The 72,089-nt window shown below is 41.0% G+C and overlaps 2 protein-coding genes and 2 long non-coding RNA genes across 4 annotated transcripts; 1 reads left to right on the top strand and 3 right to left on the bottom strand.

Moving 5' to 3' along the window:
• Positions 1-16,855: 16,855 nt before the first annotated feature.
• Positions 16,856-25,816, top strand: LOC145877283 (uncharacterized). The gene is made up of 4 exons (XR_014391633.1): positions 16,856-17,062; positions 25,125-25,244; positions 25,414-25,555; positions 25,692-25,816. It is a non-coding gene; the product is annotated as an uncharacterized LOC145877283 (long non-coding RNA).
• A 3,264-nt stretch (positions 25,817-29,080) lies between these two features.
• Positions 29,081-32,715, bottom strand: LOC145877277 (stonustoxin subunit beta-like). Its single transcript, XM_082972575.1, has 4 exons — positions 32,684-32,715; positions 32,404-32,577; positions 30,938-30,984; positions 29,081-30,328 (listed from the first exon to the last, which is right to left on the bottom strand). Exons 1-4 carry the CDS (start codon positions 32,713-32,715, stop codon positions 29,805-29,807), a joined length of 777 nt encoding a protein of 258 aa, XP_082828701.1. The 3' UTR covers positions 29,081-29,804.
• Positions 32,716-42,724: 10,009 nt separating this feature from the next.
• On the bottom strand, positions 42,725-46,047 carry LOC145877275 (NLR family CARD domain-containing protein 3-like). Its single transcript, XM_082972574.1, has 3 exons — positions 45,746-46,047; positions 43,569-45,339; positions 42,725-43,282 (listed from the first exon to the last, which is right to left on the bottom strand). The coding sequence occupies exons 1-3, from the start codon at positions 46,023-46,025 to the stop codon at positions 43,060-43,062; spliced, it is 2,274 nt and encodes a 757-aa protein (XP_082828700.1). The 5' UTR covers positions 46,026-46,047; the 3' UTR covers positions 42,725-43,059.
• Positions 46,048-46,084: 37 nt separating this feature from the next.
• Positions 46,085-54,615, bottom strand: LOC145877276 (uncharacterized). Its single transcript, XR_014391629.1, has 4 exons — positions 54,408-54,615; positions 51,055-51,243; positions 46,531-46,647; positions 46,085-46,188 (listed from the first exon to the last, which is right to left on the bottom strand). It is a non-coding gene; the product is annotated as an uncharacterized LOC145877276 (long non-coding RNA).
• Positions 54,616-72,089: the final 17,474 nt, after the last annotated feature.

The following is a 72,089-nucleotide window of genomic DNA, read 5'->3' as shown; positions in this document are numbered from 1 at the left end:
TAGTAAAGTAAAGCAATGATCTTACTACACTTGATAATTTTATTACAAAATACATTAGAGAAAGGGAAGGAATAAGAGCAAATCCCTCTTCTGTATTGTCCTTCAGGGACTGTCAAAATAGCAGGATGATGTCCTCACCCCTGCCTCGCCTCTCTACCTCTGATAGTCCTTGAATTATCTTTTTGTCTATATCCATTCCATGGACTTGATTCATTTCTGAGAAGATCTGAAAAGATCATTTGCACACATTTGTACGCTAATAGATGTCAGTTTGTATTGACTGCTATGTAGGTTAAATGTACACTTCAAATGCAGCTGTCCTACAACATATCTGTACCTTCTTCTTGATCCCAATTGCATTCTGTCCATGTTCTGTACCATCTAAGATATTAATTTCCCTCCACAAGGGGGCGGACATGTAACGTTTCCAAAATGGGATAGTATTGTCCATGTAACGTTTCCAAAATGGGATAGTATTGTCCATGTAACGTTTCCAAAATGGGATAGTATTGTACATGTAACGTTTCCAAAATGGGATAGTATTGTCCATGTAACGTTTCCAAAATGGGATAGTATTGTACATGTAACGTTTCCAAAATGGGATAGTATTGTCCATGTAACGTTATGCCCCCTTGTGAGTTAATAGTATTGCATGCTGTAGCAGCCTATATAAAGAGGAAGACCTCCATTGACGATTCAGTTCGTTGTAACATCTCGTCTGGACAGGTCACCGTCCTTAGTTAGTTAGTTAGTTAGCGAAGATAACGTTAGCTAGTTCATTATCACAAAAGTGAGAACTGCTCTAGATTGGAAACTTACGTTAATGAGTGTAAAGCCATGTTGGCTTTATGGGAACGATATACAATATATGGGAAAGAATATAGTTGAGGAAATAATCCAAACCTAGTTGTGCCTAGTTAGGACATAACGTTAGCTAGCTAGCTAACGGTACTGTACTGTAGCTCATACAATGCCGACGGTCAAACCCGGCTTTCTAATATTTACGTTCATTAACAATAGTAACGTTATGGAAGATATTCACAGAAAACCATCATTGTCTTCGTTATTCATTATTAGTATGTTATATTATTATAATAAATTATTTCGAGACATATTCAGAGCCAAACATCAACCCAACTTAACCTTTTTAACTGTTGTCGCATCCAAACTTGTCACCATCGTTTTCAGTTGTAATTGCGAAGTTCCCGGAAGAAGTCCAGCAACAACGGAGGTTCCTCGATGAACCCACCTTCTAACAAGTTCTTTGAAGAACCTTTTGGGGCTGTTTTTCATTGACCAAGAACCCTACGGTTCTTAGGGGATCTGAGAACAACTCCAGTTGAACCCTTCATTTTTAGAGTGTAGTCGGCTCTATTTACTCTGATTCAAACATGATGATTAGTATCAACGATCAAGTCAGCTGCTGCTGCTCCAATACAGTATGAGGTGAGAAGGTGAACTGATGTTGAACTGGGCAGTCAGCTGCTGCTGCTCCAATACAGTGTGAGGTGAGACGGTGAACCGGGCAGTCAGCTGCTGCTGCTCCAATACAGTATGAGGTGAGACGGGGAACTGATGTTGAACCGGGCAGTCAGCTGCTGCTGCTCCAATACAGTATGAGGTGAGACGGTGAACTGATGTTGAACCGGGCAGTCAGCTGCTGCTGCTCCAATACAGTATGAGGTGAGACGGTGAACTGATGTTGAACCGGGCAGTCAGCCGCTGCTGCTCCAATACAGTATGAGGTGAGACGGTGAACTGATGTTGAACTGGGCAGTCAGCTGCTGCTGCTCCAATACAGTATGAGGTGAGACGGTGAACTGATGTTGAACTGGGCAGTCAGCTGCTGCTGCTCCAATACAGTATGAGGTGAGACGGTGAACTGATGTTGAACTGGGCAGTCAGCTGCTGCTGCTCCAATACAGTATGAGGTGAGACGGTGAACTGATATGAGTCTGGTCTATCATTGTTACTGCACATTGTGGTGGAAATTCTAACCAATCAGGAGAGACTTTGTCATTTCTTCAAACAATCAACCTTTATTTGATAAGAATTGCAATAATGTAGCTGGTCAGCCCTACACTCTGAGGTGGAAGGCCGAGAGCTCGATGACACAAGGAGTTCAGAAGCCTTATATAGTCAAACTATCTTGTGCATATAGAAAACACGTGATCTTGGTATGTGTACGTGTGTGGAGAACGAGACACAGACTAACTGTGAATTGGTTGTCTCGTTCTGTAGCAACAGCTAGTTATTCTAGTTTTCCAGTGAGGTGTCAAAACAACAGGAAATCACTCTAGACACAGTTCCTCTGAAGTAGATCAACGGTTCCCTGAATTGGGCCAAGCGCCTTTGGCCTGTCTGTCGAGAGGGTGTGTGGTTGCACACCCACACAAACATACACATAAACTTCTCAACCTTAAAGAGATCCTTCAACACATTCGAAGTCATATCAACTTAAAGAGGTTAACATAGATTTTTCCCTCACAACATTGCTCTTGAGATAAATCAGACCCAGCCTGAACTGTGTGATGCTGTAGGGAGTTGTAGTTTCTCTAGAAATAAATCAGAGCCAGACTGAACTGTGTGATGTAGTAGGGAGTTGTAGTTTCTCTAGAAATAAATCAGACCCAGCCTGAACTGTGTGATGCTGTAGGGAGTTGTAGTTTCTCTAGAGATAAATCAGACCCAGACTGAACTGTGTGATGTAGTAGGGAGTTGTAGTTTCTCTAGAGATAAATCAGACCCAGACTGAACTGTGTGATGTAGTAGGGAGTTGTAGTTTCTCTAGAGATAAATCAGATCCAGCCTGAACTGTGTGATGTAGTAGGGAGTTGTAGTTTCTCTAGAGATAAATCAGATCCAGACTGAACTGTGTGATATAGTAGGGAGTTGTAGTTTCTCTAGAAATAAATCAGAGCCAGACTGAACTGTGTGATGTAGTAGGGAGTTGTAGTTTCTCTAGAGATAAATCAGATCCAGACTGAACTGTGTGATGTAGTAGGGAGTTGTAGTTTCTCGAGAGATAAATCAGATCCAGACTGAACTGTCTGATGTAGTAGAGAGTTGTAGTTTCTCTAGAGATAAATCAGATCCAGCCTGAACTGTGTGATGCTGTAGGGAGTTGTAGTTTCTCTAGAAATAAATCAGATCCAGCCTGAACTGTGTGATGTAGTAGGGAGTTGTAGTTTCTCTAGAGATAAATCAGATCCAGACTGAACTGTGTGACGTTGTAGGGAGTTGTAGTTTCTCTAGAGATAAATCAGACCCAGCCTGAACTGTGTGATGCTGTAGGGAGTTGTAGTTTCTCTAGAGATAAATCAGACCCAGACTGAACTGTGTGATGTTGTAGTTTCTCTAGAGATAAATCAGATCCAGACTGAACTGTGTGATGTAGTAGGGAGTTGTAGTTTCTCTAGAGATAAATCAGATCCAGACTGAACTGTGTGATATAGTAGGGAGTTGTAGTTTCTCTAGAAATAAATCAGAGCCAGACTGAACTGTGTGATGTAGTAGGGAGTTGTAGTTTCTCTAGAGATAAATCAGATCCAGACTGAACTGTGTGACGTAGTAGGGAGTTGTAGTTTCTCTAGAGATGCATCAGATCCAGACTGAACTGTGTGATGGAGTAGGGAGTTGTAGTTTCTCTAGAGATAAATCAGATCCAGACTGAACTGTGTGATGTAGTAGGGAGTTGTAGTTTCTCTAGAGATAAATCAGACCCAGACTGAACTGTGTGATGGAGTAGGGAGTTGTAGTTTCTCTAGAGATATATCAGATCCAGCCTGAACTGTGTGATGCTGTAGGGAGTTGTAGTTTCTCTAGAAATAAATCAGATCCAGACTGAACTGTGTGATATAGTAGGGAGTTGTAGTTTCTCTAGAAATAAATCAGACCCAGCCTGAACTGTGTGATGCTGTAGGGAGTTGTAGTTTCTCTAGAGATAAATCCGATCCAGACTGAACTGTGTGACGTAGTAGGGAGTTGTAGTTTCTCTAGAGATGCATCAGATCCAGACTGAACTGTGTGATGGAGTAGGGAGTTGTAGTTTCTCTAGAGATAAATCAGATCCAGACTGAACTGTGTGATGTAGTAGGGAGTTGTAGTTTCTCTAGAGATAAATCAGATCCAGCCTGAACTGTGTGATGGAGTAGGGAGTTGTAGTTTCTCTAGAGATATATCAGATCCAGCCTGAACTGTGTGATGCTGTAGGGAGTTGTAGTTTCTCTAGAGATAAATCAGACCCAGCCTGAACTGTGTGATGTAGTAGGGAGTTGTAGTTTCTCTAGAGATAAATCCAATCCAGACTGAACTGTGTGACGTTGTAGTTTCTGTAGAGATGCATCAGATCCAGCCTGAACTGTGTGATGTAGTAGGGAGTTGTAGTTTCCAACAGGCCAATATTCTACATAGTTTAGCGCATAAAACGTAATTAACTACAATGACCATAATCCATTGCGTGCCTACTTGTCTTGTCTAGCATTTCACTACAATAACATCTGCTGAACACCTGTATGTGACCTATAACATTTGATTTGATTTATGAAGATAATTTGTGGAAAATGTATTTTTCCCCACTCATTCACCCCATCTCTTTAAATTGCTGATGCATATTCAGTGGCCTGACTGTGTCAAGGCCCATCCTGGTAGATCTGAACCTAATGCAGCTTGGAGTGATCAGAAGTCACATTTAGGTGCCAGGTGTAACTGAAGCCATAGATGCTCCATATCCATTACTTTGAGTGTTTTATATAATATGACTAAATGTGTTTCTGTGTTGCAGGGGCAGTCAGAAATGGAACAGCAAGGCCACAGAACATGACATAAGCAGAGCTGTGGGAGACCACCTCAAGCCCCTGGTAGAGCCGGGGGTGGTGTTTACCACTCCACCACGCCTTCAGCAGGCTGGAAAAGTGGGATTGATCTGGTTGTTTCAGTTTCCAGTAGTTGAATCCTTTGACATGTTGTTGATTTCAACATTTTTCATTTTCAACAAATGAACTGGGTTGGTTGAAAAGTGATACTAAACATGCAATATTTTGAAATAGTGGGAGATATACTGAATTTAGACTGTTTTTCATACTAAGAAAGACCAAGATACGTGTTGCTTTTGCACATATTTGTTGATTGGTCAGTCATTGGGTAATTTGTTTTACAATATGTTCAAACCAAATCAAGCTTTATTTATACAGCACATTTCAGACATGGATGCAACACAATGGCTTCACAGGAAAAAACAATGAAAATAATCAGAAATATTTAGTACACAAATATGAGGATAAAAAACAATAATAACAACTGAAAGACTAATGAGCATTGTAAGGAAATGCCATTGATTAAAATATCAACAATATGATGCAATATCCAACCCAAAATATAACTTGTTTTTTAGGAGGGGCTCTGAAAGACACTATGGGGTTGTCCACTGGAAGTTGACTAGTAACAACAACTGGGACCTAAAAGACACCCACCATGAGACCCACTAAATCTGCCCAAGAAGAGGAAAACAAAAGAAAATCCCACACCAAACTTAAAGACAGGAAGTAAACCAAAAAGGTGGAGCAACTAAAGGTGTTGACTCTCCACATGTATCAAGACAACTGGAGCACTGGGCCAGACACTCTTAAATAGAACCTGGACCAGCTCAGGTGAAACACCTTCCCACTAACGAGATGGACAAGCCAGCACAGGTGTAACACATACTGACTAACGAGGTGACACCAATCAGTGCGTCCTACGTGCTAACGAGCTAGACGGGCTAACGAGCTAGACGGGCTAACGAGCTAGACGTGCTAACGAGCTAGACGTGCTAACGAGCTAGACGTGCTAAAGTCCAACCTCAAAACATAAATGGAAAAACCAAAGCCTGTAATACCTCCCCCCTTAAGACAACAAATATATCCTATATTTTTGTTGGAAAAGTTTGCTCACCACCAACAGAAAACAACTTCCATTTCACATTATAATCAACTACAATGATTCACCTTCACCAATATAAACATGGTGTCTACTGGCTGTCAACAATTAAAAACAAGAAAAAACACGTATTTCTAAATAATAATATACAATAGGATTATTTGTTTCTCCTTTTTCTTTCTATAGAATCCTAAATCCCTCTAGCTTCTAGAACTCTCGTCTTCCTAAATCCCACTAGCTTCTAGAACTCTCGTCTTCCTAAAACTCACTAGCTTCTAGAACACTCGTCTTCCTAAAACTCACTAGCTTCTAGAACTCTCCTCTTTCTAAATCCCACTAGCTTCTAGAACTCTCGTCTCCTTGGAACGAGCCCAAACAAAACTAATCTCCAATACGGAAAAACGTGCAGTCAAAATAAATAAAGATCCATAGCAACGCACTAGCTAAACGCAAAACACAAATCTTATATCCATTTGGGGGGAAATCAGGTTGAACCTGCTCTCGAAACTAACACAACAAAACAAAACACACATGGAAATGGAGATATCTTTTACCTCACTGATTAGAGGACAACCTGCAGAAGACAGTCAGCTACATTTTGGAGTGATGCATTTAAATGTAGGGGTCACTAAACAAAGGAACGCAAAACTTATTTGTCATAACTCATCGATATCATGTTGAAATCAATTGTGCCGAGAGGAGGGAGATGAGGTTGCACGTCCTGTTAAAACTAACAGCTCAAAAACCACACGGAATCTGGGAATAATGTGTACATCCCTGGTTAGAGGACAATTTGTAGAAAACAGCCAGATACATTTTGATTCAAGTGCGTCACCAACGTGGTAAGTGTAACACAACTCTTTTTTGTTAAATCTCATAAATAGTAACTCTTCCATTTCAGAGCCTGGATTTTCCCCCTGAGGCTAATATCCATATCATGTTGAAATCAATAGAATAGGGGACAAACGTTTAGGTTTCTACATTGTGACCCTATTAAAATATTCCTACTACAATGTTAAAACATTCTACATTGTGACATTATTTCATTGATATCATGAAACAACTCCTTCATGTCTTTTCTGATGTTTGATCAGATAACTTTTATATAAGTATCTCTTCCCACAATGATCACAGCTATAAGATTTCTCTCCTGTGTGTCTTCTCTGGTGTGATACCAGATGGCCAGATCGACCAAAACTCTTCCCACATTGATCACACCTATAAGGTTTCTCTCCTGTGTGTATTCTCTGGTGTAGAGTCAGAGAGCCAGATTGACTAAAACTCTTCCCACATTGATCACAGCTATAAGATTTCTCTCCTGTGTGTGTTCTCTGGTGTGATACCAGATGGCCAGATTGACCAAAACTCTTCCCACATTGATCACAGCTATAAGGTTTCTCTCCTGTGTGTATTCTCTGGTGTAGAGTCAGAGAGCCAGATTGACTAAAACTCTTCCCACATTGATCACAGCTATAAGATTTCTCTCCTGTGTGTGTTCTCTGGTGTGATACCAGATGGCCAGATTGACCAAAACTCTTCCCACATTGATCACAGCTATAAGGTTTCTCTCCTGTGTGGATTCTCTGATGAATTTTAATGCCTGATGGGGAGGTGAATCTCTTCCCACAGTCAGAGCAGCAGTGAGGTTTCTTCCCTGTGGATCTCTGCAGGTGTTTCTTGAGGTGTTCTAATGTGGAGAGACTCTTCTCTGCCTCTTCAGCATCATGATGTTGTTGAGGCGCCCCAGAGGATCCACGATAGTCACGTATCTCTCCTGTGTGAACAGCAAAGACAGACAGATGGTTAAAGGCCCACAACAGCGGTAATCCACTGTAAAAGGTGATGCCAACAGTGGAGCCATGATGTTGGACAACAATTGACTTCTGTCATGAATATTAAAATTATTTGATATTTGCCTTAAAATGAGCAAGAATAGTCATATTTTGTCTTGTTTTCACATTAGCAGTAACATAGATGATTGTAGGCTAGAAATACGTTATTCATGTTGTTGAAACTCTAAGCAGTGTGCCAGACAAGTTTTGGTCTCCAATATAGTCCCCTTTCTGTGTTTGCTAAAATTGCGGGACGAGGGCAATTTGATTGCAGAAACTCCTCCCTGCTAATGAGGAAACCGATAGTTATGGATGTACTATATCTGCCTGGAGCAAAAATGGTGAGCAAAGATTTTAGTTTTTCACAATGTATTCTGAATGTGAATGGGGGAAATTCAGGGGAGTAACCTCCATTTCCAGGTTGATGATGAGTTCATTTCACACTACTTTGGATTATAATTGTAAGGATATTTGAATGTCCTGTTTAATATAATGTTTGCTAAAGCATTAAGAATTATGTGTAATTATTGAAGAACCGCGTTAATGACAGTATCCATTTGGGTGTTGTCAATAAAGTTAAGATTTTATTGATTTATTTAACCAGGTAGGCTAGTTGAGAACAAGTCCTTTATTTAACAAGTTCTCATTTACAACTGCGACCTGGCCAAGATAAAGCAAAGCAGTGCGACACAAACAACACAGAGTTACAAGTGGGATAAACAAACGTACAGTCAATAACACAACAGAAAAATCTATATACAGTGTGTGCAAATGGATTAACCTGTTGGGGATAGGATGGAAAAGAAGTTCAAGAAATGGTCAGACAGGCCACTTCCTGTAAAGGAATCTCTCAGGTTTTGACCTGCCATTTGAGTTCTGTTATACTCACAGACACCATTCAAACAGTTTTAGAAACTTTAGGGTGTTTTCTATCCATATGTAATAAGTATATGCATATTCTAGTTACTGGGTAGGAGTGGTAACCAGATTAAATCGGGTATGTTTTTTATCCAGCCGTGTCAATACTGCCCCCTAGCCCTAACAGGATAACAATGTCCTAGGATTGTCATCTGATGAAGATCATCAAAGGTTAGTGCTGCATTTAGCTGTCTTCTGGGTTTTTGTGACATTATATGCTAGCTTGAAAATTCCTGACTTCTCTGAAAAGTTGCATATCGCAGAGACTATTCAATGTTTTTGTGCTGGTCGGGGGCAGTCAGACCTGGAGTGAACCAAGGGCTATATCTGTTCTTAGTTCTACATTTTTTGAAAGGGGCTTGCTTATTTAAGGTGGTGAGGAAATTATAATGAAAGAAAAATCAGGCATCCTCTACTGATGGGATGAGGTCAAAATCCTTCCAGGATACCCGGGCCAGGTCGATTAGAAAGGCCTGCTTACAGAAGTGTTTTAGGGAGCGTTTGACAGTGATGAGGGTTGGTCGTTTGACCGTGGACCCATAACGGATGCAGTCAACGATCGCTGAGATCCTGATTGAAATCAGCAGAGGTGTATTTGGAGGGCAAGTTGGTCAGGATAATATCTATGAGGGTGCCCATGTTTACAGATTTAGGGGTTGTACCTGATGGGTTCCTTGATAATTTGTGTGAGATTGAGGGCATCTAGCTTGGATTTTAGGACGGCCGGGGTGTTAAGCATATCCCAGTTTAGGTCACCTAATAGAACCAACTCTGAAGATGGATAGGGGGCAATCAATTCACATATGGTGTCCAGGGCACACCTGGGAGCTGAGGGGGGTCTGTAACAGGCGGCAACAGTGAGAGACTTATTTCTGGAGAGATTCTTTTTTTTAATTAGAAGCTTGAACTGTTTGGGCATGGACCTGGGAAGTATGACAGAACTTTGCAGGCCATCTCTGCAGTAGATAGCAACTCCTCCCCCTTTGGCAGTTCTATCTTGACAGATAATGTTATAGTTGGGAACGGAAATTTCAGAATTTTTGGTGGCCTTCCAAAGCCAGGATTCAGACATGGCTAGGACATCAGGGTTGGCGGAGTGTGCTAAAGCAGTGAATAAAATAAACTTAGGGAGGAGGCTTCTGATGTTAACATGCATGAAACCAAGGCTTTTACGGTTACAGAAGTTAACAAATGAGAGCGCCTGGAGACACACAGGGCCTGGGTTAACCTCTACATCACCCTAGGAACAGAGGAGAATGATGAGAGTAAGGCTAAAGGCTATCAGAACTGGTTGAATAGTGCGTTGGGAACAGAGAATAAAAGGAGCAGATTTCTGGGCGTGGTAGGATAGATTCAAGGCATAATGTACAGACAGGGGTATGGTAGGGTGCGGGTACAATGGAGGTAAACCTAGGCATTGAGTGATGATAAGAGAGGTTGGATCTCTGGAGGCACCAGTTATGAGGTCACCGCATGTGTGGGAGGTGGGACAAAAGAGCTCTCTGAGCCATGTTGAATAGGACTAGGGGCTCCGCAGTAAAATAAAACAATGATAACTACCCTAAACAACAGTATACAAGGCATATTGACATTAGAGAGAGACATAAAGCGAGGCATAAAGCAATCACAGGTGTTGATTGGGATAGCTAGCTAAGACAACAACGGGTAAGACAACAACAGTTAATCAGCTAAGATAATAACTGGTAAAGTGGCGATGAATGAGCAGAGAGGGTCAGTTAACTACATACGGGGCCTGAGTTCGAGGCTGTGGCCGACAGATAAACAAAACAAACAAAATGGAGTACCGTGATATTTTTACATAGTTGACAATGGCAATAAAAAAAAAATCCCTCCCTCTAGTCAGGTTATAGTGATGACTGGCTCCCTCCCTCTAGTCAGGTTATAGTGATGACTGGCTCCCTCTAGTCAGGTTATAGTGATGACTGGCTCCCTCCCTCTAGTCAGGTTATAGTGATGACTGGCTCCCTCTAGTCAGGTTATAGTGATGACTGGCTCCCTCTAGTCAGGTTATAGTGATGACTGGCTCCCTCCCTCTAGTCAGGTTATAGTGATGACTGGCTCCCTCCCTCTAGTCAGGTTATAGTGATGACTGGCTCCCTCTAGTCAGGTTATAGTGATGACTGGCTCCCTCCCTCTAGTCAGGTTATAGTGATGACTGGCTCCCTCTAGTCAGGTTATAGTGATGACTGGCTCCCTCTAGTCAGGTTATAGTGATGACTGGCTCCCTCCCTCTAGTCAGGTTATAGTGATGACTGGCTCCCTCCCTCTAGTCAGGTTATAGTGATGACTGGCTCCCTCCCTCTAGTCAGGTTATAGTGATGACTGGCTCCCTCCCTCTAGTCAGGTTATAGTGATGACTGGCGCCCTCCCTCTAGTCAGGTTATAGTGATGACTGGCTCCCTCCCTCTAGTCAGGTTATAGTGATGACTGGCTCCCTCCCTCTAGTCAGGTTATAGTGACGACTGGCTCCCTCCCTCTAGTCAGGTTATAGTGACGACTGGCTCCCTCCCTCTAGTCAGGTTATAGTGATGACTGGCTCCCTCCCTCTAGTCAGGTTATAGTGACGACTCCCTCCCTCTAGTCAGGTTATAGTGATGACTGGCTCCCTCCCTCTAGTCAGGTTATAGTGACGACTGGCTCCCTCCCTCTAGTCAGGTTATAGTGACGACTGGCTCCCTCTAGTCAGGTTATATTGATGACTGGCTCCCTCCCTCTAGTCAGGTTATAGTGATGACTGGCTCCCTCCCTCTAGTCAGGTTATAGTGATGACTGGCTCCCTCCCTCTAGTCAGGTTATAGTAATGACTGGCTCCCTCTAGTCAGGTTATAGTGATGACTGGCTCCCTCCCTCTAGTCAGGTTATAGTGATGACTGGCTCCCTCTAGTCAGGTTATAGTGATGACTGGCTCCCTCCCTCTAGTCAGGTTATAGTGATGACTGGCTCCCTCCCTCTAGTCAGGTTATAGTGATGACTGGCTCCCTCCCTCTAGTCAGGTTATAGTGATGACGGGCTCCCTCTAGTCAGGTTATAGTGATGACTGGCTCCCTCCCTCTAGTCAGGTTATATTGATGACTGGCTCCCTCCCTCTAGTCAGGTTATATTGATGACTGGCTCCCTCCCTCTAGTCAGGTTATAGTGATGACTGGCTCCCTCCCTCTAGTCAGGTTATAGTGATGACTGGCTCCCTCCCTCTAGTCAGGTTATATTGATGACTGGCTCCCTCCCTCTAGTCAGGTTATAGTGATGACTGGCTCCCTCCCTCTAGTCAGGTTATAGTGATGACTGGCTCCCTCCCTCTAGTCAGGTTATAGTGATGACTGGCTCCCTCCCTCTAGTCAGGTTATAGTGATGACTGGCTCCCTCCCTCTAGTCAGGTTATAGTGATGACTGGCTCCCTCTAGTCAGGTTATAGTGACGACTGGCTCCCTCCCTCTAGTCAGGTTATAGTGACGACTGGCTCCCTCCCTCTAGTCAGGTTATAGTGATGACTGGCTCCCTCCCTCTAGTCAGGTTATAGTGATGACTGGCTCCCTCCCTCTAGTCAGGTTATAGTGATGACTCCCTCCCTCTAGTCAGGTTATAGTGACGACTGGCTCCCTCCCTCTAGTCAGGTTATAGTGATGACTGGCTCCCTCCCTCTAGTCAGGTTATAGTGACGACTGGCTCCCTCCCTCTAGTCAGGTTATAGTGATGACTGGCTCCCTCTAGTCAGGTTATAGTGATGACTGGCTCCCTCCCTCTAGTCAGGTTATAGTGATGACTGCCTCCCTCCCTCTAGTCAGGTTATAGTGATGACTGGCTCCCTCCCTCTAGTCAGGTTATAGTGATGACTGGCTCCCTCTAGTCAGGTTATAGTGATGACTGGCTCCCTCCCTCTAGTCAGGTTATATTGATGACTGGCTCCCTCTAGTCAGGTTATAGTGATGACTGGCTCCCTCTAGTCAGGTTATAGTGATGACTGGCTCCCTCCCTCTAGTCAGGTTATAGTGACGACTGGCTCCCTCCCTCTAGTCAGGTTATAGTGACGACTGGCTCCCTCCCTCTAGTCAGGTTATAGTGACGACTGGCTCCCTCCCTCTAGTCAGGTTATAGTGACGACTGGCTCCCTCCCTCTAGTCAGGTTATAGTGACGACTGGCTCACTCCCTCTAGTCAGGTTATAGTGACGACTGGCTCCCTCCATCTAGTCAGGTTATAGTGACGACTGGCTCCCTCCCTCTAGTCAGGTTATAGTGATGACTGGCTCCCTCCCTCTAGTCAGGTTATAGTGATGACTGGCTCCCTCCCTCTAGTCAGGTTATAGTGATGACTGGCTCCCTCTAGTCAGGTTATAGTGATGACTGGCTCCCTCTAGTCAGGTTATGTTGACGACTGGCTCCCTCCCTCTAGTCAGGTTATAGTGATGACTGGCTCCCTCCCTCTAGTCAGGTTATAGTGATGACTGGCTCCCTCCCTCTAGGTCAGGTTATAGTGATGACTGGCTCCCTCCCTCTAGTCAGGTTATAGTGATGACTGGCTCCCTCTAGTCAGGTTATGTTGATGACTGGCTCCCTCCCTCTAGTCAGGTTATAGTGATGACTGGCTCCCTCCCTCTAGTCAGGTTATAGTGATGACTGGCTCCCTCCCTCTAGTCAGGTTATAGTGATGACTGGCGCCCTCCCTCTAGTCAGGTTATAGTGATGACTGGCTCCCTCCCTCTAGTCAGGTTATAGTGATGACTGGCTCCCTCCCTCTAGTCAGGTTATAGTGATGACTGGCTCCCTCCCTCCCTCTAGTCAGGTTATAGTGACGACTGGCTCCCTCTAGTCAGGTTATGTTGACGACTGGCTCCCTCCAGTCATTTGTGTGTTTTAATTATTTAATCAAACAGCGTGCTTAAAGCATCAGACAAGTTCAGTACATATAGTTGATTTTATTAAAACACATGGGGTGATTGGTAGAAAGAACAGATGACTCTTGGTTGACCAAGATTTATTTTAGTTGGGGACAGCACTAGAACATGATGTTGGGGCTCCAGAGTGGCGCAGCGGACACTGCATCTCAGTGCTTGAGGCTTCACTACAGACACCCTGGTTCAAATCCAGGCTGTATCACAACCGGCCGTGATTTGGAGTCCCATAGGGCGGCGCACAATTGGCCCAGCGTTTTCCGGGGTAGGCAGTCATAGTAAATAAGAATTTGTTCTTAACTGACTTGCCTAGTTAAAGAAAGGTTACATTTAAATACATTTAAAAAATAGAGTTTCATGACAAACCATTTTTTACAAATCCGGCAAGGCACCAATTTTGAGAAGGGTTTAAAACAAAGGTTTCAAACCAATTCATGAATGTAATTGAATCTAGGTATGTCTTGGTAGCTTTTCGGTGAAAGCACATTTTGCAATATTTTGAGTAGATAGCCCAGCATCACAGGGCTAGCTATTTAGACACCCACCAAGTTTAGCCCTCACCAAAGTCAGATTTACTATACAAAAAATGTTATTACCTTTGCTGTTCTTCGTCAGAATACACTCCCAGGACTTCTACTTCAATAACAAATGTTGGTTTGGTTCAAAATAATCCATAGTTATGTTCAAATATCCTCTGTTTTGTTCGTGCGTTCAAGACACTATCCGAAGGGTAAATAAGGGTGACGCGCCCGACGCGTTTTGTGACAAAACATTTCTAAATATTCCATTACCGTACTTCGAAGCATGTCAACCGCTGTTTAAAATCAATTTTGATGCCATTTTTCTCGTAAAAAAGCGATAATATTCCGACCGGGAAACCGTGTTTTAGTTCAAAGACAGAGAAAATAAAAACATGGGGTCGCCTCGTGCACGCGCCTCAGTCTCATTGTCCTCTGATAGACCACTTACCAAAGGCGCTAATGTTTTTCAGCCAGGGGCTGCAAAGACATCATTCAGCTTTTTCCCGAGTTCTGAGAGCCTATGGGAGCCGTAGGAAGTGTCACGTTACAGCAAAGATCCTAAGTTTTCAATAAAGAGAGTCAAGAAGCCCAAGGAATGGTCAGAGAGGGCACTGTCTGTACAGAATCTTCTCAGGTTTTTGCCTGCTTTGGATAGAAAACACCCTAAAGTTTCTAAAACTGTTTGAATGGTGTCTGTGAGTATAACAGAACTCATATGGCAGGCAAAAACCTGAGAAGATTTCATGCAGGAAGTGGCCTGTCTGACAAGGTGTCGTTCATCTTGCCTCTGTTTATTGAAGACTGAGGATCTCTGCTATAACGTGACACTTCCTACGGCTCCCATAGGCTCTCAGAAGGCGGCAAAAATCTGAATCGTGGCAACAACAGAAAAGCAGATGCGGAAACGAAAAAGGCAGGTCTTAAACCGCAGCCGTCGACACAGCAGTTCTTAAAATTGGAAGTAAACATAGACAAAGCTATATTAAAATTGTCAGTCTAGAGCACCAGTGAAAGGGATTTCAAAATGGGAGAAGTTAGGAGCAATTTATATAAGGACGGTATTTGGTATCATGATAAGTTACCAATACTACCTAAGTCATTGTTTAGAAATGCGGCAAGATTGACACAAGGGCAGAGCCATGTGTCAACAGGGGGATAGTATAGCAGGTTCGGAAAAACTTTGTAGCCTATTGGATAACAAACTACTTAAAAAAAACATTTTTTTATAATAGATAAGTATATTAAATGGGAAGAAGCGGTCCCAACTTACTGGGTGGACACGATTAGGGTAGTTGGGATATAGATATATATATAGAAACAGATGGAGTATAATGAAGGCCAGGGTTTTTGACTGTAATCCAGAGCAAGGGAAGTATTGCTTGAAGATAGGAATGACCATTAAAAGCATAAAGAAAGAGGATTTAGGGTTAGGGTATGTTGGCCTTGACCAGATCATAGTCGACACTGCAGTACCATTCCGAGTAGTAGAGGTTAGGACAGGAGATAGTTCTACCGCCAGCCAGAATACCAGTAGTACCCCTGATAAAACGGACATTACCCGTGTAGTCATCCAGAGCCAAGGACCGGTGAGGATAGTTCAGACAAAAGATCTTAAGGAAGTGATTGAGGTGGAGACTTGGTTTGGGGATTCCAACCTATGGCTGGAATGGATTCAGTATACAGCTAGATCAGTAGCTAAAGAAGAAGGTTATGCCTGCGCAACAGCCAAACTTCAGTTGACAACCATCCCCTTTCTACTCGATGGAATTAATTTACCAAGGGGAATGGCCTGAATGGTAAAGCTGTTCATGAAGGCAAGGAAGCCAGACAGTTGCACTGATCTGCATTATCTGTATCCTATGCGCCCATTAGATCCAGACTTCCCCCTTTCACAGTCGCAGGAGGAGACTATTATTGTGTGGCTCGACACAACACACACGGATGGAACGTAGGGGAAGTAAGAACATGCAATAGGACAGAGAATGTTACAACTGACGAGACAATGAGGGACCTGACTGGGTGGTTGAGTTCCGAGGACTTTAGTAAGATAAAAAGGCAGAGAGCGAATGTCTGGTGGTTGTGTGGAGGTATGAAGCTGTGGCCAAACCTGCCTGCAAATTGGACTGGTATTTGTGCATTGGTACAGTTAGGCATGCCCTTCACCCTTATACAACACAAAGACCTAGTGCCAGGTGAAAGAGAGGGGAGGAGTGCTCCGTCAGGGTCCTTTGATGATATAATTTACATTGATAGGATTGGGGTTCCAAGGGGGGTGCCTGATGAGTTTAAAGCTAGGAATCAGATATGGGCTGGATTGGTATCAAGTCTTTTTTGGTGGTCGACTCTCAATAAAAATCTGGATTGGATAAATTACATTTATTATAACCAACAGCGTTTCATCAACTATACCAGAAAGGCAATTAAAGGGTTAGCAGAACAGACAGCTGTGACCACTTTGATGGTATTGCAGAATAGAATAGCTTCGGATATGCTTCTGGCTGAAAAGGGTGGTGTGTGTGTGATGTTCGGATCTGAATGCTGTACTTTCATTCCTGAGAACACAGCTCCAGATGGATCAGTGACCAAGGCCCTGGCCGGTCTAAACAATTTAGCTCAGGAGTTAGCAGAATATTCCGGGGTGGACACGGCACTCACGGGATGGTTTGATAGTACGTTCGGAAAATGGAAAAAGGTTGTAATCACTGTGTTGTGGGCTGCTTTCACCTGTATGACTGTGTTGATATTATGTGGTTGTTGTTTGGTCCCTTGTGCGAGAGGTCTCATTTCCAGGGCTCTGGAGAGATCGATGACGGAGCAGATGGTGAGATACGGACCGATTCCAAGTTCAGACCAGTGGGATGACAAATACCTAACGCCGAGCCTGGTGGAGGATTCATTCAATTACGAGGAGCCCATGTTAGACGAGACCATCTTTAATGTTTAGGAAGACTGTTTCTCTAAATGAAGGTCATAGCAAAAATCCTAATCCGAAGAGTTATGACTGGACATAGGCTTAGAACAGTCATTGATAAGTATGTAATGAAATACATGTATTTGTTTTTTTTGATTTAGTTTGATTTTGTGTGACATTTCTGAATCCAATAAAATTAGATGTGTTATAGTGTATGTGAAATATTTAGCCAATAGGGTGGATTGTAGTGGAAATAATATGATTAAAGGTTTGACTAAAGGATTTCACCCTGAAAAGGTATAACCGAGTGATTATAAGATGAATGTACTAATGTGTGTGTGTCGGAAAAGTTGAAGCTTAATGATTTAGCAATGTAAGCAACCAGACAGCAGACAACTTGTGACCACTGTGAAACTGATAACAGGAAGAAGGTCTCCCCACCCAGGGAGGGGAGAAACCTTTAGGCTTGCAGTAGATTATGTAACATGGGGCAGGATATGATAAGCAATGTATGAGATGGAGAAGACTTGTAAATAAGCATTGACAGTGTTAAAGAAGAGGAGGGGCATTTGTAAGGGGTATGACATATGGTATGACCAAATGTCAGGTATAAAAGGCTGTGTACATTGTATGATATTCAGAGCTCTCATAAATAAACATTCTGACCAATTGTAGGCTGGCTCTCCGTCTGCTTCATCCAACCAGAATCTTACACCCTCTGGGGGGCAGACTGAGTAGTTTAATTGAAGTTCGGTTTATGAACATTGGGAACAGAATTCCCATGACAATTTGGTCCTTCGAGCCGGATTCCAACATCTGTCCCTGTCTTCCTAAGGTAACACGCCGAAAACCGTGTACGGGCGGGTGATTGACTCGTAAATTGTCCTGTCCCCTGAAATTGGGGTTCCATATCAGGCCGGTAAATATCTAAGGTCGACAGGGACGGTGACGGAATCCAACCTACATTGCCTTTCCCAGCCTACAAGACAAAGGTCAGTAAATCTTTATTTACGCGGATTTGGGGGAATAATACCTGTATGATTGCATGTAGTGGATAAGGGAGTTAGTGTAGTCTAGGTGTTAAACGCCAAAATATCCGTTGGGGCATACTAACCTGGTGACCTGTCTTTAGAATATTGTGTGGAGAACCCTGATATAGGTAGTATTCTATGCAATTGGAAGAGAGGAATTGGGTGTAGAGCCATCCTAGGCAAGGTGTGGGGGGGTCCGTGATGACCCTAGGTATCTGTGGCCACTACCAATGTAAACTATCTAATGTTGAGACCTAAAGGTTAAACTGGTCGATATACATTAGGCAAGCTAATGCGCTTAGATCTAAAGGATAACTGATCTAGAGTATATTAGCGGGGAGGGTAGTCGAGATCTAACAGGGCGCAAAAATTGGTCTGACTATTCTATGGAAGGAGGAAGCACACACACATAGATTGTGAAAAGCACATACACAGAGATCGTGTGCATAGAGTGTGAGCACCCACACAGAGAGGAGTGATAAACACATAGATTGTGATACACATAGAAGGTTTAAATGGAAACAGAGTAAAAGTATATATACATAGATTTAAGATAATAACAGATTATAGAAACACACGCATAGATTGTGCAGCCTAATAATAAATAGTTATTGAATAACCATGGGTGGCAAACCCTCAAAGGAGGTGCAGGAATTAACTGGAGATGAGCAGTATATGGAGTTAAATGTTATAAAATAAATATTTATTTCAGTTTAATGTGGAGAAGGAAGTATGAATTTGATGGAAGTTTGGACATAGAAAAGTCGGGACTAATGATAAGAAAGATACATAAGGTATGTGGGGACAAGACAGGGAAACAGCAGGTCGAGGGTTAGACATAGCCAGGGTGTGGCTGTCTGAAGCCTGGAGAAGAAGGTGAGAAGGCAAGTCTAGAGAAAGAGAGAGAGAAAGTTGAAGAAGGATATCAGCAGCGAAAAAATTATGTCCGTTTGAGATAGGTTTACTGACCAGTTAAAAGTAACTTGTGTATGTGTGAGACCTAATAACTTATCAAAAGTCACAATAGTAATTATTCCTAAATTCTGAGAAGGGGAAAAAGAGACAGAAACAACGAGGAAGAGAGCAGAGGGTGAAAAGAAAAAGGAAGTTACTAAGAAAGTTGAAAAGTTGGTTTGGCAATTTACATGTTACTTTTAACCTGTTGGGTCTAGGGGGCAGCATTTGCACGTCTGGATAAAAAAAATGTACCCGATTTAATCTGGTTACTAATCCTACCCAGTAACTAGAATATGCATATACTTATTATATATGGATAGAAAACACTCTAAAGTTTCCAAAACTGTTTGAATGGTGTCTGTGAGTATAACAGAACTCATTTGGCAGGCAAAACCCTGAGACATTTTCTGACAGGAAGTGGATACCTGATGTGTTGTATTGACTTTAAAGCTATCCCATTGAAAGACACAGGGGTTTAGGAATATTTTGGCACTTCCTATTGCTTCCACTAGATGTCACCAGCCTTTACAAAGTGTTTTGAGTCTTCTGGAGGGAGATCTGACCGAACAAGAGCCATGGAACGGTGATGTCCCATTAGACACCTGGCGCGCTACTTCATGTTGGGTACCCTCGTTCCAATACGTTATAAAAGGCTATGCATTCGTCCACCTTGAATATTATTCATGTTCTGGTTAAAAAAGGCCCTAATGATTTATGCTATACAACGTTTGACATGTTTGAACGAACGGAAATATATTTTTTCCCCTCGTTCATGACGAGAAGTCCGGCTGGCTTACATCATGTGCTAACGAGACGGAGATTTTTGGACATAAATGATGAGCTTTTTTGAACAAAACTACATTCGTTATGGACCTGTGATACCTGGAAGTGACATCTGATGAAGAGAATCAAAGGTAATGGATTATTTACATAGTATTTTCGATTTTAGATCTCCCCAACATGACGTCTAGTCTGTATCGCAACGCGTATTTTTCTGGGCACAGTGCTCAGATTATTGCAAAGTGTGATTTCCCAGTAAGGTTATTTTTAAATCTGGCAAGTTGATTGCGTTCAAAAGATGTAAATCTATAATTCTTTAAATGACAATATAATATTTTAACAATGTTTTCTAATTTTAATTATTTAATTTCTGACGCTGACTTGACTGCCGGTTATTGGAGGGAAACGATTTCCTCAACATCAATGCCATAGTAAAACGCTGTTTTTGTATATAAATATGAACTTGATAGAACTAAAAATGCATGCATTGTCTAACATAATGTCCTAGGAGTGTCATCTGATGGAGATTGTAAAAGGTTAGTGTATCATTTTAGCTGGTTTTATGGTTTTGGTGACCCTGTCTTTGACTTGACAAAACATTACACACAACTCTTGTAAATGTACTGTCCTAACATACTCTAAATTTATGCTTTCGCCGTAAAACCTTTTTGAAATCGTAAAACGTGGTTAGATTAAGGAGATGTTTATCTTTCAAATGGTGTAACATAGTTGTATTTTTGAAAAATTTGAATTTTGACATTTATTTGGATTCAAATTTGCCGCTCTTGAAATGCACCTGCTGTTGATGGAGTGCACCACAGGTGGCACGCTAGCGTCCCACCTAGCCCCAAGAGGTTAAGTCTTGGACATTTCATAATTGTGAAGTCGAAAGAGAAGAGAAAGTTGAGAAGTTGGTTTTACTCTTACGATAGAGGAAAGGCAGAACGTTGTTGGAGTAGAGGTTATATATTTTTTAGATTGTTTAGTTAACCTGTTTAGGATAGGGGGCAGTATTGACACGGCTGGATAAAAAACATACCCGATTTAATCTGGTTACCACTCCTACCCAGTAACTAGAATATGCATATACTTATTACATATGGATAGAAAACACCCTAAATTTTCTAAAACTGTTTGAATGGTGTCTGTGAGTATAACAGAACTCATTTGGCAGGCAAAACCCTGAGACATTTTCTGACAGGAAGTGGATACCTGATGTGTTGTATTACCTTTAAACCTATCCCATTGAAAAACACAGGGGCTGAGGAATATTTTGGCACTTCCTATTGCTTCCACTAGATGTCACCAGCCTTTACAAAGTGTTTTGAGTCTTCTGGAGGGAGATCTGACCGAACAAGAGCCATGGAACGATGATGTCCCATTAGACACCTGGCGCGCGAGTTCATGTTGGGTACCCTCGTTCCAATACGTTATAAAAGAGTATGCATTCGTCCACCTTGAATATTATTCATGTTCTGGTTAAAAAAGGCCCTAATGATTTATGCTATACAACGTTTGACATGTTTGAACGAACGTAAATATATTTTTTCCCCTCGTTCATGACGAGAAGTCCGGCTGGCTTAGATCATGTGCTAACAAGACGGAGATTTTTGGACATAAATGATGAGCTTTTTTGAACAAAACTACATTCGTTATGGACCTGTGATACCTGGAAGTGACATCTGATGAAGAGAATCAAAGGTAATGGATTATTTACATAGTATTTTTGATTTTAGATCTCCCCAACATGACGTCTAGTCTGTATCGCAACGCGTATTTTTCTGGGCGCAGTGCTCAGATTATTGCAAAGTGTGATTTCCCAGTAAGGTTATTTTTAAATCTGGCAAGTTGATTGCGTTCAAGAGATGTAAATCTATAATTCTTTAAATGACAATATAATATTTTACCAATGTTTTCTAATTTTAATTATTTAATTTGTGACGCTGACTTGACTGCCGGTTATTGGAGGGAAACGATTTCCTCAACATCAATGCCATAGTAAAACGCTGTTTTTGGATATAAATATGAACTTGATAGAACTAAAAATGCATGCATTGTCTAACATAATGTCCTAGGAGTGTCATCTGATGGAGATTGTAAAAGGTTAGTGCATCATTTTAGCTGGTTTTATGGTTTTGGTGACCCTGTCTTTGAATTGACAAAACATTACACACAACTATTGTAAATGTACTGTCCTAACATACTCTAAATTTATGCTTTCGCCGTAAAACCTTTTTGAAATCGTAAAACGTGGTTAGATTAAGGAGATGTTTATCTTTCAAAGGGTGTAAAATAGTTGTATGTTTGAAAAATTTGAATTTTGACATTTATTTGGATTCAAATGTGCCGCTCTTGAAATGCACCTGCTGTTGATGGAGTGCACCACGGGTGGCACGCTAGCGTCCCACCTAGCCCATAGAGGTTAAGAAGGGGAGGTTCATAGATTTGAAGTACAGTGAAATTATCATCATTATTAGGTTTTGTTTGTAGTGAACTTTTTGGTTATACACACACATGGAATCGTTGAAGTTTTATTTTCTGAGTTTTAATTAAATATGTGATAAGGGAATGTCTGGGAACCTGGGATCCAACATGTATAAAATGTCTGATGGTTTTTCTTTAATTTGTCTAATATAATAAGAAACACCATTTTGAAAGGGTGGTATGACTTTTGACCTCTTTCATGGCACCCCTTTGTGGTCTGATCAGCCTCATGGGAGGGCCATTTGGATGATGAATTTAAGGTCATTTGTAATATTGGTTTTAAGGAAATTTGTATAATTGATAATGATGATGGAGTTTAAAGTTCTTAGACACATTGGTAATTTGAACCAATGAGAAGACAGAATGACGATAAGGGTACAATAATTTTTCTTTGTGGAGTAGTTCAGATTAGTGAATTTGATCTGATTATGTTATTTGAATATCTTTTGACCAGTAGTGGTATTTTTATACATTATAAAGCTACGTTTATCTGTGGTTGGAAGCAGTGTAAGGAATTTAACACAACAAGGTTGTGAAATTGCCATAATATTATTATTATATTTAGCCAGAATAAGCGTAATAACGGTAGACTTAGGTTAACCTCTTACATCTAGACGTTCCGCTAGCGGAACACCTGCTCCAATATCCAATGATAGGCGTGGCGCGAATTACAAATTCCTCAAAAATACAAAAACTTCAATTTTTCAAACATATGACTATTTCACAGCATTTTAAAGATAAGACTCTCCTTTATCTAACCACACTGTCCGATTTCAAAAAGGCTTTACAGCGAAAGCAAAACATTAGATTATGTCAGCAGAGTACCAAGCCAGAAATAATCAGACACCCATTTTTCAAGATAGCATATAATGTCACAAAAACCCAGAAGACAGCTAAATGCAGCACTAACCTTTGATGATCTTCATCAGATGACACACCTAGGACATTATGTTATACAATACATGCATGTTTTGTTCAATCAAGTTCATATTTATATCAAAAAACAGCTTTTTACATTAGCATGTGACGTTCAGAACTAGCATACAAACTTCCGGAGGAATTTGCTAACATTTTACTAAATTACTCACGATAAACGTTCACAAAAAGCATAACAATTATTTTAAGAATTATAGATACAGAACTCCTCTATGCACTCGATATGTCCGATTTTAAAATAGCTTTTTGGTGAAAGCACTTTTTGCAATATTCTAAGTACATAGCCCAGCCATCACGGGCTAGCTATTTAGACACCCGGCAAGTTTAGCCTTCACCAAAATCAGATTTACTATCATAAAACTTTGATTACCTTTTGTTGTCTTCGTCAGAATGCACTCCCAGGACTGCTACTTCAATAACAAATGTTGGTTTGGTCCAAAATAATCCATCGTTATATCCGAATAGCGGCGTTTTGTTCGTGCGTCCCAGACACTATCCGAAATGGTAAATCAGGGTTGCGCGCATGGCGCAATTCGTGACAAAAAATGTCTAAATATTCCATTACCGTACTTCGAAGCATGTCAACCGCTGTTTAAAATCTATTTTTATGCAATTTATCTCGTAAAAAAGCGATAATATTCCGACCGGGAATCTCCTTTTCGGCAAACAGAGGAAAAATCACAAAGACGGGGGCGGCCAGGTCACGCGCCTAAACCCACAGTCCCTTGATCGGCCACTTGAGAAAGGCGATAATGTGTTTCAGCCTGGGGCTGGGATGACGACATTCTGTTTTTTCCCGGGCTCTGAGCGCCTATGGACGACGTAGGAAGTGTCACGTTAGAGCAGAGATCCTTAGTAAAAGATAGAGATGGAAAAGAAGTTCAAGAAATGGTCAGACAGGCCACTTCCTGTAAAGGAATCTCTCAGGTTTTGACCTGCCATTTGAGTTCTGTTATACTCACAGACACCATTCAAACAGTTTTAGAAACTTTGGAGTGTTTTCTATCCAAAGACAATAATTATATGCATATTCTAGTTAATGGGCAGGAGTAGTAACCAGATTAAATCAGATATGTTTTTTATCCAGCCGTGAAAATACTGCCCCCTAGCCATAACAGGTTAAGAAGGTAGAGCAGGGCTTTATTATGGACAGACTTCTCCCCATCTTAGCTACTGTCGTATCAATATGTTTTGACCATGGCAGTTTACAATCCAGGGTTACTCCAAGCAGTTTAGTCACCTCAACTTGCTCAATTTCCACATTATTCATTACGAGATGAACAGGTGAGCAGTACGCGTCTATGAAATGAGAGCATGAACAGTGTGAGGACCGTTAAAACGTCTTAGGGCTAGGGGGCAGTTTTCGGAAGTTCAGAGATTCTTGCGAGCCCAAAGTAAAATGCCTGTTACTCAGGCCCAGAAGCTATGCATAGAATTGGTAGATTTGGAAAGAAAACACTCTGACGTTTCCAAAATTGTTCAAATAATGTCTGTGAGTATAACAGAACAGATATGGCAGGCGAAAACCAGAAGAAAATCCGACCAGAAAATAAATAAATAAAATCACAGGCTCATAGTTTGTAAAGCTATTGAAAACTCCTATGTCCGTCACCCAGATTGCAATTCATAATAGCTTCCACTAGATGTCAACAGTATTTATTCATGGTTTTGAGGCTTCTATTTTTAAAAATAAATAAATATTTACACTTTCAGTGAGCTGACTGCTTGGGTCACATCAGTGTTTTTGTGCGCGATGGAGAGGGTGCACACTTGCGTATTTGTCATTCCTATTGAACACAGTACTTTCCGTATGAAATATTATAGTTTATTTACATTTTAGACAACCTGAGGATGATATAGACACATTATTTGACTTGTTTGGACGAAATTTACTGGTAGCTTTTAGAACTTCTTTGTCTGCATGTTGAAGGAGTGGATTTCTGAAGTCACGGCGCCTGGGCTCTGGGCCCCAGGGCAAAATTATTGCCCCCCCCCCACTCTGGGACCTATGGTTGCCACCAGTCTGCTTGCCGTTCTCAGTTATCGTCAGGTACTGTATGTGGATGATCAGGGCTTTATTCAGAAAAAGTTTCTTGGGCTACCTTGATTTGCCAAGTGGGCGAGATTTGAATTCCGTGTTTATCTTCATGGACAAACTTGTTGTTCAAACCTACGATGGCTCAGCTTCAAGGGAACGTATCTGCTGTTTGTATTTCCAGCTGAGTCCTCTCCTGTTCCATGATTTAACAAGCGATGACCACTCCACTACCATTGTCAACTACCTCCTCACATGAACTGGAAGCCACGTCTCATGTGGCCCACTCATCCACTGGCACATTGAATGTTTCCTCTCCAAGCACTGTGAGGGAACCCCTGTCAATTTTCTCTCATTACTTTATGTAGAGTCAATCACAAACACAATCACATTATTACACGTCTATGATTTTACTCCTTGCTTGGACTAACTCATTCTTAGCTCTTTTGTCTCACTGTGTAGTGTTTTTGTGTTATTGTCTTCCCAATCCTGTCCTGCACTGGTCAAGCCTCTGAACACCTCAACTCATGCCTCATACCCTCATTCAATCACTGCTGTGATCCCTTCCCAAAATGGTGTAAGTAGCCCTCTCATTCCTATTCCCCATAATATTGTACTATAAGTGTCTTTATTAAATGCTTTAGGTTAAAATAATTACTCTTTGACAATTTTAGAAACACATTTTGACGTCTCTGTGGGTCTCCCATCCTCCTCAACAACAGAAATGTCTAATAACGTCTAATACAATTCATCATTAATAATTCTGCAAGTTTTCTGTGTTCAGAAGCCTGATTCTACTCACTGTGGTAGTGTGGAAGTGTTGAGCTGTATTATTTGACCTGTGGTCCTGTTGTCCCCAGTTCCAGTGGTGAAGATAATGTCTTAATTGAGCTTCTTGTCTGTGACTGAGATACGTAATCTGCACATTTACTAAAACGTCAGCTCTCATCTCTCCCAATGTTCTCAATGTCAAACCATGAAGGCCGGGTAGTTTTTTTTCATGATTGCAACCCAGGTCGTTTTAGTCGGCTGGCCCTCGCTAAATATTCGTCGCCAGACCCACTGGCTCCAGGTCATCTACAAGTCTATGCTAGGTAAAGCTCCGCCTTATCTCAGCTCACTGGTCACGATAACAACACCCAACCGTAGCACGCGCTCCAGCAGGTACATCTCACTGGTCATCCCCAAAGCCAACACCTCCATTGGCCGCCTTTCCTTCCAGTTTTCTGCTGCCAGTGACTGGAACGAATTGCAAAAATCGCTGAAGCCGGAGACTTATTGCTCCCTCACTAACTTTAAACATCAGCTATCTGAGCAGCTAACCGATCGCTGCAGCTGTACACAGCCCATCTGTAAATAGCCCATCCAATCTACCTACCTCATCCCCATATTGTTTTTATTTACTTTTCTGCTCTTCTGCACACCAGTATCACTACTTACACATCATCATCTGCTCATCTATCACTCCAGTGTTAATCTGCTAAATTGTCATTACTTTGCTACTACGGCCTATTTATTGCCTTACCTCCTCACTCCATTTCCACACACTGTATATAGACTTTCTTTTTTCTTTTGTGTTGACTGTACGCTTGTTTATTCCATGTAACTCTGTGTTGTTGTTTCTGTCGCACTGCTTTGCTTTATTCTTGGCCAGGTCGCAGTTGTAAATGAGAACTTGTTCTCAACTGGCCTACCTAGTTAAATAAAGGACTTGTTCTCAACTGGCCTACCTGGTTAAATAAAGGTGAAATAATAAAAATAAAAAGATCCTATATCATAATGAATCAGATTACATGGAGAGGGGGGACCTGATCCTAGATCGTAATGAATCAGATTACATGGAGAGGGGGGACCTGATCCTAGATCATAATGAATCAGATTACATGGAGAGGGGGGACCTGATCCTAGATCATAATGAATCAGATTACATGGAGAGGGGGGACCTGATCCTATATTATAATGAGTCAGATTACATGGAGAGGGGGGGACCTAATCCTATATCATAATGAATCAGATTACATGGAGAGGGGGGACCTGATCCTAGATCATAATGAATCAGATTACATGGAGAGGGGGGGACCTAATCCTAGATCATAATGAATCAGATTACATGGAGAGGGGGGGACCTGATCCTATATCATAATGAATCAGATTACATGGACAAAGGGGACCTGATCCTAGATCATAATGAATCAGATTACATGGAGAGGGGGGACCTGATCCTAGATCATAGTGAATCAGATTACATGGAGAGGGGAGACCTGATCCTAGATCATAATGACTCAGATTACATGGAGAGGGGGACCTGATCCTAGATCATAATGAATCAGATTACATGGAGAGGAGGGACCTGACCCTAGATCATAATGAATCAGATTACATGGAGAGGGGGGGGACCTGATCCTATATCATAATGAATCAGATTACATGGAGAGGGGGGACCTGATCCTAGATCATAATGAATCAGATTACATGGAGAGGGGGGACCTGATCCTAGATGATAATGAATCAGATTACATGGAGAGGGGGGACCTGATCCTATATCATAATGAATCAGATTACATGGAGAGGGTGGATCTGATCCTAGATCATAATGAATCAGATTACATGGAAAGGGGGGGACCTGATCCTATATCACCTTCCCTATACCCCCTCCTCTCCCCTACCTTCCCTATACCCCCTCCTCTCCCCTACCTTCCCTATACCCCCCCCTCCCCTATTATGTTGCATTATCATGTTTATTTGTTTGAATCTTGTCTTTGTTTGTGATCAGGTTAGACGAGAATGACTCCTCAACCCAAGAGGCCCTGGAGCAGCTGTGATCAGGTTAGAAGAGAATGACTCCTCAACCCAAGAGGCCCTGGAGAATCTGTGAGAGAGCATCAGTGTTGAAGCATTTGGGGAAATTTAAAGAAGGTTTCCTGGAAAAGAGGATTGACTGTTACGTAAAGGGTCAGAGCCACTGAGTGGACAAAATATTAAGGATACCTTCCTAATATTGAGGTACGCCTGGTCAGTTTGTCATGAAAAGAAAGGTGTCCTTAATGTTTTGTGTAAATTACATAATAATTATACATTTATGGATTGTTTTATGTAGCCTATTGTTTTCTATTTATTCAACCTGCCATCTACCCACCTGGGGACTGAGGGTTATGAGAGAACCCCCACATCACTAGCTTCTCTTTATTCAACCTGCCATCTACCCACCTGGGGACTGAGGGTTATGAGAGAACCCCCACATCACTAGCTTCTCTTTATTCAACCTGCCATCTACCCACCTGGGGACTGAGGGTTATGAGAGAACCCCCACATCACTAGCTTCTCCATATTCAACCTGCCATCTACCCACCTGGGGACTGAGGGTTATGAGAGAACCCCCACATCACTAGCTTCTCTTTATTCAACCTGCCATCTACCCACCTGGGGACTGAGGGTTATGAGAGAACCCCCACATCACTAGCTTGCATGTTCTGCAGCCTTGTAAAGATAAGGAGGGGACGACTGGGAGGCAGGTTGGCATTTATTGTCATGAATCTTGACCTGGAGGCAGGTTGGCATTTATTGTCATGAATCTTGCCCTGGAGGCAGTTCAGCAAAGTATCCCCTATTTGGAACAGGTACAAAGTAATACAATCCGATTTTAATCCTAACCTCAACCACACTGCTAATCCTTCCCTTAAATTAAGACCATAAAACAACATTATTTTCCACAGCCAATTCTGACTTTGCAGCTGACATATCTAGAGGAAATCCCACAGTTCTGCCTCCAGGTCAAGATTCATGACAAACGTCAACATGAGACAGGGAGAAGCAATGTAAAATCAATAACAAAATTGTTTCCACAATTAACATGCTTTTTCTTGTTTCATGTATGTTTTATTATGAAAAGTACAATATATCCATGTATACTTGTACAACTATGGAGCGTATGTCCACATATAACTGTACAATTTATTTTTCCAACATAAAAGACAAGAAATGTTCACATTGGTATTTTAACAGTGTTATTGTAAGAGTTTAAATGTTTAAACAGAGTATACATCTAAAACAGGAAAGTACATACCAGAGGAGGCTGCTGAGGGGAGGACGGCTCATAATAATGTCTGGAACAGAGTGAATGAAATGGAACACATGGAAACCACGTGTTTAATACCATTCCACTTATTCCACTCCAGCCATTACAAGCCTGTCCTCCCCAAATAAGGTCCCACCAACCTCCTGTGGTACAAACACAAACAGTAAAATATATAGTGCTGGAATGTCTGTTTGATGGTCCTCATTTGAAGGTCCTGTGTCAAGGTCCTCACAAATATAGGGAGACGAGTATGCGTGTGTGTGTCCTGTGTGTGTGTCCTGTGTGTGTGCCCTGTGTGTGTGTGTGTCTGGTGTGTGTGTCAAGTGTGTTTGTCCTGTGTGTGTACAGTGAGTGTCCAGTGTGTGTCTGTGTCTGGTGTGTGTGTCAAGTGTGTTTGTCCTGTGTGTATGTGAAAGTGTGTTTGTCCAGTGTGTGTGTGTGTGTGTCCAGTGTGTGTGTGTGTGTGTGTGTGTGTGTGTGTGTGTGTGTCAGGTTATTATTTACAGGGACACTGAGGAGTCGTAATCAACCCAAAACCCTGGATAGAGGGGCTCAATGAATGCGGAGGTGAATGTGATCAGGTGGGTCAGTGTGTCAGAGGAGGCTCTATAGAAGGACAGAGTGCCGGCTGACCAGTCCAGATACACTCCTACTCTGTGGGAGCTGGAGGAGGGGACGTCTATGGTAGTGGGATTATTATTGTGCCAGGCAATGTAACTGTTGTCAGAGCAGGACAGACTCCAGGACTTGTCATTGTGTCCAAGCCAACAGTCATCACCCCATCCTCTCCTGTTGATTCCTTTATATGTCACTCCTATACCAGCCCATCTCCCACTCCACTCTACCTCCCAGTAACAGCGCCCAGTCAGACTCTCTCTACACAGCACCTGTCTACAGTAGTCAAATCTCTCTGGGTGATCAGGATACGGCTGCTCCTCTCCCCTACATGTCACCTTTCTGTTCTCCTCAGACAGAGAGAGGTGTCTGTCTACTGTGTTTAGGTCCAGTGTGAGATCACAGACATCTGATGGATGAAACCAGACACAATATTAGAAATCATCATCATTCACATTAGAATATTAACTCACTTTTCACTAATTCATTTAATGTAGATGTTTCTAGGTATCAAAAGGAGAAGTTAAGGTAACTTGAGACTTGTTGAATGATCATATGTTATACTGTATGGTAATATAAAACACACTTATTCACACACACACACACACACACACACACACACACACACACACACACACACACACACACACACACACACACACACACACACACACACACACACACACACACACACACACACACACACACACACACACACACGACACACACACACACACACACACCTGTATGCATACATGAACACAAACACACATTTCTTATGTAAGACAAACACACCACACACACACACACAAACAGTGAACACACACACACACACACACACACACACACACACACATTGTCATATCAACTCTTTGTAAACGTTGGTGTCCCTGATTTGTGCTTCTGTAGAACTACAGATGATATTTAATATGACCAAGTCAGTAATGATGGTGGTCTTTGACTTAACTTGAATTAAGACTTATTCTTAGTCATATTCTTCACAGCAGTCAACACTCACATTTTCTAAGTCCAGGTTTCATTCTGTTCTCTCCACCATGTTCCACACTGTAGCGGTAAGCAGAAGAACAGACAGTCATTGAGGGATACACCTGAACTCACACACACACACACACACACACACACACACACACACACACACACACACACACACACACACACACACACACACACACACACACACACATTCACACTTTAAGCGTTGGTAAGAATGGTTGTGTGTGTGTGTGTGTGTGTGTGTGTGTCCACTGTGTGCGTGTGTGTCCAGTGTGTGTGTGTGTGTCCAGTGTGTGTGTGTGTGTGTGTGTGTGTCCAGTGTGTGTGTGTGTGTCCAGTGTGTGTGTGTGTGTCCAGCGTGTTTGTGTGTGTGTGTCCAGTGTGTGTGTGTGTTTGTGTGTGTGTGTCCAGTGTGTTTGCGTGTGTGTGTGTGTGTGTGTCCTGTGTGTGTGTGTCCACTGTGTGTGTGTGTGTCCAGTGTGTGTGTGTCCAGTGTGTGTGTGTCCAGTAAGTGTCTCCAGTATGTGTGTGTGTCCAGTGTATGTCCAGTGTGTGTGTGTCTAGTGTGTGTGTCTCAAGTGTGTGTGTGTGTCCAGTGTGTACAGCAAGTGTTTCCTGTGTGTGTGTGTGTGTGTGTGTGGACACTGGACACACACAGGACACACACTAGACACCCACACACACTGGACACACACACAAACACACTGGACACACACACTGGACACACACACAAACACACTGGACACACACACTGAACACACACACACACACTGGACACACACAAACACACACTGGACACACACAAACACACATTGGACACACACAAACACACACTGGACACACACTGGACACACTGGACACACTGGACACACACAGTCAGCATATAACTTTGTCCATGTGGTGGAAAGAATGTTTGTCTTAACTATCCTGATAAGTCAAACATGTCTGATATGAACATTGAACAAAATAAATAAATACAGTAGGGGAAGAGGTAGTTGTTTGGGCTAAATTATAGATTGGCTATGTACAGGTGCAGTGATCTGTGAGCTGCTCTGACAGATGGTGCTTAAAGCTAGTGAGGGAGATAAGTGTTTCCAGTTTCAGAGATTTTTGTAGTTCGGTATGCTCTGGTCTGAGTCGCGCTGTACAAAACTGGCGATAGCTTTTCGAGCTAAGGGATAGCTGATGACCGCCAACTCCAACGTAAACTGGCCAACCTCTGGCTAACCTCTGGCTTCTGTTGTGGATTTCAGAGTTGAGGTAAATAATATATATATTTTATATATTTTCTTTAATTGGTTGCAGAGTGTTTTGACATTGAGTTTTTAGAAAAAAATATATAAAAAGATATGCGAAGAAAATATGTAACTATATATATATATATATATATACACGGGACACGACAAGAGGAGGGTAAAGGACGTCTGACTGCCATTTTGGAATGAACATTGACATAAACCCTCTACATACTTGAGTTTCTCCAGTCTGCAGTGTGGATCCTCCAGTCCAGCAGAGAGCAGTCTGACTCCTGAGTCTCCTGGGTGATTGTAGCTCAGGTCCAGCTCTCGCAGGTGTGAGGGGTTTGACCTCAGAGCTGAGACCAGAGAAGCACAGCCTTCCTCTGTGACTCCACAGCCTGACAGCCTGCAAAGAGTCAAATCATATTAAAATCAAACTGCTATTCTTTGGTGGTGAAAATAGTGGCAGTATATTTGTTTCTACATTTTCAGATACATCAGTGTCCTGAAACCTTCCATATCTATTCGTAAATGGATGTTTCATTATTAGAAATGACAAATTATCAACGTTTTGCCTGCAGATAAAAACATGTATAGTATGAATATTTGAGTAGACTGACCAGACCAGTTTAAAAGCAGTATCAGTCAAAAGACAGACTATATATCAATTTCAATAGACATTCCATCCCATTTAACTATCTGAAACACCTATTTAATTCTATTAACATTTTTTTTTGTTTTATTGTGAATTTAGATTTAGATTTATTGTGAAGATAGATTTATCAGATTTAGATTGTATTGAGTATACAGTCCACACCATATCTATTTTGACAGTGAAGATAACATTTTAAATGTGGCTCTAAACTCCAACATTTTGGATTTCAGATCAAATGTTTCATATGAGGTGACAGTATATAATGTAACATTTTATTTGAGGGTATTTTCATACATATCTGTTTCACCATTTAGAAATGAAAGCACTTTATGTATCTAGTCCCCTTTTTTGAAGAAGTCATAAGTATTCAGACCAATTCACTTATAGTGTATTAAAGTAGTCAAAAGTTTAGTATTTGGTCCCATATTCTTTGACTGCAATGGCAACATCAAGCCTGTGACTGCCATGATTGAGAAAGATCATGAAAAATAATGAAAAATAATGAGTGAGAGAGTTACAGAGGCTACAACAAAACATACTAACCTCTCACCATTACCAATAACAGAGGCTACAACAAAACATGCTAACCTCTCACCATTACCAATATCAGAGGCTACAACAAAACATGCTAATCTCTCACCATTACCAATAACAGAGGCTACAACAAAACATGCTAACCTCTCACCATTACAAATAACAGAGGATACAACAAAACATGCTAACCTCTCACCATTACCAATAACAGAGGCTACAACAAAACATGCTAACCTCTCACCATTAACCTCAAATAAAAGGTGACATTCTGTACTGTCACCTAATATAAAATGTTTTATCTCAGATCTAAATTGCTGGAGTATAGAATCAACTTGAAAACTGTAAGCTTCACTGTCCAAACACATATGGTGTGGACTATGTGTGTCTGGTAAACACATGTGGATCTGGTGAACAGTTATCACTTGTTGACCAACTACAGGAATACTGACCTCAGAGTCTCCAGTTTACAGTGGGGATTCCCCAGCCCAGCAGAGAGCAGCTCCACTCCTGAATCCTTCAGGTCATTGTTACTCAGGTCCAGCTCTCTCATGTGTGAGGGGTTTGAACTGAGAACTGAGGCCAACACTTTACAGGATGTGTTTCTGAGTTTACAGCCAGTGAGTCTGCCAACACAGAAGAAATACAATAACAGACAGGTTGTATTAAAATGATACGTTTAGCTTTCTCTGTTTACGCTGTTACCCGTTTACAAATAATGTGTTGGGTTTGACCTCAGAGCTGAGACCAGAGAAGCACAGCCTTCCTCTGTGACTAGACAGCCTGACAGCCTGCAAAGAGTCAAATCATACTAAAATCACACTGCTATTCTTTGGTGGTGAAAATAGTGGCAGTATATTTTTTCAACATATTCAGATATATCAGTGTCCTGAAACCTGCCATATATATTCATAAATGGATGTTTCATTATTATAAATGATCATAATATTACTTGTAGAGAGAAAATGTATAGTACAAATATTTGAGCACTGACCAGACCAGTTTAAAAGCAGTATCAGTCAGAAGACAGACAGTGAGGTATCAGATTTAGATTGTATTGAGTATACAGTCCACACCATATCTATTTTGACAGTGAAGATAACATTTTAAATGTGGCTCTATACTCCAATATTTTGGATTTCAGATCAAATGTTTCATATGAGGTGACAGTATATAATGTCACCTTTTATTTGAGGTTATTTTAATACATATCTGTTTCACCGTTTAGAAATGAAAGCACTTTATGGATCTAGTCCCTCTATTTGAAGAAGTCATATGTTTTCTGACCAATTCACTTATTTTTATTTATTTATTTCACCTTTATTTCACCTTTATTTAACCAGGTAGGCTAGTTGAGAACAAGTTCTCATTTTCAACTACGACCTGGCCAAGATAAAGCATAGCAATTTGACACATACAACAACACAGAGTTACACATGGAATAAACAAAACATACAGTCAATAATACAGTAGAACAAAAGAAAACATAATGTCTATATACAGTGAGTGCAAATGAGGTAAGTTAAGGCAATAAATAGGCCATGGTGGCGAAGTAATTACAATATAGCAATTAAACACTGAATACTGGGGTGCAAAGGAGCAAGATAAATAAATAAATACAGTATGGGGATGAGGTAGGTAGATTTGATGGGCTGTTTACAGATGGGCTATGTACAGGTGCAGTGATCTGTGTGCTGCTCTGACAGCTGGTGCTTAAAGCTAGTGAGGGAGATATGAGTCTCCAGCATCAGAGATTTTTGCAGTTTGTTCCAGTCATTGGCAGCAGAGAACTGGAAGGAAAGATGACCAAAGGAGGAATTGGCTTTGGGGGTGACCAGTGAGATATACCTGCTGGAGCACGTGCTACATGTGGGTGCTGCTATGGTGACCAGTGAGCTGAGACCAGGCGGTGTTTTACCTAGCAGAGACTTGTAGATGACCTGGAGCCAGTGGGTTTGGCGACGAGTATGAAGCGAGGGCCAGCCAACGAGAGCGTACAGGTCGCAGTGGTGGGTAGTATATGGGGCTTTGGTGACAAAACGGATGGCACTGTGATAGACTGCATCCAGCTTGTTGAGTAGGGTATTGGAAGCTATTTTGTAAATGACATCGCCGAAGTCGAGGATTGGTAGGATGGTCAGTTTTACGAGGGTATGTTTGGCAGCATGAGTGAAGGATGCTATGTTGCGATATAGGAATCCGATTCTAGATTTACTTTTGGATTGGAGATGCTTAATGTGAGTCTGGAAGGAGAGTTTACAGTCTAACCAGACACCTAGGTATTTGTAGTTGTCCACGTATTCTAAGTCAGAGCCGTCCAGAGTAGTGATGCTGGACGGGCAGGCAGGTGCGGGCAGCGATCGGTTGAAGAGCATTCATTTAATTTTACTTGCGTTTAAGAGCAGTTGGAGGCCACGGAAGGAGAGTTGTATGGCATTGAAGCTCGTCTGGAGGGTTGTTAACGCAGTGTCCAAAGAAGTTCCAGAAGTACACAGAATGGTGTCGTCTGCGTAGAGGTGGATCAGAGACTCACCAGCAGCAAGAGCAACATCATTGATGTATACAGAGAAAAGAGTCAGCCCGAGAATTGAACCCTTTGGCACAGCCATAGAGACTGCCAGAGGTCCGGAAAACAGGCCCTCCGATTTGACACACTGAACTCTATCAGAGAACTAGTTGGTGAACCAGGCGAGGCAGTCATTTGAGAAACCAAGGCTGTCGAGTCAGCCAATAAGAATGTGGTGATTGACAGAGTCGAAAGCCTTTGCCAGGTCGATGAATACGGCTGCACAGTAATGTCTCTGTTCGATGGCGGTTATGATGTCATTTAGGACCTTGAGCGTGGCTGAGGTGTACCCATGACCAGCTCGGAAACCAGATTGCATAGCGGAGAAGGTACGGTGGGATTCAAAATGGTCGGTAATCTGTTTGTTAACTTGACTTTCAAAGACCTTAGAAAGACAGGGTAGAATAGATATAGGTCTGTAGCAGTTCGGGTCTAGAGTGTCCCCCCCTTTGAAGAGGGGGGTGACCGTTTCAGCTTTCCAATCTTTGGGGATCTCAGACAATACGAAAGAGAGGTTTAACAGGCTACTAATACGGGTTGCAACAATTTCGGCAGATAATATTAGAAAGAGAGGGTCCAGATTGTCTCGCCCGGCTGATTTGTATGGGTCCAGACTTATAGTGTATTAAAGTAGTCAAAAGTTTAGTATTTGGTCTGATATTCCTTGAACGCAATGACAACATCAAGCCTGTGACTCTACTCAAGGTTGTAAACTCATTGGTTGCATTGGCAGTTTGTTTTGGTTGTGATTTGTAGAATCACAAGCTTGATGTAATCACTGCAGACATGGAATATGGGACCTATACTAAACTTATGACTACTTTAATACAATATCAGTGAATATGTCCAAATATGTAAGACTTCTTCAAATGGGAGAACTAGATACATAAAGTGCTTTCATTTCTAAATGGTAACACAGATAAATATGAAAATACACTCAAATAAAAGGTGACATTCTGTACAGTCACCTAATATTTATCTTTTACCTTTATTTAACTAGGCAAGTCAGTTAAGGACAAATTCTTATTTTCAACGACAGACTAGGAACAGTGGGTTAACTGCCTTGGTCAAGGGAAGAACAACAGATGTTTACATCGTCAGCTCGGGGATTCGATCCAGCAACCTTACGGTTACTAGTCCAACGCTCTAACCACTAGGATACCTGCCTAGCACTCTTATCTCAAATCCTAAATGTTGGAGCATAGCACCAACTTTAAAACTGTAAGCTTCACTGTCCAAACACATATGGTGTGGACTATGTGTGCCGGGTAAACACATGTGGATCTGGTGAACAGTTATCACTTGTTGACCAACTACAGGAATACTGACCTCAGAGTCTCCAGTTTACAGTGTGGATCCTCCAGTCCAGCAGAGAGCAGTCTGACTCCTGAGTCTCCTGGGTGATTGTAGCTCAGGTCCAGCTCTCTCAGGTGTGAGGGGTTTGACCTCAGAGCTGAGACCAGAGAAGCACAGCCTTCCTCTGTGACTAGACAGCCTGACAGCCTGCAAAGAGTAAAATCATATTAAAACCACACTGCTGTTCTTTGGTGTTGAAAATAGTGGCAGTATATTTTCTCAACATATTCAGATATATCAGTCATGAAACCTTCCATATCTATTCATAAATACATTAATGTATCATTATTAGAAATGACAAATTATCAAAGTATTGCTTGTAGATAGAAACATGTATAGTACAAATATTTGAGTAGACTGACCAGACCAGTTTAAATGCAGTATCAGTCAAAAGACAGACAGTGAGGTATCAGATTTAGATTGTATTGAGTATACAGTCCACACCATATCTATTTTGACAGTGAAGATAACATTTTAAATGTGGCTCTAAACTCCAACATTTTGGATTTCAGATCAAATGTTTCATATGAGGTGACAGTATATAATGTCACCATTTTATTTGAGGATATTTTCATACATATCTGTTTCACCATTTAGAAAAATAATAGCACTTTATTTATCCAGACCCCCTATTTGAAGAAGTCATAAGTATTCAGACCAATTCAGTATTAAAATAGTCAAAAGTAGAGTACTTTGTTGTACACTCATTGGTTGCATTTGCTGTTTGTTTTGGGTTATGTTTTGCCCAATAGTAACTGAATATTGGATGAATACTGGAGTAATTTTATGTCTAAGTGAGTAGATAACATGTTTCTAAACACTACAAAATTAATTCTGATGATAACATGATTAATACAAATCATGAATGAATCATGAATAATAATGATGAGAAAGTTACAGAGGCTACAACAAAACATGCTAACCTCTCACCATTACCAATAACAGAGGATACAACAAAACATGCTAACCTCTCACCATTACCAATAACAGAGGATACAACAAAACATGCTAACCTCTCACCATTACCAAAACCAGAGGCTACAACAGAACATGCTAACCTCTCACCATTACCAATAACAGAGGCTACAACAGAACATGCTAATCTTTCACCATTACCAATAACAGAGGCTACAACAGAACATGCTAACCTCTCACCATTACCAATAACAGAGGCAACAACAAAACATGCTAACCTTACACCATTACCAATAACAGAGGCTACAACAAAACATGCTAACCTCTCACCATTACCAATAACAGAGGCTACAACAAAACATGCTAACCTCTCACCATTACCAATAACAGAGACTACAACAAAACATGCTAACCTCTCAGCATGACCAATAACAGAGGCTACAACAAAACATACTAACCTCTCACCATTACCAATAACAGAGGCTACAACAAAACATGCTAACCTCTCACCATTACCAATAACAGAGGCTACAACAAAACATGCTAACCTCTCACCATTACCAATAACAGAGGCTACAACAAAATATGCTAACCTCTCACCATTACCAATAACAGAGGATACATCAAAAAATGCTAACCTCTCACCATTATCAATAACAGAGGCTACAACAGAACATGCTAACCTCTCACCATTATCAATAACAGAGGCTACAACAAAACATGCTAACCTCTCACCATTACCAATAACAGAGGCTACAACAAAATATGCTAACCTCTCACCATTACCAATAACAGAGGCTACAACAAAACATGCTAACCTCTCACCATTACCAATAACAGAGTCTACATCAAAACATGCTAACCTCTCACCATTACCAATAACAGAGGCTACAACAAAACTTGTTAACCTCTCACCATTACCAATAACAGAGGATACAACAAAACATGCTAACCTCTCACCATTACCAATAACAGAGGATACAACAAAACATGCTAACCTCTCACCATTACCAATAACAGAGGATACAACAAAACATGCTAACCTCTCACCATTACCAATAACAGAGGATACAACAAAACATGCTAACCTCTCACCATTACCAATAACAGAGGCTACAACAAAACATGCTAACCTCTCACCATTACCAATAACAGAGGAGGTTAGCATTTTATCTGATCTTTGTTCCTCTATAACTTTGTTATTCGGGCCTCTCGAGTGGCGCAGTGGTCTAAGGCACTGCATCACAGTGCTAGCTGTGCCACTACAGATTCTGGGTTTGAGTCCAGAATCTGTCGCAGGAGGCCGCGACCGGGAGACCCATGGGGCGGCGCACAATTGGCCCAGCATTGTCCTGGATAAGGGGCCAGCAGGGATGTCCCTGTCCCATTGTGCTCTAGAGGTTTCTGTGGCGGGCCGGGTGCAGTCCATGCTGACACGGTTGCCAGGTGAATGAGGTTTCCTCCGACACATTGGTGCAGCTGGCTTCTGGGTTAAGTGGGCATTGCATCAAGAAGCAGTGTGGCTTGGCTGGGTTGTATTTTGGAGGACACACGGCTCTTGACCTTTGCCTCTCTCGAGTCCGTACAGGAGTTTCAGCGATGAGACAAGTTTTGGATACCATAAAAGGGGTAAAAAAAATGTTTAAGAACCAATAACAGAAGGTTTTTTTCTGATCCTTGTGCCTCTATAACTTTCTCATTCATCATTTCATGATTATTCATAATCATGGTAGCATCCACATGAATGTAGAAGTGTTCAGAAACATCTTCTATTCTTACTGACAATACAAGTGAAGTGACTCCAAAATGACAGGACATTATTCACCATTCAGTTTCTATTAGGAAAAACATCATCCAAAACACAACCAAGACAAACTGCAAATGAATTCAACAAGTTAGTAGAATCACAAGCTTGATGTAATCACTGCAGGCATGGAACATGGGACAAAATACTAAACTTATGACTACTTTAATACAATATAAGTGAATTTGTCCAAATAATTAAGACTTCTTCAAATGGGAGAACTACATACATGATTTGCTTTCATTTCTTATCAGTAACACAGCTATGTATGAAAATACCCTCAAATAAAAGGTGACATTCTGCACTGTTGCCTGATATGAAACATTCTATCTCAAATCCAAAATGCTGGTGCATAGCACCACATTTAAAACTGTAAGCTTCACTGTCCAAACACATATGGTGTGGACTATGTGTGTCTGGTAAACACATGTGGATCTGGTGAACAGTTATCACTTGTTGACCAACTACAGCAATACTGACCTCAGAGTCTCCAGTCTGCAGTGGGGATTCTCCAGTCCAGCAGAGAGCAGCTCCACTCCTGAATCCTTCAGGTCATTGTTACTCAGATCCAGCTCTCTCAGGTGTGAGGGGTTTGAACTGAGAACTGAGACCAGAGAAGCACAGCCTTCCTCTGTGACTAGACAACCTGACAGCCTGCAAAGAGTAAAATCATATTAAAATCACACTGCTATTCTTTGGTTGTGAAAATAGTGGCAGTATATTTTTTCAACATATTCAGATATATCAGTGTCCTGAAATCTGCCATATCTATTCATAAATTAACTTATTATTATTATAAATTATCATAATATTACTTGAGTAGACTGACCAGACCAGTTTAAAAGCAGTATCAGTCAAAAGACAGACAGTGAGGTATCAGATTTAGTATTTGGTCCCATATTTTTTGAACACAACTACTACATCAAGCCTGTGACTGCCATGATTGAGAAAGATCATGAATAATAATGAGTGAGAAATGTTACAGAGGCTACAACAAGACTGTAAAATCTCCTTCCAGACTCACTATAAGCATCTCCAATCCAAAGTTAAATCTAGAATTGGCTTCCTATTTCGCAACATAGCATCCTTCACTCATGCTGCCAATCATACCCTCGTAAAACTGACCATCCTACCGATCCTCGACTTCGGCGATGTCATTTACAAAATAGCTTCCAATACCGTACTCAATAAACTGGATGCAGTCTATCACAGTGCCATCCATTTTGTCACCAAAGCCCCATATACAGTGGGGGAAAAAAGTATTTGATCCCCTGCTGATTTTGTACTTTTGCACACTGACAAAGAAATAATCAGTCTATAATTTTAATGGTAGGTTTATTTGAACAGTGAGAGAAACAATAACAAAAAAATCCTGAAAAACACATGTCAAAAATGTTATAAATTGATTTGCATTTTAATGAGGGAAATAAGTATTTGACCCCCTCTCAATCAGAAAGATTTCTGGCTCCCAGGTGTCTTTTATACAGGTAACGAGCTGAGATTAGGAGGACACTCTTAAAGGGAGTGCTCCTAACCGCAACTTGTTACCTGTAAAAAAAAAGGACACCTGTCCACAGAAGCAATCAATCAATCAGATTCCAAACTCTCCACCATGGCCAAGACCAAAGAGCTCTCCAAGGATGTCAGGGACAAGGTTGTAGACCTACACAAGGCTGGAATGGGCTACAAGACCATCGCCAAGCAGCTTGGTGAGAAGGTGACAACAGTTGGTGCGATTATTCGCAAATGGAAGAAACACAAAAGAACTGTCAATCTCCCTCGGCCTGGGGCTCCATGCAAGATCTCACCTCATGGAGTTGCAATGATCATGAGAACGGTGAGGAATCAGCCCAGAACTACACGGGAGGATCTTGTCAATTATCTCAAGGCAGCTGGGACGATAGTCACTAAGAAAACAATTGGTAACACACTACGCCGTGAAGGACTGAAATCCTGCAGCGCCCGCAAGGTCCCCCTGCTCAAGAAAGCACATATACATGCCCGTCTGAAGTTTGCCAATGAACATCTGAATGATTCAGAGGACAACTGGGTGAAAGTGTTGTGGTCAGATGAGACCAAAATGGAGCTCTTTGGCATCAACTCAACTCGCCGTGTTTGGAGGAGGAAAGCTGCCTATGACCCCAAGAACACCATCCCCACTGTCAAACATGGAGGTGGAAACATTATGCTTTATGCTTTGGGTGTGTTTTACTGCTGAGGGGACAGGACAACTTCACCGCATCAAAGGGACGATGGACGGGGCCATGTATCGTCAAATCCTGGGTGAGAACCTCCTTCCCTCAGCCAGGGCATTGAAAATGGGTCGTGGATGGGTATTCCAGCATGACAATGACCCAAAACACACGGCCAAGGCAACAAAGGAGTGGCTCAAGAAGAAGCACATTAAGGTCCTGGAGTGGCCTAGCCAGTCTCCAGATCTTAATCCCATAGAAAATCTGTGGAGGGAGCTGAAGGTTCGAGTTGCCAAACATCAGCCTCGAAAAATTAATGACTTGGAGAAGATCTGCAAAGAGGAGTGGGACAAAATCCCTCCTGAGATGTGTGCAAACCTGGTGGTCAACTACAAGAAAAGTCTGACCTCTGTGATTGCCAACAAGGGTTTTGCCACCAAGTACTAAGTCATGTTTTGCAGAGGGGTCAAATACTTATTTCCATCATTAAAATGCAAATCATTTTATAACATTTTTGACATGCGTTTTTCTGGATTTCTTTGTTGTTATTCTGTCTCTCACTGTTCAAATAAACCTACCATTAAAATTATAGACTGATCATTTCTTTGTCAGTGGGCAAACATACAAAATCAGCAGGGGATCAAATACTTTTTTCCCTCACTGTACTAACCTCTCACCATTAACCTCAAATAAAATGTGACATTCTGTATATTCACCTAATATGAAACATTCTATCTGAAATCTAAAATGCTGGAGCATAGCACCAAATGTAAAACTGTAAGCTTCACTGTCCAAACACATATGGTGTGGACTTTGTGTGCCTGGTAAACACATGTGGATCTGGTGAACAGTTATCACTTGTTGACCAACTACAGGAATACTGACTTCAGAGTCTCCAGACATAAACCCTCTACATACTTGAGTTTCTCCAGTCTGCAGTGTGGATCCTCCAGTCCAGCAGAGAGCAGTCTGACTCCTGAGTCTCCTGGGTGATTGTAGCTCAGGTCCAGCTCTCTCAGGTGTGAGGGGTTTGACTTCAGAGCTGAGGCCAGCGAAGCACAGCCTTCCTCTGTGACTAGACAGCCTGACATCCTGACAAAGAGATCATCATGACTTCACAGACACACTGCTAATTTAACACCGGTAGCATAGAAGGACAAAGGAAAATGCATTTGGTTTAATCTCTCTAACAACATATAGATTAATCTTCTGTCTCCTAGAATTGTGTGGTCATTCTGTTATACTAATGGGAAAATCAATGCATTTATTCAATATGTTTTTAAACATAATATTATATACAAATTATAATACGTATTATTCTCTAAACTGAATATTTCTTCCTGATGATTAATTCTTATATGTCATTTTATGTACTCACAGAGCAGCTCTGGAGGCTTTGACCACTGGCAGCAGCCTCAGAAGACCTTCCTCTGATCTGGAGTATTTCTTCAGGTCAAACACATCCAGCTCCTTTTCTGAAGTCAGCAACACAAAGACCAGAGCTGACCACTGTGCAGGTGACAGGTTGGGTTTTGAGAGACTTCCTGATCTCAGGTAGCTTTGGATCTCCTCCACTAGAGAATGGTCATTCAGTTCATTCAGACAGTGGAACAGATTGATGCACCTCTCTGGAGAGGGATTCTCCCTGATCTTCTCCTTGATGTACTTGACTGTTTTTTCATGGCTCTGTGAGCTGCTTCTTGTCTTTGTCAGTAGACCTCGTAAGTGCTTCTGATTGGACTCCAGTGAGAGGCCCAGAAGGAAGCGGAGGAAAAGGTCCAGGTTTCCTGTCTCACTTTGTAAGGCTTTATCCACAGCACTCTTGTAGACAGTAACTTCAGGCTTGTCTTTTGTTTGCAGTTTGTCCATTAGATTCTCATTGTTGTTGATGAATGAGAGGAACACATAGACAGCAGCCAGAAACTCCTGAATGCTCAGATGAACGAAGCAGTACACCTTGTTCTGGTACAGAACACATTCCTCTTTAAAGAACTGTGTGCACAATCCTGAGTACACTGAGGCTTCAATGACATCAATGCCAGCCTCTTTCAGGTCTTCTTCATAGAAAATCAGATTGCCCTTCACTAGCTGTTGAAAAGCCAGTTTTCCCAGTGACAGAATGCTCTCGTTATTCAAGTGTGGATCTGTCTCTTCTTTCCCAAGATACTTTTCATTCTTCTGTTTGGTATGAAACACCACAAGGTGTGTGTACATCTCAGTCAGAGTCTTGGGCATCTCTTCTCTCTTATGTTTCAGCATGTGTTTGAGGACTGTTGCAGAAATCCAACAGAAGACTGGAATGTGGCACATGATGTGGAGGCTCCTTGATGTCTTTATGTGTGAGATGATTCTGCTGGCCAGGTCCTCATCACTGAATTTCTTCCTGAAGTACTCCTCCTTCTGTGGGTCATTGAACCCTCGTACCTCTGTTACCTGGTCAACACACCCTGAAGGGATCCTATTGGCTGCTGCAGGTCGGGTAGTTATCCAGAGGAGAGCAGAGGGAAGCAGATTTCCCTTGATGAGATTTGTCAGCAGAACATCCAGTGAGGTTGACTCTGTGACGTCACAACAGATCTTGTTCTTCTGGAAGTCTAGGGGCAGTCGACACTCATCCAGACCATCAAAGATGAACAGAACTTTGTACTTGTTGTAGATGGAGATTCTTGATTGTTTGGTTTCCATTGAGAAGTGATTAAGAAGTTCAATGAAAGTGTGTTTGTCCCCTTTCATCAAATTCAGCTCCCGAAAAGGGAATGAAAATACAAATTGAACATCCTGATTTGCTTTTCCTTCAGCCCAGTCCAGAATGAACTTCTGCACAGAGACTGTTTTTCCAATGCCAGCGACTCCCTTTGTCAGCACAGTTCTGATAAGTTTGTCTTGTCCAGTTAAGGGTTTGAAGATGTCGTTACATTTGATTGCAGTCTCTGGTCTTGCTTGTTTCCTGGTTGTTGTCTCAATCTGTCTCAGCTCATGTTCATTATTGACCTCTCCTGTTCCACCCTCTGTGATGTAGAGCTCTGTGTAGATCTTATTGAGAAGTGTTGGGTTTCCTTGTTTAGCGATCCCCTCATATACACATTGAAACTTCTTCTTTAGATTAGATTTGAGTTCACGTTGGCAAATCACAGCAAGCTCATCTGAATCTAGAAATAACACAGAAGATATTAATATTACGTCTGTTTTAATGCCTACAGTATTGTAGGACTGTTATAACATTTGAAATTATAATCATTTATTCTCTTAACTGTCTGTATAAATGTGTAAATGTTTTCATAATGCATTACAGACTGGTGTAACTGATTATATTATTATTGGTGTTATTGATGGTATTATTAATGTTGTCTCTCTCTCTCTCTCTCTCTCTCTGTCTCTGTCTCTCTCTCTAAATTAATCACCACAACACATCCCTTCTGCTACTTGTTGAGGCCACTAGGTGTTGTGTTAAGGCTGCTACAATATCATTGAGTTACACAGCTACTTTAGCTGTACTTTAGCCACAGCTTTTAAATGTTATAAAACAGCATTCAACATGAGGCAGACAGATCTTACATTTCTCCAGTGTGTCAGCAAGCTCCTTCTGGTTCATTTTCCTCAGGACGTGCAGTGTGATCTTCAGAGCCCCCTCTCTGGCACTGCTCTCCTGCTTCTCATCTTCAGCGTCCACCACTTCCTCATCCTGCTTCTGACTCTCAAAGCCTTCTGGGAGTTCTGGACTAAGAATCCTCTTGAACATCTTCAGCTCGTTCTTCACAAATGTCATCATTTTCTCTTCAAGCAACTGAAATAAATCAAGTAAATAAGTTAAGCAAGAGAAGAAATGCTTTCTCATTAACACAATAATGAATAATTGACAGATCAACTTTACTTGAGGTAAACAAAAACAAATGTACATAACAGGACCACATACACTGAATATAGAGTCCAGGTCTGTTTGATGACTCTGGGAAGACTGACCACTGAGAATCTCTGACTCTGATCTCTCCTGTTGGTTTCTGTGGACAAAACATGAGATTACACACACACACACACACACACACACACACACACACACACACACACACACACACACACACACACACACACACACACACACACACACACACACACACACACACACACACACACACACACACACACACACACACACACACACACACACACACACTGAGGGAATGTTGTGTTTGTTTAATATTGTTTTAGGACTATGAAAATGGACTAAAGGATTAGCCTGTGGATTATGAAAACAACAAAATGAAATGGGAAAATGGGAGAGGAGAAATGACTAGAGACAGTGTTGTTTAACTCACTGACCATGACCCATGAGTTCTTCTTACCTTTGTTCAGTAGAAAAGTCTCCCTCCCTAAAATGTATAGGATGACCCATGGACTGGTCACTCTTCATGGACACACAGCTGGGTACAGGGGAGGCTGGTCTCTCCTGCTTGATTGGACTTCAACACAACAGAGAAAAACATTACATCTCTCATCTACTCTGATCTCAGATGGGGAAACATAAGAAGAGTTTCATTCCAAAACGCAACATATCACTTTACAGAAATGTTCGGAAATTAGCTTTTATGTCTTAAAGACATTATGAAAGAGATTGGTGTGTTTTTTCACTATCTAATCATGGCATGGGGTTGTTCAATGACAGACATTTATTTGTTTAAAATCTATCACTTGATGGTTTCATTTAAGAAACAAATGCTTTTTTGTGCATAATGCTATGTATCTGCCTCACTCTCAGAGAAATCAGTAGTACTGCTAGGTTTAATACAGTAATAATATATATCTGCCTCACTCTCAGAGAAATCAGTAGTACTGCTAGGTTTAATACAGTAATAATATATATCTGCCTCTCAGAGAAATCAGTAGTACTGCTAGGTTTAATACAGTAATAATATATATCTGCCTCTCAGAGAAATCAGTAGTACTGCTAGGTTTAATACAGTAATAATATATATCTGCCTCTCAGAGAAATCAGTAGTACTGCTAGGTTTAATACAGTAATAATATATATCTGCCTCTCAGAGAAATCAGTAGTACTGCTAGGTTTAACACAGTAATAATATATATCTGCCTCTCAGAGAAATCAGTAGTACTGCTAGGTTTAATACAGTAATAATATATATCTGCCTCTCAGAGAAATCAGTAGTACTGCTAGGTTTAACACAGTAATAATATATATCTGTCTCACTCTCAGAGAAATCAGTAGTACTGCTAGGTTTAATACAGTAATAATATATATCTGTCTCACTCTCAGAGAAATCAGTAGTACTGCTAGGTTTAATACAGTAATAATATATATCTGCCTCTCAGAGAAATCAGTAGTACTGCTAGGTTTAATACAGTAATAATATATATCTGCCTCTCAGAGAAATCAGTAGTACTGCTAGGTTTAACACAGTAATAATATATATCTGCCTCTCAGAGAAATCAGTAATACTGCTAGGTTTAATACAGTAATAATATATATCTGCCTCTCAGAGAAATCAGTAGTACTGCTAGGTTTAACACAGTAATAATATATATCTGTCTCACTCTCAGAGAAATCAGTAGTACTGCTAGGTTTAATACAGTAATAATATATATCTGCCTCTCAGAGAAATCAGTAGTACTGCTAGGTATAATACAGTAATAATATATATCTGCCTCTCAGAGAAATCAGTAGTACTGCTAGGTTTAATACAGTAATAATATATATGCCTCACTGTCAGAGAAATCAGTAGTACTGCTAGGTTTAACACAGTAATAATAGTATATTTCTGTCTCACTCTCAGAGATCAGGCTATACGGATAGTTAGAGGTATGAGGCTATAAGGAGTACCAGTACTGAGTCAATATGCAGGGGTACCAGGTAGTTGAGGTAATAATGAGACTATAAGGAGGACCAGTACTGAGTCAATGTGCAGGGGTACCAGGTAGTTGAGGTAATAATGAGACTATAAGGAGTACCAGTACTGAGTCAATGTGCAGGGGTACCAGGTAGTTGAGATAATAATGAGACTATAAGGAGTACCAGTACTGAGTCAATGTGCAGGGGTACCAGGTAGTTGTGGTAATAATGAGACTATAAGGAGTACCAGTACTGAGTCAATGTGCAGGGGTACCAGGTAGTTGAGGTATTAATGAGACTATAAGGAGGACCAGTACTGAGTCAATGTGCAGGGGTACCAGGTAGTTGAGGTAATAATGAGGCTATAAGGAGTACCAGTACTGAGTCAATGTGCAGGGGTACCAGGTAGTTGAGGTAATATGTACATGTAGGTAGGGGTAAAAGTGACTAGGCAATCAGGATAGAGATTATATCTCTTCATCCAGGGAGTGCGCACACACACACACACACACACACACACACACACACACACACACACACACACACACACACACACACACACACACCCACACACACACACACACACACACACACACACACACACAGGGAGGGAATATTGTGTTTGTTTAATATTGTTTTAGGACTATGAAAATGGACAAAAGGATTAGCCTATGGATTATGAAAACAACCAAAAGAAATGTGAAAATGGGAGAGGAGAAATGACTAGAGACAGTGTTGTTTAACTCACTGACCATGACCCATGAGTTCTTCTTACCTTTGTTCAGTAGAAAAGTCTCCCTCTCTAAAGTCTATAAGAGGATCCATAGACTGGTCACTGGTTTCATTACAAAACGCTATATATCACTTTACAGAAAGCAGCTTTTATTGTTTAAAGAAATTATGTATTAATTATTACATCTCTCACAGACAAGGATTTGTTTAAAATCTATCACTTGATGGTTTCATTTCAGAGACAAAAATCATGTTTTTTTATGCAAAATGCTATATATCTCCCTCACTCTCAAATGTGACCGACCGGCTCAATTTGGTAATTAACTAAATAACTACATATATAGTGATTTTGGTTTATGTCAGTTTAATTGTTTGTTATGGTATAAGTTGTTATTTTATGATTGTAAGTGATAAAATTAACTAGTAATTCTGAGTAATTACTACTTTAGTAAGGAATAACACATTTTTCAGTACTACTGCAGTTGCTAAATAATTCCAATAGATGGAAGCATAAGACCACAATGACATTTCAGAAGGTTAGTTTAGTTTTCTCCCTGGATACACCACCACTCCCTGCGCTTCTTTCTGTCCCTTTCCACACTGCTAACACAAGAGGAAGGACTGAAAAAACATTTAACACATTACTGTGAAGTAATATAACGATGATTCATGTTTATTATGACCTGTTTTATGCTCATGTTTTACACTTCATTAATATAACGATTATCATTAAGCCTGAACATTAATTCAGTCACCTCTGGTCGAGAAAAACATATTTTCCCAGTACATTCATTCTCTAATTCATCAACCAGCATCGACCTGCTTTGTCTTCTCGCGCAGCCAATGGGCATGTTGAGGTAAATTTAATTTAAAGGTCAAATGTTGAGGTAAATTTAATATAAAGGTAAAATGTTGAGGTAAATTTACTAACCGGGAGGGTTGAATGATGTAATTGATTGGAGGGCTGGAAGATGCACTCTTGTCTTTTCTATTCCGAGGTTGTTTACTCGCAATATCAGATATTAAGATTACTTTTTATAATGCATGTAATGTTATACTAAGGTTGAGGGTCTGACTAGTAATTATTTACCCAGGGTTCAATACCTGCTATAATCACTATTTGTTGCTCTCCCAAAAGCAACACAGCCCTAACACGAGATATATAACTAACTAAAGTAATGAGTGACCATTTTAGAAAATCATGGGACACATAGTCAGTGGTTGCATGCTATTTTATGTCAATCATATTGCTGCTTGTAGCCTATAACTGATGCTTCGTGGTCTTATGCTGCCATCTATTGGAAATATTTACCAATTAAAAGTTATTAATTCACGTAAGGACATTGGTGAGGCAGCTGAGAAATAAAGTGTATTTTTCCCATTAATTCCTTAGATCAGTCTCAAACCTGCCCCACCTATCCTACACCAATTGTTGCACTTTCAAATAGAGATTACTAGGTCACCCAGTTCAAACCACATTTTTGAAAAATAAAACGAATGTGGCTTGTTTATAATAAATAATAAATGTAATAAAATAACAAAACAATAAAAGCAAAATGCTTATACAGGTTTTGAATAACAAAATAATCAAAATGCTATTTAGTACTATAATAGTTTCTAGAAGTGTTCTACGCTACCCTAGAAACAGGGTTAGGGGTTAAGGCTAAAATAGGTTATACGTAGGGTTAGAGTTTCTGTACAGCACTTTGTGACATCTGCTGATGTAAAAAGGTCTTCATAAATACATTAGATTGATTGTTAGGTTTCGGGTTTTAAAGGTATAAAACATTCTGGGTTTATAGCTCTCTTACCCCTGTGTCCTTCTGTGGGTTCTACATAACTCATTCATGACACCTTCTTGGCTCATAATCTGAGGTAGCAACTGCTTCAGATCTACAAATCAATGAGCTAGACCTGTCCATTTGGTTTGCAACTCAGTGAACCTGAGCAGCAATCACTCAATTCGATGCCTACAAATGAAGATTTCGATGCATATCAAATTTCAAGCAGCCATTTAGAAACAAGATGTCGTAAAAAAAAAAATCTAATTTTAAAAATAGCATTTTGGCTGTTTAAATGGGCCACATCACATCACAACAAAAAGAGGACATGCAGTAATAATAATAATAATAATAATTACAAAAATATATACCCATCAAAAATCTATTAGTTGAAAATCTGAGAACAGTAATATTGAAGGTACCCATAAACAACCATTTCTGATTAAAAAACAAATGTGAATATTTTGGAAATAAACTCTTAATAATTATTTCAAAAATTGTCATCTCACCTCTTGGCTTTGGTGTCATGTTCCCTAGAGAGTCTCATTTTAGAGGCAGGGCCCCCCTCCTCTCTCTCCCCAGAGAGACTCCTTTTAGAGGCAGGGCCCCCCTCCTCTCTCTCCCCAGAGAGACTCATTTTATAGGCAGGGCCCCCCTCCTCTCTCTCCCCAGAGAGACTCATTTTAGAGCACTGTCCCCTGTAAACAGAGATCCAGCATGATGGTTGTGGTTAACACAGTAACAACTAAACAGAGATCCAGCATGTTGGTTGTGGTTAACACAGTGACAACTAAACAGAGATCCAGCATGTTGGTTGTGGTCAACACAGTGACAACTAAACAGAGATCCAGCATGTTGGTTGTGGTTAACACAGTGACAACTAAACAGAGATCCAGCATGTTGGTTGTGGTTAACACAGTGACAACTAAACAGAGATCCAGCATGATGGTTGTGGTTAACACAGTGACAACTAAACAGAGATCCAGCATGTTGGTTGTGGTTAACACAGTGACAACTAAACAGAGATCCAGCATGTTGGTTGTGGTTAACACAGTGACAACTAAACAGAGATCCAGCATGTTGGTTGTGGTTAACACAGTGACAACTAAACAGAGATCCAACATGTTGGTTGTGGTTAACACAGTGACAACTAAACAGAGATCCAGCATGTTGGTTGTGGTTAACACAGTGACAACTAAACAGAGATCCAGCATGTTGGTTGTGGTTAACACAGTGACAACTAAACAGAGATCCAGCATGTTGGTTGTGGTCAACACAGTGACAACTAAACAGAGATCCAACATGTTGGTTGTGGTTAACACAGTAACAACTAAACAGAGATCCAGCATGATGGTTGTGGTTAACACAGTGACAACTAAACAGAGATCCAGCATGTTGGTTGTGGTCAACACAGGGACAACTAAACAGAGATCCAGCATGTTGGTTGTGGTTAACACAGTGACAACTAAACTGAGATCCAGCATGTTGGTTGTGGTTAACACAGTGACAACTAAACAGAGATCCAGCATGTTGGTTGTGATTAACACAGTGACAACTAAACAGAGATCCAGCATGTTGGTTGTGGTTAACACAGTGACAACTAAACAGCGATCCAGCATGTTGGTTGTGGTCAACACAGTGACAACTAAACAGAGATCCAGCATGTTGGTTGTGGTTAACACAGTGACAACTAAACAGAGATCCGGCATGTTGGTTGTGGTCAACACAGTGACAACTAAACAGAGATCCAGCATGTTGGTTGTGGTTAACACAGTGACAACTAAACAGAGATCCAGCATGTTGGTTGTAGTTAACACAGTGACAACTAAACAGAGATCCAACATGTTGGTTGTGGTTAACACAGTGACAACTAAACAGAGATCCAGCATGTTGGTTGTGGTTAACACAGTGACAACTAAACAGAGATCCAGCATGTTGGTTGTGGTTAACACAGTGACAACTAAACAGAGATCCAGCATGTTGGTTGTGGTTAACACAGTGACAACTAAACAGAGATCCAGCATGTTGGTTGTGGTTAACACAGTAACAACTAAACAGAGATCCAACATGTTGGTTGTGATTAACACAGTGACAACTAAACAGAGATCCAGCATGTTGGTTGTGGTTAACACAGTGACAACTAAACAGAGATCCAGCATGTTGGTTGTGGTTAACACAGTGACAACTAAACAGAGATCCAACATGTTGGTTGTGGTCAACACAGTAATTCTTTAATGTCAATTGTTATCATTAATTAATTATCTCCTATAAAACATTTCCTAACAGACATAGAAACAGTCAGGTGATTTAATGCATCAAGTGAACATGTAGTTGTGAAATGACATCTCCATGGTAACTGTCAATAATAATAATAAGTCACTGTTTGTTAAAGTAGTTCTAGACAGTACAGCAACAATAATAATAATAATAAGTCACTGTTTGTTAAAGTAGTTCTAGACAGTACAGCAACAATAATAATAATAATAATAAGTCACTGTTAAGGTAGTTATAGACAGTACAGCAACAACAATAATAATAATAATAATAATAAGTCACTGTTAAGGTAGTTATAGACAGTACAGCAACAATAATAATAATAATAATAATAATAATAAGTCACTGTTTGTTAAGGTAGTTATAGACAGTACAGCAACAATAATAATAATAATAAGTCACTGTTTGTTAAAGTAGTTCTAGACAGTACAGCAACAATAATAATAATAATAATAAGTCACTGTTAAGGTAGTTATAGACAGTACAGCAACAACAATAATAATAATAATAATAATAATAATAATAAGTCACTGTTTGTTAAGGTAGTTATAGACAGAACAGCAACAATAATAATAATAATAATAATAAGTCACTGTTTGTTAAGGTAGTTATAGACAGTACAGCAACAATAATAATAATACTAATAATAATAACAACAACAATAATAATAATAATAAGTCACTGTTTGTTAAGGTAGTTATAGACAGTACAGCAACAACAATAATAATAATAATAATAATAATAATAATAAGTCACTGTTTGTTAAGGTAGTTATAGACAGTACAGCAACAACAATAATAATAATAATAATAAATCACTGTTTGTTAAGGTAGTTATAGACAGAACAACAACAATAATAATAATAATAATAATAGTAATAATAATAATAAGTCACTGTTTGTTAAGGTAGTTATAGACAGTACAGCAACACAAGGCCATGTCTCACAATTATTTGTATTCACTAACAGTAGACTATTTATTGTCTTTCAATCTGTTATTTTCTAAATGTATCTGAGAATGTAGACAGAAGGGCTAAAACGGACATGATTGATCTGAGGGGGATCTTTGATCCTGGAGCGCTACCCTCCGGTAGGGTCTCACTCCAACCCTGTTCCTGGAGCACTACCCTCCGGTAGGGTCTCACTCCAACCACAGCTGTAACTAACCTGATTTATCTTATAAACCAACTAATTATTTTAATCAGGTGACTAGTTTTGAATAGGAATGAAAACCTACAGGATGGTATCTCTCCAGGAACAGGATCGGGAGCCCTGTTTTAAAAGATGCATGAAATCCATCCTCCAATTTTTTCTGACTATTCAGCTTCAGCTAACCGTGCTAAAATCTTATTAGAAATCAGTTTTTTTTTTGTAACAGTAACGTTACCATTTACCTGGTAATTAAATATAATTTATTTAGAATTGATCAGAATAATGTTTATTGTATTCTCAAATTGAAAGTGCTCCCTCGCGCTCCTCAGCACTACACCCATGGTGATAAGAGATCATAGATCAAACCTACTCTTGACTATTAAATGTCTGACTACGACCTAACTTTATAATAGTGTGTAAGTAGCTTCTAGACTTACCAGTCTGCTCGTCTTTCCTTCAAATCAATACTTTTACCCGACTTCTGTTGCCGAGAAATGTGCGCCACAGTTTCAACATCCATTTCGTACGTGCATTAGCCCACGAACTTCCTTTCAACTTCATGAGGAAATGACATAACAGAATTCCTAAACCCAGAGACCAACATCCCGAGTCTACTGGGACCGCTGGGGAAGCAGACTGTAGGAAGTAGACCGATGCTGTGATTTGGGGTTTGAGAAGTCAGAAGTGAAAAATTCCTCCTTAGTTGTACATTTTCTCTAAATCTAAAGGCAAAACCTAGATTGGAGCCAATGTCTTAAGTATTTCAACATGTTATTACTCCAACTTCGTGAAAGAGACAAACTGACACGTTATTATTTTAGTCAAAAACGACTTTATATCGAAGGAGTGTCTTTGGTTTGACTGCCTGCACATGCTCAGTTCTACATACTTTTGTATATCTAGTGTGTGTGTATATATATATATATATAAAAATAAAAAATAAAATATATATATATATATATATATAAGTGTATAAAATTGAGCACACAGCCATGCAATCTCCATAGACAAACATTAGCAGTAGAATGCTCAGTGACTTTCAACGTGGCACCATCATAGGATGCCACCTTTCCACAAAGTCAGTTCATCACATTTCTGCCCTGCTAGAGATTCCCTGGTCAACTGTAAATGCAGTTATTGTGGAGTGGAAACATCTTGGAGAAACAACGGCTCAAGCGTGAAGTGGTAGGCCACACAAGCTCACAGAACGGGGCAGCCAAGTGCTGAAGCGTGTTTTCTGGAGTGATGAATCACGCTTCACCATCTGGCAGTCCGACTGTCACGTCTGGGATTGGCGGATGCCAGGAGAACCCTACCTGCCCCAACGTATACTGCCAACTGTAAAGTTTGGTGGAGGAGGAATAATGGTCTGGGGCTGTTTTTCCATGGTTCGGGCTAGTCTCCTTAGTTCCAGTGAAGGGAAATCGTAACGCTACAACATACAATTACATTCTAGATGATTCTGTGCTGGCAACTGTGGCAACATTTTGGGAAGGCCCATTCCTATTTCTGATTGACAATGTCCCTGTGCACAACGCGAGGTCCATACAGAAATTGTTTGTCGAGATTGGTGTGGAAGAAATTGACTGTCTTTCACAGAGCCCTGACCTCAACCCCGTTGAACACCTTTGGGATGAATTGGAACGTCAACTGTGAGCCAGGCCTAATCACCCAACATCAGTGCCCGACCTTCCTAATGCTCTTGTGGCTGAATGGAATCAAGTCCCCGCAGCAATGTTCCAACATCTAGTGGAAAGCCTTCCCAGAAGAGTGGCGGTTGTTATAGCACCAAAGGGGGGACCAACTCCATATTAATGCCCTTGACTTTGGAATGAGATGGTCGGTGAGCAGGTGTCCACATACATTTGGTCATGTAGTGTATATTTGATGCTGTTTGTAAAAATCATGACACCATTTTAGTTGTAGTTATAACATACTGTAGTCTAAAACCATTTTAGTTACAGTATAACATACTGTAGTCTAAAACCTTTAACTAGTACATTTGGGAACAGGACATAATGTCATATTTTCCAAATGGTTTCGTTATCAGAAATGACCAACTTCATGACATGACACTGACATGGGTGACTTCCACGTCTCCTTTTTCCGTTAAATTCATAATCTATGCTGGAGATCCCCCTTAACAAAGCCTTGCCTTAGTCTATCCAGTGGACAAGCCTTCTGCCATGCCTGGATATTTTCAGAAAAAAGTACCAACACTTCAAAATTAAATATCACTTGGGATAATCTTCCAAAGACATTGACTTTTATTCAAATAACAGATTGTACCTGTCCAGCTCCAGGTTCCCCAGAAGGACCAGACACCACCATCTCCTCAGACCAGGCTGAAGGACCAGACACCACCATCTCCTCAGACCAGGCTGAAGGACCAGACACCACCATCTCCTCAGACCAGGCTGTAGGACCAGACACCACCATCTCCTCAGACCAGGCTGAAGGACCAGACACCACCATCTCCTCAGACCAGGCTGAAGGACCAGACACCACCATCTCCTCAGACCAGGCTGAAGGACCAGACACCACCATCTCCTCAGACCAGGCTGAAGGACCAGACACCACCATCTCCTCAGACCAGGCTGAAGGACCAGACACCACCATCTCCTCAGACCAGGCTGAAGGACCAGACACCACCATCTCCTCAGACCAGGCTGAAGGACCAGACACCCCCATCTCCTCAGACCAGGCTGAAGGACCAGACACCACCATCTCCTCAGACCAGGCTGAAGGACCACACACCACCATCTCCTCAGACCAGGCTGAAGGACCACACACCACCATCTCCTCAGACCAGGTATATCAGGCTGAAGGACGAGAACAGTCACAATGCATTTCCAATTGCTCATTTCGAGAATCTGTAAATTCTAAATTAATACCTTTTCTGCATTTGACATAATACCACTTACGATCAAGTAATCAAATGGAGTGTCTGTGGCAAAATATCATGTGTACTGGAAAGAAAACACATAATGAATAAAACACAATGTTAATTACTCATTATAAATGTATGTTAGTGAAACATATTGTAAAGCGTGCGTGTTGGTGGCAGGGAAGTCAGGCGCAGGAGAACGAACTTGGTATAAACGGAATCGTTTAATAAGTGCTCGCAAATTCCGAAAACCAACATATACAAAATAAAGGAAGTGGGTAGAAAACCCGTCGCACACCAGAGCATAAATGCACCATTACATACAACAAACAATCTCCGACAAGGACATGAGGGGAAACAGAGGGTTAAATACACAACATGTCATTGATGGGATTGGAACCAGGTGTGATGGAAGACAAGACAAAACCAATGGAAAATGAAAAGTGGATCAATGATGGCTAGAAGGCCGGTGACGTCGACCACCGAACAAGGAGAGGGACCGACTTCGGCGGAAGTCATGACAATAATGAATAAACAATGTTAATTACTCATTATAAATGTATGTTAGTAAAACATAATGTTAATTACTCATTATAAATGTAGGTTAGTTAAACATAATGTTAATTACTCATTATAAATGTAGGTTAGTAAAACATAATGTTAATTACTCATTATAAATGTAGGTTAGTAAAACATAATGTTAATTACTCATTATAAATGTAGGCTAGTAAAACATAATGTTAATTACTCATTATAAATGTAGGTTAGTAAAACATAATGTTAATTACTCATTATAAATGTAGGTTAGTAAAACATAATGTTAAATACTCATTATAAATGTAGGTTAGTAAAACATAATGTTAATTACTCATTATAAATGTAGGTTAGTAAAACATAATGTTAATTACTCATTATAAATGTAGGTTAGTAAAACACAATGTTAATTACTCATTATAAATGTATGTTAGTAAAACATAATGTTAATTACTCATTATAAATGTAGGCTAGTAAAACATAATGTTAATTACTCATTATAAATGTAGGTTAGTAAAACATAATGTTAATTACTCATTATAAATGTAGGTTAGTAAAACATAATGTTAATTACTCATTATAAATGTAGGTTAGTAAAACATAATGTTAATTACTCATTATAAATGTAGGTTAGTAAAACATAATGTTAATTACTCATTATAAATGTAGGTTAGTAAAACACAATGTTAATTACTCATTATAAATGTAGGTTAGTAAAACATAATGTTAATTACTCATTATAAATGTATGTTAGTAAAACATAATGTTAATTACTCATTATAAATGTATGTTAGTAAAAAATGATGATATTAGAACAGTGAAATCTGACCATGAGCATAAAGACACCACAATCACTGCTTTATGGTTCCAGGAAGTCCCTGTTTCAAGAGTTAACACTTACAGTTACAAAATATGCAACTAAATATTTGAAATCAAATAATAACATTGAATGCAAAAAACACTCAATGCTAACTATTACCTTTAATAAAGTTCAGGTCAGTTGTTTCAGTCCATGTCCCAGTGACAAGCTGCTTTGCCAGTTCACTGAGAAACCAAGAGACCTAAAGTCATGTTATTAAATATAATCATATAAAAACTGTAGCCTCTATGAAGAACACAATGTCCAACACAGATGGGGGCATGGTGGCAGGTAGCCTAGTGGTTAGAGTGGAGGGGTGGCAGGTAGTCTAGTGGTTAGAGTGGAGGGGGTGGCAGGTAGCCTAGTGGTTAGAGTGGAGGGGTGGCAGGTAGCCTAGTGGTTAGAGTGGAGGGGTGGCAGGTAGTCTAGTGGTTAGAGTGGAGGGGTGGCAGGTAGCCTAGTGGTTAGAGTGGAGGGACGGCAGGTAGCCTAGTGGTTAGAGTGGAGGGGTGGCAGGTAGCCTAGTGGTTAGAGTGGAGGGACGGCAGGTAGCCTAGTGGTTAGAGTGTTGGGGGTGGCAGGTAGTCTAGTGGTTAGAGTGGAGGGGTGGCAGGTAGTCTAGTGGTTAGAGTGGAGGGGCGGCAGGTAGCCTAGTGGTTAGAGTGTTGGGGGTGGCAGGTAGCCTAGTGGTTAGAGTGGAGGGGTGGCAGGTAGCCTAGTGGTTAGAGTGGAGGGACGGCAGGTAGCCTAGTGGTTAGAGTGGAGGGGGTGGCAGGTAGCCTAGTGGTTAGAGTGGAGGGGTGGCAGGTAGCCTAGTGGTTAGAGTGTAGAGGCGGCAGGTAGCCTAGTGGTTAGAGTGGAGGGGGTGGCAGGTAGCCTAGTGGTTAGAGTGGAGGGGTGGCAGGTAGCCTAGTGGTTAGAGTGGAGGGGTGGCAGGTAGCCTAGTGGTTAGAGTGTAGAGGCGGCAGGTAGCCTAGTGGTTAGAGTGGAGGGGGTGGCAGGTAGCCTAGTGGTTAGAGTGTTGGGGGTGGCAGGTAGCCTAGTGGTTAGAGTGGAGGGGTGGCAGGTAGTCTAGTGGTTAGAGTGTTGGGGGTGGCAGGTAGTCTAGTGGTTAGAGTGGAGGGGTGGCAGGTAGTCTAGTGGTTAGAGTGGAGGGGTGGCAGGTAGTCTAGTGGTTAGAGTGGAGGGGTGGCAGGTAGTCTAGTGGTTAGAGTGGAGGGGGTGGCAGGTAGCCTAGTGGTTAGAGTGGAGGGGGTGGCAGGTAGTCTAGTGGTTAGAGTGGAGGGGGTGGCAGGTAGCCTAGTGGTTAGAGTGGAGGGGGTGGCAGGTAGCCTAGTGGTTAGAGTGGAGGGGGTGGCAGGTAGTCTAGTGGTTAGAGTGGAGGGACAGCAGGTAGCCTAGTGGTTAGAGTGGAGGGGTGGCAGGTAGCCTAGTGGTTAGAGTGGAGGGGTGGCAGGTAGCCTAGTTGTTAGAGTGGGGGGCTGCAGGTAGCCTAGTGGTTAGAGTGGAGGGACGGCAGGTAGCCTAGTGGTTAGAGTGGAGGGCCAGTAACTGAAAGGTTGCTAGATTGAATCCCCAAGCAGACAAGGTAAAAATATGTTGTTATGCCCCTGAACAAGGCAGTTAACCCACTGTTCCTAGGCCGTCATTGTAAATAAGAATTTGTTCTTAACTGACTTGCCTTGTTAAATAAAGGTACAATTATTATTTTTTACATCAACAGAGCATGTGATTCTGCAGAGAGTAGACATCATCTGTAACAAACATGCAGAGAACACTATAAACAAGGTTAATGTCACATGACCAGAAAAAATAAATAGATTAGATCCTGCAACCATGGAGAGGTAAATACTTGTCTATTTATGGAAAAATGCCCTGATTAACTCCTTAGTCTTATCTCGGTTTATGCCCCTGCTACTCCTGATGATTTGTTTTTCAAATCCAATGAGCAAAAAATATTTTCTTTATCTGGGATGCTAAACCAGACAAAATAAAGCGTGACTATCTATATAATGAATATGATTTGGGTGGGTCGAGATGATTAAATATAAAAGCACTAAACCTCTCTCTAAAAGCTTCACTTATTCAACAGTTTTACTTGAACCCTAAATGGTTCTCCAGTAGATTACTAAGAAAAGCTCATCCATTGTTTAAAAATGGCCTTTTTGCCTTTTTGCAGATTGCCATGTCTCATTTTAGATTAATTGAGAATTATACTTTTTTGAAAGTATCTCTTTTTCAAACGAGCATTACAGAGCTGGATACAATTTCAATGTCATCACCCCTGAAAAGATAAAACAAATATTATGGCTGAACTCAAATGTGCTGGTTGATAAAATACCTGTATTTATGGGAAAGATGTTTGAAAAGGGTATTCTGTTTTTAAATTATATTGTAAATTGGAATGGTAGAGTTATGTCCTTCATAGAGTTATCAGAATTGTTTGGGAAGGTCTGTTCAATCCAAGATTACAACCAATTGATTACAGCATTACCCCCAAAAATGGAGGAGGCGGGTGCCAGTGGGAGGATGTAGGGAACTGGTCTGTCTGACCAATATAAAGGATCAAAACTGGCGGAGGAATAAAAATAGCATAAATAGGAAAGTATACCAGTTTCATTTGAGGACCAGGATGTTGTGCCATACAGATTGCAAAATAGTTGGGAAGAGATTTTTGATGTACCGATTCCATGGTACAAGGTGTAGGAGTTGATATATAAAACGACGCAAGATTCAAGACTTCATGGTTTGAGCTGAAATTATTATTTAGAATTCTTGCTACCAACAAAATGTTGAATATTTGGGGCATATCATCAAATCAATCATCAAAGCTCTGCAGATTTTGTTGTGAGACTACATATTCAATAGACCATTTATTTTGGTATTGCCCTCAGGTAGCCTGTTTCTGGTCTCAGGTTCCGGAATGGCTGAAAATGCGTAGCATTGATATAAAATTGAGCCTAGAAATAGTACTGTTAGGAGATCTGGAGAGACCGGGTCAGTCAATTACTAATACTCCTCGTAAAAGTATTTATCTTCAATACGCATTCTGTAGATTATATTCGATAGAAATGGTATGTTTGTAACGGCTGTCTGAAGTAGTAGACCAAGGTGCAGCATCCCTGTAACGGCTGTCTGAAGTAGTAGACTCAAGGTGCAGCGTGGAATTTGTTCATCTTTTATTTTAGATGAAAAAGGCACTTCACAAAGAAACACAGACGACAGCCAAACAGTCCTGTCAGGTATCCTAACACACTAAACAGAAAACATCTACCCACAAAACCCAAAGGAAAAACATGCTGCCTAAGTATGACTCCCAATCAGCAACAACGATGTACAGCTATGTGTAACATATATGTTGATGTGTATTTCAGAGTGAGTCTATGTGTAACATATATGTTGATGGGTAGTTCAGAGTGGGTCTATGTTAACATATATGTTGATGGGTAGTTCAGAGTGGGTCTATGTTAACATATATGTTGATGGGTAGTTCAGAGTGGGTCTATGTTAACATATATGTTGATGTGTATTTCAGAGTGAGTCTATGTGTAACATATATGTTGATGTGTAGTTCAGAGTGGGTCTATGTTAACATATATGTTGATGTGTGGTTCAGAGTGAGTCTATGTGTAACATATATGTTGATGTGTAGTTCAGAGTGGGTCTATGTTAACATATATGTTGATGTGTAGTTCAGAGTGGGTCTATGTTAACATATATGTTGATGGGTAGTTCAGAGTGGGTCTATGTGTAACATATATGTTGATGTGTATTTCAGAGTGAGTCTATGTGTAACATATATGTTGATGGGTAGTTCAGAGTGGGTCTATGTTAACATATATGTTGATGGGTAGTTCAGAGTGGGTCTATGTTAACATATATGTTGATGGGTAGTTCAGAGTGGGTCTATGTTAACATATATGTTGATGTGTAGTTCAGAGTGGGTCTATGTTAACATATATGTTGATGTGTAGTTCAGAGTGGGTCTATGTTAACATATATGTTGAATGGTAGTTCAGAGTGGGTCTATGTTAACATATATGTTGATGGGTAGTTCAGAGTGAGTCTATGTTAACATATATGTTAATGTTTCCCTGCACTGCATATTTAAGAAGTGAATAGAGTATCTCCCATTTCAGAAGTGAATATAGAGTATCTCCTATTTGAGAAGTGAATATAGAGTATCTCCTATTTCAGAAGTGAATAGAGTATCTCCCATTTCAGAAATGTCACCTATGTATTTATTTACCTAAGTTATCTTTAGATTTTAAACAAACTTGGAGCTTGACATCACCCTTCGAGAGAGTCACACTAACGATGTACCGGCAAAGTAACTTTCAAACACACATATCTGTATACTAATTGTATGCATTTGGGGGTGTGTGTGTATATATATATGTGTGTACCTGGTACAGAGCACATCCTCATGGAGAGAGCCTTGACAGCGTTGACACTGTCGACAGGCGAGAGAAGCGCTCCTCCAGCATACTTAAGTGGAAGATCTTCACGACCTAGACAGTTGTGAAGAGGAAAATATTTGGCATGGGCCCTCAGATCCTCAAAAGGTTCTACAGCTGCACCATCGAGAGCATCCTGACGGGTTGCATCACTGCCTGGTATGGCAACTGTTCGGACCTCCGACCGCAAGGCACTACAGAGGGTAGTGCGAACGGCCCAGTACATCACCGGGGCCAAGCTTCCTGCCATCCAGGAACTCTGTACCAGGCGGTGTCAGAGGAAGGCCCTAAAAATGGTCAAAGACTCCAGGCACGCTATTCAGACTGTTCTCTCTGCTACCGCACGGCAAGCGGTACCGGAGCGCCAAGTCTAGATCCAAGAGGCTTCTAAACACCTTCTACCCCCAAGCCATAAGACTCCTGTACATCTAATCAAATGGCTACCCAGACTATTTGCATTGCCCCCACCCCCACCACCCTCTTTCAAATCAAATCAAAGTTTATTTGTCACGTGTGCTGAATATAACAGGTGTAGACCTTACAAAGAAATGCTGACTTACAGGATCTAACCAATAGTGCGAAAAAAAATGTGTGTGTGTGTGTGTGTGTGTGTGTGTGTGTGTGTGTGTGTGTGTGTGTGTGTGTGTGTGTGTGTGTGTGTGTGTGTGTGTGTGTGTGTGTGTGTGTGTGTGTGTGTGTGTAGGTAAGTAAAGAAATAAAACACCAGTAAAAATACATTTGAAAATAAAAGTAGCGAGGCTATATACAGACACCGGTTAGTCAGGCTTTTTGAGGTAGTATGTACATGTAGGTATGGTTAAAGTGACTATGCATAGTATATGATGAACAGAGAGTAGCAGCAGCATAAAAAGAGGGGTTGGCGGGTGGTGGGACACAATGCAGATAGCCCGGTTAGCCAATGTGCAGGGAGCACTGGTTGGTCGGCCCAATTGAGGTAGTATAGACATGAATGTATAGTTAAAGTGACTATGCATATAAGATAAACAAAGAGTAGCAGCAGCATAAAAGAGGGGTTGGGGGGGCACACAATGCAAATAGTCTGGGTAACCATTACCTGTTCAGGAGTCTTATGGCTTGGGGGTAAAAACTGTTGAGAAGCCTTTTTATCCTAGACTTGGTGCTCCGGTGCCGCTTGCCATGCGGTAGTAGACAGAACAGTCTATGACTAGGGTGGCTGGGGTCTTTGACAATTTTTAGGGCCTTCCTCTGACACCGCCTGGTGTAGAGGTCCTGGATGGCAGGCAGCTTATCCCCAGTGATGTATTGGGCTGTACGCACTACCCTCTGAAGTGCCTTGCGGTCAGAGGCCGAGCAATTGCCGTACCAGACAGTGATTGAACTGGTCAGGATGCTCTCGATGTTGCAGCTGTAGAACCTTTTGAGGATCTCAGGACCCATGCCAAATCTTTTTAGTTTCCTGAGGGGGAATAGGCTTTGTCGTGCCCTCTTCATGACTGTCTTAGTGTGTTTGGACCATTCCAGTTTGTTGTTGATGTGGACACCAAGGAATTTGAAGCTCTCAACCTGCTCCACTACACCACCGTCGATGAGAATGGGGACGTGCTCGGTGCTCCTTTTCCTGTTCCTGTAGTCCACAATCATCTCCTTAGTCTTGGTTACGTTGAGGGAAAGGTTGTTATTCTGGCTCCACCTGGCCAGGTCTCTGACCTCCTCCCTATAGGCTGTCTCGTTGTTGTCGGTGATCAGGCCTACCACTGTTGTGTCGTCACAGCTAATATGTAGAAGATCTATTCCTGTATGGACAAAGTGCCTCTGATCAAGGATGACTGATCAGGTCCTCCTTGTCCCTGTAATCAGCAGCTGCTGTTTTAGAGGGGGGGGGGGGGGGGATAATTACAGTGGCAGTTCAGAGAAAAGAAATATACTTTTACCCAAGTATGACAATTGGGTACTTTTCCACCACTGCTCATTAGAGTCCTCCAGCCACTTTGAACAACATGATCTTTCATAGACACTGCTTCCCACAAGGGAATGACTGCAGCAGGTCATGATTAAAGACAGTACAGTATGACGATAGACAGAATGACTGCAGCAGGTCATGATTAAAGACAGTACAGTATGACGATAGACAGAATGACTGCAGCAGGTCATGATTAAAGACAGTACAGTATGACGATAGACAGAATGACTGCAGCAGGTCATGATTAAAGACAGTACAGTATGACGATAGACAGAATGACTGCAGCAGGTCATGATTAAAGACAGTACAGTATGACGATAGACAGAATGACTGCAGCAGGTCATGATTAAAGACAGTACAGTATGACGATAGACAGAATGACTGCAGCAGGTCATGATTAAAGACAGTACAGTATGACGATAGACAGAATGACTGCAGCAGGTCATGATTAAAGACAGTACAGTATGACGATAGACAGAATGACTGCAGCAGGTCATGATTAAAGACAGTACAGTATGACGATAGACAGAATGACTGCAGCAGGTCATGATTTAAGACAGTACAGTATGACGATAGACAGAATGACTGCAGCAGGTCATGATTTAAGACAGTACAGTATGACGATAGACAGAATGACTGCAGCAGGTCATGATTAAAGACAGTACAGTATGACGATAGACAGAATGACTGCTTCTCCAATAGAAATCCCTGATCACACTTGCAGGTGATGTCATGGCGACGTTGGCTAGCTAAGCTCATGCGTAGAAACACGTCATCGGGTCTAACGGTTGCCTCGCGCCGACCTGTGCACGTGCACGCCATTAAAACAAAGGCACTCCGACGAAAATTAAACGTGTCCCGATGTTGGACTAATAACATGTTCAGCTACTGAAGACATCGGCTCTAATCTAGTGGAGTAATAACATGTTCAGCTACTGAAGACATCGGCTCTAATCTAGTGGAGTAATAACATGTTCAGCTACTGAAGACATCGGCTCTAATCTAGTGGACTAATAACATGTTCAGCTACTGAAGACATCGGCTCTAATCTAGTGGAGTAATAACATGTTCAGCTACTGAAGACATCGGCTCTAATCTAGTGGAGTAATAACATGTTCAGCTACTGAAGACATCGGCTCTAATCTAGTGGAGTAATAACATGTTCAGCTACTGAAGACATCGGCTCTAATCTAGTGGAGTAATAACATGTTCAGCTACTGAAGACATCGGCTCTAATCTAGTGGAGTAATAACATGTTCTACTACTGAAGACATCGGCTCTAATCTAGTGGAGTAATAACATGTTCAGCTACTGAAGACATCGGCTCTAATCTAGTGGAGTAATAACATGTTCTACTACTGAAGACATCGGCTCTAATCTAGTGGAGTAATAACATGTTCAGCTACTGAAGACATCGGCTCTAATCTAGTGGAGTAATAACATGTTCAGCTACTGAAGACATCGGCTCTAATCTAGTGGAGTAATAACATGTTCAGCTACTGAAGACATCGGCTCTAATCTAGTGGAGTAATAACATGTTCAGCTACTGATGACATCGGCTCTAATCTAGTGGACTAATAACATGTTCAGCTACTGAAGACATCGGCTCTAATCTAGTGGAGTAATAACATGTTCAGCTACTGAAGACATCGGCTCTAATCTAGTGGACTAATAACATGTTCAGCTACTGAAGACATCGGCTCTAATCTAGTGGACTAATAACATGTTCAGCTACTGAAGACATCGGCTCTAATCTAGTGGAGTAATAACATGTTCAGCTACTGAAGACATCGGCTCTAATCTAGTGGACTAATAACATGTTCAGCTACTGAAGACATCGGCTCTAATCTAGTGGAGTAATAACATGTTCTACTACTGAAGACATCGGCTCTAATCTAGTGGAGTAATAACATGTTCAGCTACTGAAGACATCGGCTCTAATCTAGTGGAGTAATAACATGTTCTACTACTGAAGACATCGGCTCTAATCTAGTGGACTAATAACATGTTCTACTACTGAAGACATCGGCTCTAATCTAGTGGAGTAATAACATGTTCAGCTACTGAAGACATCGGCTCTAATCTAGTGGACTAATAACATGTTCAGCTACTGAAGACATCGGCTCTAATCTAGTGGACTAATAACATGTTCAGCTACTGAAGACATCGGCTCTAATCTAGTGGAGTAATAACATGTTCTACTACTGAAGACATCGGCTCTAATCTAGTGGAGTAATAACATGTTCAGCTACTGAAGACATCGGCTCTAATCTAGTGGACTAATAACATGTTCAGCTACTGAAGACATCGGCTCTAATCTAGTGGAGTAATAACATGTTCAGCTACTGAAGACATCGGCTCTAATCTAGTGGAGTAATAACATGTTCAGCTACTGAAGACATCGGCTCTAATCTAGTGGAGTAATAACATGTTCAGCTACTGAAGACATCGGCTCTAATCTAGTGGAGTAATAACATGTTCCACTACTGAAGACATCGGCTCTAATCTAGTGGAGTAATAACATGTTCAGCTACTGAAGACATCGGCTCTAATCTAGTGGAGTAATAACATGTTCTACTACTGAAGACATCGGCTCTAATCTAGTGGAGTAATAACATGTTCAGCTACTGAAGACATCGGCTCTAATCTAGTGGAGTAATAACATGTTCAGCTACTGAAGACATCGGCTCTAATCTAGTGGACTAATAACATGTTCAGCTACTGAAGACATCGGCTCTAATCTAGTGGAGTAATAACATGTTCAGCTACTGAAGACATCGGCTCGAATCCAAGGTTGTGCCTTTTCGATTTTGAGAAAATTAACAACCAAGGAAGAATTTTTCACTTCTCTCTGACTTCTCAGATAGAAGGACTGTCTTAACTTGCATAAAAAGTTTGGATGGAAACCTGGTTAGACACCAAAAAGTTATTTTGGGTAACTTTACAAAATGTGGACAAAACAAAATACCATAGACAACGTGGGATCTTTCTGTAAAATAAATGATGACAGAAATGGAGGTGGAAATGACTTTATGCACATATATTCATATAATAATCACCATATGGAAATAAACTTGGAGACATGTGATGCACTATATATCCTAAAGTATGTGGACATCCCTTCAAATGAGTGGATTCAGCTATTTCAGCCACATCCGTTGATGATATGTGTGTAAAATCGAGCAGAGTGCCATGCAATCTCCATAGACAAACACATTGGTAGTAGAATGGCCTTACTGAAGAGCTCAGTGGGTTTCAACATGGCACCTGTCCATAGTATGCCACCTTTCTAACCAGTCAGTTCATTATCAAATATCTGCCCTGCTAGAGCTTCCCCGGTCAACTGGAGGTGCTCTATACATACTAGATATTCATAGTCCAACCGCCATTTTGGATTCTTCCAATAACTTTATAGTGTTTTTTTTAATACATTTGATCTTTTTGGGGGCTCCCGAGTGGCCTAAGGCACTACATCTCAGTGCAAGAGGCGTCACCATAAACCCTGGTTCGATTCCAGGCTGTATCACAACCGGTCGTGATTGGGAGTCCCATAAGGGTGGTGCACAATTGTCCCAGCATCTTCCGGGTTCGGCCGGGGTAGACCGTCATTGTAAATAAGAATTTGTTCTTAACTGACTTGCCTAGTTCACTATGGATCTACAAACAGGTTAGCTTCTTTAAAGCATTTGAAGTGTGTTCTGTGTTACTTCTTTGTCTATCCACAGTGCCATCCGTTTTGTCACCAAAGCCCCATATACAACCCACCACTGCGACCTGTATGCTCTCGTTGGCTGGCCTTCACTTCATAATCATCGCCAAACACATTGGCTCCAGGTCATCTACAAGACCCTGCTAGGTAAAGTCCCCCCTTATCTCCACTCACTGGTCACCATAGCAGCACCCACCTGTAGCACGCGCTCCAGCAGGTATATCTCTCTGGTCACCCCTAAAGCCAACTCCTCCTTTGGTCGTCTCTCCTTCCAGTTCTCTGCTGCCAATGACTGGAACGAACTACAAAAATCTCTGAAACTGGAAACACTTATCTCCCTCACTAGCTTTAAGCACCAGCTGTCAGAGCAGCTCCCAGATTACTGCACCTGTACATAGCCCATCTATAATTTAGCCCAAACTACTACCTCTTCCCCTACTGTATTTATTTATTTTATTTATTTTGCTCCTTTGCACCATATTATTTAGATTTGAACTTTGAACTTTCTTCAAACTACAAATCTACCATTCCAGTGTTTTTCTTGCTATACTTTATTTACTTTGCCACCATGGCATTTTTTTGCCTTTACCTCCCTTATCTCACATCATTTGCTCACATTGTATATAGTCTTATTTTTTTCTACTGTATTATTGACTGTATGTTGTTTACTCCATGTGTAACTCTGTGTTGTTGTATGTTGTCGAACTGCTTTGCTTTATCTTGGCCAGGTCGCAGTTGTAAATGAGAACTTGTTCTCAACTTGCCTACCTGGTTAAATAAAGGTGAAATAAAAAAAAACAAAAAAAAAATTTGTGTATTCTGTGTAATTCCTTCCTCTTTTCCAATACTAACTGAATGGAGAATGTCTGGTGTCATTTTGTCTTGTTGTTGTATGTGAGAATATAAGTTGTTTCTTAGGGGAAGGGAACTGTTTATTTTGTATTCTGTATATTGGAACAAAATTCAACTTCAGTTGAAGAACTGGGATGAGCTACAAATCTCATTGTGGTGTAGGACACATGTTATAAAGATGGTTAAAGCTCCTAAAATGAATGAAGACACATGATGTAAAGATGGTTACAGCTCCTAAACTGAATGACGACCACATGATATAAAGATGGTTAAAGCTCCTAAACTGAATGACGGACACATGTTATAAAGATGGTTAAAGCTCCTAAACTGAATGACGACCACATGTTATAAAGATGGTTACAGCTCCTAAACTGAATGACGGACACATGTTATAAAGATGGTTAAAGCTCCTAAACTGAATGACGACCACATGTTATAAAGATGGTTACAGCTCCTAAACTGAATGAAGGACACATGTTATAAAGATGGTTACAGCTCCTAAACTGAATGACGACCACATGATATAAAGATGGTTACAGCTCCTAAACTGAATGATGACCACATGTTATAAAGATGGTTACAGCTCCTAAACTGAATGATGACCACATGTTATAAAGATGGTTAAAGCTCCTAAACTGAATGACGACCACATGTTATAAAGATGGTTACAGCTCCTAAACTGAATGTAGACCACATGTTATAAAGATGGTTACAGCTCCTAAACTGAATGATGACCACATGTTATAAAGATGGTTAAAGCTCCTAAACTGAATGACGACCACATGTTATAAAGATGGTTACAGCTCCTAAACTGAATGTAGACCACATGTTATAAAGATGGTTACAGCTCCTAAACTGAATGACGTCATCAGCATGTTTCCAATGTCCATACCTGCCTACACCTTTAACACCACAGACAAAATTATTAATCTGGACTATTAAAAGGACCAGGATGAACCAAGCTAGTTTACAGACAAACACTTAGAAGGAGGATTAAAGCTCCCTAACATGTAATTATATCAAGAAGACTTTATAACTGCCCTGATATGCTCTTTATTGACAACTCTATTAGGCCAACTTGGGTCGACATGGAAGAAGAACTTAATGCCCCATTTGGAGCATCATATTATCTGAACACTTAAATGTGGGACTGCAGAATCCCATCATGTCCCAAACTAAGAAATATGGAGTCAGATAAATAAGAGACGGACATATTCACCTTTCCTGACAAGCTCTGCTTCGTTATAGAACAACCATGAATACACATTAGGAGGAAAGGTGGTTGTCTGGAAAGAGTGGGAGAGGTTTTGTTTTAGCCTCAACACTGATACATTTCACTTCTGCTTTTAGTGTCAACTTGAATTAGAGTGTGGCTGTGGAAGACTGGTCCCTTGATGATGTCTGCAAGTGGCTGAGTACCAATGATCTCCATGATTCCATCCCATCATTCCAAGGTTCACAATCTGTCTGCAGAATGCCAACTCTATTCAACTGTCCACTTTGCAACGAGCCTCCTTTCTCTGTGTCCAGACTACTCACACATATTGTCCTCTATCACCAGCACGAACCACATGTTGTAATGACCTGTGGAGTTAATGGGTGTGGGGAAAACAAATAGATGTTTCAGCATCTATCAGTCACACATCTACCAAAACCACAGAGAGATTTTAAGAGCCAACTTAGATGAGAATTGCCCTCATGATGAATTTGAGACTGGGACTGATCCCATTGAAGATGACATGAGCGATGTAGAGAGTCTGCCAGAGGCTGAATATGTTCAAGCCACAGAGATCAACACTGAGCAGCTAATTGAAGGTCTCTAAAACAATATCTGTCTTTTTATTTAGTAAATCAGGAAAGAACACTGCATCCCAGCTACGGTACAGAATAACATTGTTGAGGACCTCAGAACCATTTTGGATGCGTTTATGACCCACTACAGTGATCCCCTCAGGTTTCATCTGACAAATAAATATGGTTGAACATGACGATCTCAGGGACTTGCTTAACAACTCTGCAGTATTTGAGGAATGCATTAGATGCATAAGCTCTGAGTGGATGCTGGAGCATTACTGTGTGAAAGAATTGGACATGGTCAGGACAATTGAAGTACCACTGAGCAACAAAGAAGGTTATAAAACAAGGTCATTTCAATACAGCTACATGGCCCCCAGGCTATATGAATATAAAGAGACATGAGACAAAACAACCATAATGAATCAGATTACATGGCCCCCAGGCTATATGAATATAAAGAGACATGAGACAAAACAACCATAATGAATCAGATTACATGGCCCCCAGGCTATATGAATATAAAGACATGAGACAAAACAATCATAATGAATCAGATTACATGGAGAGGAGGGACCTGATCCTAGATCATAATGAATCAGATTACATGGAGAGGGGGGACCTGATCCTAGATCATAATGAATCAGATTACATGGAGAGGGGGACCTGATCCTAGATTATAATGAATCAGATTACATGGAGAGGAGGACCTGATCCTAGATCATAATGAATCAGATTACATGGAGAGGAGGACCTGATCCTAGATCATAATGAATCAGATTACATGGAGAGGGGGGGACCTGATCCTAGATCATAATGAATCAGATTACATGGAGAGGGGGGACCTGATCCTAGATCATAATGAATCAGATTACATGGAGAGGAGGACCTGATCCTAGATCACAATGAATCAGATTACATGGAGAGGGGGGACCTGATCCTAGATCATAATGAATCAGATTACAAGGAGAGGGGGACCTGATCCTAGATCATAATGAATCAGATTACATGGAGAGGGGGGACCTGATCCTAGATCATAATGAATCAGATTACATGGAGAGGGGGGACCTGATCCTAGATCACAA

Source organism: Salmo salar, unplaced genomic scaffold (assembly GCF_965601325.2).
Source record: "Salmo salar unplaced genomic scaffold, fSalSal1 ptg000781l, whole genome shotgun sequence".
NCBI classification, from domain to species: Eukaryota; Metazoa; Chordata; class Actinopteri; order Salmoniformes; family Salmonidae; genus Salmo; species Salmo salar.
This window is presented reverse-complemented; position numbering and strand designations above follow the sequence as displayed.

Coding starts and splice junctions, on each gene's coding strand:
- LOC145877275 (XM_082972574.1), bottom strand. CDS start 46,025: ATGAGAAAGCATTTCTTCTCTTGCTTAACTTATTTACTTGATTTATTT. Junction 45,340..45,745: donor TGCTGACACACTGGAGAAAT/GTAAGATCTGTC, acceptor TGTTATTTCTAG/ATTCAGATGAGCTTGCTGTG. Junction 43,283..43,568: donor AAAGCCTCCAGAGCTGCTCT/GTGAGTACATAA, acceptor TCTCTTTGTCAG/GATGTCAGGCTGTCTAGTCA.
- LOC145877277 (XM_082972575.1), bottom strand. CDS start 32,715: ATGAAACATCCATTTACGAATAGATATGGAAG. Junction 30,985..32,403: donor TGCAGACTGGAGAAACTCAA/GTATGTAGAGGG, acceptor TTACCGCTACAG/TGTGGAACATGGTGGAGAGA. Junction 30,329..30,937: donor GAAACCTGGACTTAGAAAAT/GTGAGTGTTGAC, acceptor TTCATCCATCAG/ATGTCTGTGATCTCACACTG.